The 70,743-nt window shown below is 43.0% G+C and overlaps 4 protein-coding genes across 4 annotated transcripts; 2 read left to right on the plus strand and 2 right to left on the minus strand.

The window, feature by feature from the left end:
* Positions 1-315: 315 nt before the first annotated feature.
* LOC133414109 (collagen alpha-1(XXVIII) chain-like) lies at positions 316-26,315 on the minus strand. The gene is made up of 36 exons (XM_061699254.1): positions 26,178-26,315; positions 20,301-20,457; positions 19,234-19,808; positions 17,980-18,000; positions 17,838-17,900; positions 16,959-17,012; positions 16,801-16,845; positions 16,651-16,677; positions 16,392-16,436; positions 16,233-16,277; positions 15,918-15,971; positions 14,476-14,544; positions 13,816-13,884; positions 11,219-11,287; positions 10,274-10,342; positions 9,412-9,480; positions 9,255-9,323; positions 9,007-9,075; positions 8,845-8,916; positions 7,949-8,017; positions 7,791-7,862; positions 7,566-7,634; positions 7,380-7,448; positions 7,075-7,143; positions 6,703-6,771; positions 6,368-6,436; positions 5,617-5,685; positions 5,451-5,519; positions 5,299-5,379; positions 5,181-5,216; positions 5,054-5,090; positions 3,129-3,686; positions 2,563-2,816; positions 2,295-2,475; positions 491-685; positions 316-401 (listed from the first exon to the last, which is right to left on the minus strand). The coding sequence occupies exons 1-36, from the start codon at positions 26,313-26,315 to the stop codon at positions 394-396; spliced, it is 3,753 nt and encodes a 1,250-aa protein (XP_061555238.1). The 3' UTR covers positions 316-393.
* Positions 26,316-27,808: 1,493 nt separating this feature from the next.
* atp5f1b (ATP synthase F1 subunit beta) lies at positions 27,809-31,958 on the plus strand. Its single transcript, XM_061690532.1, has 10 exons — positions 27,809-27,987; positions 28,727-28,905; positions 29,004-29,178; positions 29,285-29,406; positions 29,481-29,665; positions 29,752-29,910; positions 30,886-31,008; positions 31,083-31,295; positions 31,389-31,590; positions 31,671-31,958. The coding sequence occupies exons 1-10, from the start codon at positions 27,881-27,883 to the stop codon at positions 31,766-31,768; spliced, it is 1,563 nt and encodes a 520-aa protein (XP_061546516.1). The 5' UTR covers positions 27,809-27,880; the 3' UTR covers positions 31,769-31,958.
* Positions 31,959-32,261: 303 nt separating this feature from the next.
* Positions 32,262-36,144, minus strand: LOC133409934 (retinol dehydrogenase 7-like). Its single transcript, XM_061690545.1, has 5 exons — positions 36,059-36,144; positions 34,629-34,943; positions 33,155-33,413; positions 32,916-33,079; positions 32,262-32,843 (listed from the first exon to the last, which is right to left on the minus strand). The coding sequence occupies exons 2-5, from the start codon at positions 34,939-34,941 to the stop codon at positions 32,620-32,622; spliced, it is 960 nt and encodes a 319-aa protein (XP_061546529.1). The 5' UTR covers positions 34,942-34,943; positions 36,059-36,144; the 3' UTR covers positions 32,262-32,619.
* An 8,186-nt stretch (positions 36,145-44,330) lies between these two features.
* Positions 44,331-69,697, plus strand: LOC133414116 (bile salt export pump-like). Its single transcript, XM_061699265.1, has 28 exons — positions 44,331-44,410; positions 44,481-44,499; positions 47,801-47,827; positions 47,907-47,958; positions 48,056-48,303; positions 48,398-48,485; positions 48,845-48,978; positions 49,066-49,237; positions 49,769-49,893; positions 51,874-52,048; positions 52,995-53,108; positions 53,225-53,335; positions 53,416-53,541; positions 53,933-54,136; positions 54,204-54,374; positions 56,420-56,621; positions 56,717-56,762; positions 57,531-57,651; positions 57,779-57,949; positions 58,029-58,133; positions 58,698-58,859; positions 59,719-59,922; positions 60,405-60,646; positions 60,982-61,138; positions 64,483-64,680; positions 65,483-65,689; positions 68,572-68,718; positions 69,377-69,697. The coding sequence occupies exons 1-28, from the start codon at positions 44,332-44,334 to the stop codon at positions 69,575-69,577; spliced, it is 4,008 nt and encodes a 1,335-aa protein (XP_061555249.1). The 5' UTR covers position 44,331; the 3' UTR covers positions 69,578-69,697.
* Positions 69,698-70,743: the final 1,046 nt, after the last annotated feature.

Consider the following 70,743-nt stretch of genomic DNA (forward strand, 5'->3'; position numbering starts at 1 on the left):
TGTTTGTGCGCGTGCGAGTGTGTGCACGTGTGAGTGTGCGTACGTTCGCGTGTGTAAACATCCAATAAAAAAAATCTGCTTTTACAGTGATATATGAAACAATGTCAAGTTTTTTTTTTCCAAAGGCACTTGAATGCAGAAACTAGTAAATGTTCAAGATCATGAATTTATATTTTGCTAAAACTACGGTATCGTGAGGGGCTTCGTTTCCACAGTGTATTGCTTGCTCATGTTTTAAGCAAATACTGTGATTTGCAGCTTCACACAGAGACTATGAAAAAAATAAATCTGGTCCCATGGGGAGAAGAAATACCCGGCCTCTGTTCCTGAGTAGGAGTGATGAAAAATGTTGGACTCTGAAGCAAATTCAGAATCTATACAGTGTGCCTTCACTCAGCTTCCTAAAACAACAAAACATAAGAGAAAAACAAAACTGTGAAACAGACAACCCAAAACTGACTTCAGGACTACTTTTATAATTGTATTGTACCAGTAGATGTGGTTTCCACACAAGTCTTCTTGCATTCCTCCTCTGTGTCAAAGCGGTTCTTGTTACCGCTGCATCCTCCGAACCAAAACTGAGCACATGCATTGGCCTGCTTGTCATAGTACCAGCGGATGACGTATTCGCGGCACAAGCCCTGATCTAGAGCCAAGGCACAGCGAGGGTCCAAGGTTGCGGTCTCTACATAAAACATGATGAGAGAAGTCAGTGAAAAAGCTGTTTACCATCTGTTGTTGACCTGTCCAGCAAATTGCAACTGAGAGAGGTCTGCACTGCTCTTGGATGAGCAATCACGACACAGTGACCTTTGAATGCATCAAAAATCCATCCATCCATTTTCTGTAGTGCTTATCCTCACTAGGGTCGCAGGCGTGCTGGAGCCTATCCCAGCTATCTTCGGGCGAGAGGCGGGGTACACCCTGAACTGGTCGCCAGTCAATCGCAGGGCACATATAAACAAACAACCATTCGCACCTACGGGCAATTCAGCGTCTTCAATCAACCTACCACGCATGTTTTTGGGACGTGGGAGGAAACCGGAGTGCCCGGAGAAAACCCAGGCAGGCACGGGGAGAACATGCAAACTCCACACAGGTGGGGCTGGAATTTGAACCCCGGTCCTCAGAACTGTGAGGCAGCTGTGCTAACCCGTCGTCCACTGTGCCGCCTGCATAAAAACATTATTGGCGTAACCTCATTACCACACCCTGTCAGCCACAACATGCAGATGACACATGACATGGTACAAAACTATTGGGATGAGGAATGGGCTTTATGTATGTTTTTGAACTTCACCACAGGCCTACCCCTAAATAGAATTTAGTGCTACCAATTACTTTAGGAAGTCACTTAATTAGTAAATAGAGTCTACCTGTGTGTAATCTAATGACAGTATAAATTCAGTTTTTCGCTGAAGACCTCAGAGGTTTGTTCGAGAACATTAGTGAATAAACAGCACCATAAAACCTAAACGAACACACCAGACCGGCCGGGCATGAAGCTCTAAAAAAGTTTAAAGCAGATTTATTTATTTTTTTTAATCGTGTGTATTAGATTGATAAAGGTGTGTATCAACAACAAAATCGTATGTAGTGTTCAAACCTATCAAATTTGAATGTCTCGTACGATTTTACCATTTGGCTGCAACCAGCAGAGGGAGCAATTCAATCAGGCCCAACTTGTCTGCTCCCTGTATGGAGACACAATTATACTGAGGGAGCTGGAGCACTGCAGACCCCAAACAATTGTGCATTGCCAACTGCATGACAATCAGCTCAGCAAACCGATACACTACCGGTGGCCACAGCTACACAAATTAGAGACATGAAAATGGAAGTAGAATATAGGAAGTCTTTCTACGAGATATAGCGATTTGTAGCTTGATTTTGTCCATTTATCTCGAAGAACATTTGTGATGTCAAATGCCGGGCTCACAGGTTCTGTTGTACCTCATTAGTTAATTCCAAAGGTGTTTTAATGGGGTAGCGGTCAGGGCTCACAAATGCACACCAAACTCATCCAGTCATTATCACTGTTAATCTGCATTCTTGTTGTTGTGATATGTTAAAAGTTTTGAATAACTGATTCAACCATGGACCTTGCTTTGCGCATTTGGATCACAGTCATGCTGAAACAGAAAAGAGCCTTTCTCAAACTAATGAATTAGTCAAGAGGCATGTTTCAATACTTGTGAGGATGTATGACAGCAGCAAAAAAAAATACATTATAGCAATAACAATGGCCTGTTGAAACCAACTGCAATGTATGAAATCTTATTAGTAGAGTCTACCTTTGGGAAGAGTTGGTCTTGGTGCAGGAACATACTTCACAGATACGCCTGATGATGATGATGTTACATTCACTGAGGAAGAGTCTTCTCTGGAAGAAGGAATAGGTTTGAATGCTGTGCTCCCATCGTTAAAAGTGTCCCCACGCTCTCTACCCCAGTTTGTTGTCCCTGCAAGCACTTGCTATTGGCGAAAAGGAAAAAAAGTTCATTACTGTTTATCCTTTCTGTAATAGTCTATACACATTTACATTGCAATGACTGTCCATACTTGTCCTGTACTGGATCCTTTATGGTCATACTGGATGCTCTCCACCTTGTCCCCATGGTTCTGGTTGTTGAACTGACGGGTGTTCAGGAGGTCCCAGTCAGTGGCAGGCTGGTACCCACTGCCGCCTTTGGCATACTTCCCATTGTTACCATTCCTGCTGTTGCTATGGCCATTGTTTACATTAGTCAGTCTGTTATATATAAGGTCTCCATTCTCGTCCTCACAGAACTGGCTGACCAACTTGGATTCCAAAGCTGCGACAGAGCGACAACATAAAAACCTCTTATTGTGTGCCCTCACTGTGAGATTTGTCACCTAGACTGAGCCAGCCACACATTCCAAAGACTAATCACTTCGATTTACAGCCTTGCATGGTACCTCAACAAGCAGCTAGTATCAAATTATTTCCCTAATTTAAGATTCAGATTTATACACTGATTTTTGTTTTGCAATTGTAAAACAAATGACATTGAAATTAAACATGTTGTTGCTCCAGGTGTCTTAATCAGTAATGAACAGTTCATAATGATGGATAACTGGTTTAACTTTATGGTTTGTGTTTTTACCTGGTAAGGTGTTGAAGTCATCAATAAGAAACATGTGATCGGAGTCTGGATCAGATGCAATCAGGTTGAGCTCCCGAAGAAACTCTGCCTGTGTTGGATCCGAAGTGTTGACAATACCGAGGGCAAACATTTCGATATTGGCCGCGTGAGCTTCACGTACGGCAATACCGAGCTTCACTGGCTCCCGTTTGTCTGCCTGTCCATCCGTAATAACAATAGCAACTTTACTGACTCCCAGGCGTGAACTGTAAAAGGCTTCCTGGGTCGCTTTGCGGATGGCCGTACCAGTGTAGGTGCCCTCTCCCATGTATTGTATGTTCCTAATGGCCTGTTTGATGTCCTGTTTGGTTACATAGCGGGCCAGGTTGAACACCAGCCTCACCTCCAGGCTGTACAGTACCAGGCCAATCCTGGTGGAGTTGCGGCCCACCGTGACTCGGTCAACCAGTGCGTTGACAAAGTCCTTAATGATACCAAAGTTGTCGGGACCCACGCTCTCTGAGCTGTCAATGACAAACACCAGCTCCATAGGCCTCTCCTTACACTTGATCCCACATCCTGGAATAAAAAAATGAGAATGAAAACATGACAGTCAAATAGATTAAGGGGAAGTATTGGAATTTGATCCCGGTGGTGGCTTTCATTGACAACAAAAATTGCAGTGACACCTAATATTATCGAAAATACACAACTGTACTCACACAAAAAAGGAATACTTGGCTTTTGAGTGAAACATCATGAACCTAAAAGGCACTACATATAACCTTCAGAGTTAAACTTAACTTGACCTTGTCTTAAACCACTTGTCCAACTGTTCAATGCTTCGGTACTTTTTACACAACCTGCTGTTCTCTTTCAAGAAGCTGGATAGCAAATTTGATAATAGGTGTTTGGTCCATTAATGAACCAATACATTTCCGAGGATGTCCACTTCTACGCCTTTCTGTGACTGTTCCAGCCTCATCAGAATCAGAATCATCTTTATTTTGCCAAGAATGTCCAAAAAACACAAGGAATTTGTCTCCGGTAGTTGGAGCCGCTCTAGTACGACGAGCGATAGTCAATTGACAGAGAACACTTTTGACACATAAAGACATTGAGAAAAACAGTCACTGAGCAATAAAGGGTTGCTAGTTATCTGGTAATGCCGGTATAATTTTTTGATTTTTTGATTTTTTGACAATTGTGTAAAAAGATGCAGAGTCCTTTAGCAATTAGAGCAGTTTGAATAACTAATATAGCAATAGTCCGGTGCAATGACCATTGTGCAAAGGCTTCAAGGAGCGTATGCAGTTTAAAGTGACTAGTGGCGCGATAATCTGGGACAATGTTGATTGTGCAAATGTTGCAGATACTCCTCAGTCAGTGTGCAAAAGGAGCAGATGCTACTCTGGCATGTGTGGCCAGTATTGGTCAACATCAACAGATATGCGAATAGTGCAGCGTGGCGAGACTAATACAGTGAGTGCACGAGTTGCAACCTGCTGATGACACTCTAACCTTAGTGGCCTCTTCTCTTTGAAAACAACCAATGCGAAGCCTTGCGATGACAAAGGACTGCTGATCAATTTTTAGGTGCCGTCTTGGTCTCATGATGTCAAAATAAAAACAGCATGATGAAGAAGGCTTTAAAATATCAATTCTAATTGAACCAGGAAATGTATTTGGTCAAGTCACAGATCAAACACCTGGCGTGAATTTTGCCATTCAGCTCCTTGTTAGCGAATGGAAATCTATGCAAAAAGTACTGAAACACTGAACAGTTGCACATGTGCATTCAAAAGTTTAGAGCAGGTCAAATTAGGTTCCCCTGTAAACGTCAAAGTTCATTTTATTTCAGCCGTGGATCACTAACGTTTTGTGTGTAGTGTATAATTTGAGGAGTAAAATAAGTGCTTTGATAATAATTTGGACAAACAACTTACCACAAATTTCTCTGATCAATCTAATGACGTCCTCCCTCTGTAATAAATACACAACTCACTCAACAACCCCATAGATTAGATTATCATTAGCATCCAAAGATAAACAGGATGAAAAAGAGAGACTCACTGTGAGACCTGCTTCTCCTTTGACACCAGATTGACCCTTTGATAAGAAAAGAACTTTAGTACTGACACATGGTTAGGTTCATTTATAATGAGCAGTTTTGCAAACAAATTGTACTCACGGGTTGCCCTGGGTTCCCTGGGTCACCCATATCTCCCGTGAAGCCCTTCAGGCCCCTCTCCCCTGCCGAACCACGGTCACCCTGTCACAAACTCCACAATCTCAGCAACAGAATAACTGTATTACATTTTAAAAGTCCAAGATTGCAAGCACTTTAGCTCCAGGAAAGCCTTCTCCAGCAGGCCCCCTTGGTCCTGTCACACCCTGGATCCCCTGTTCACCCTATAAAAATTACATGGACAAACAAAGACAAAAAAAAAGTTTTTGTTTTTTACAGGCAATTGGAGGACTATGACTGAGACAACAAATAATAATCTACCTTTGGTCCCTGGACTCCTACTCCTGGTGGCCCCACTATCCCCAGGGGGCCCGGTCGCCCAGGATGACCCTGCAGTACAGAGTATACAGGGTAGAGTCACATCTTTTTTATTTGTTACTGGGGTTGAAAAGAGAATTGGCAAAATGCAAATTAATCCAAAGATATTTTTGATGATGGAACATCAAAATCTCATATACTGGTACTTTGATTCAGGCTGCAACTGTGTCTGTCATTAAAATGAAACATTAAAATGAAACATTAAAATGACAAATACTGATGCCATAATTTATTAACAATTATGATTATGACTGCCACAAGGTAATGTTCTTGACAAAATTTAGAAAAATGTGAAATTCAGACAAATTTAGACAAATTGAAGGGAAATTCTATCGGTTGGCAGCGCTGCTGTTTCCTTTTCTATGATATAAAAGTTATAAAAATGTATTTTTGTTTTTACATGTTCCTGCTGCTGATACAATCTGCAAAAATGCAGGTCTAGAACCTGGAGGAATTCTGGATGGGATATTTGAAGGCATATGTATGTTACATCTGTTAGGCTTCCTAAGCCAAGCATCTAATCAGACGTATAATTAACCTAAATAACATGAATAACCTAAATACATAAATTGACCCTTACGCTCGCTAACTAGAGCTAAAATGTTACAAAAAGATGTCAGATACACTGAGACCAGGTTGTGCATCATTTTTCTAAATATGTTGGACAAAGATTGTTTCAAATTTAAAAACGTACCTGAGGTCCCGGGAGTCCTTCACCTGGAGATCCCGGTAAACCAGGCAGCCCTCTGAAACCAATATCCCCCTAAAGCAACGAAGACCCAGTAAAGACAGATGTGCGACAGGAGCAAAGCAATTTCCAATTAATACAGTAAAATCATAAAAAAATATTCTGAAAGCAAATTCCTCATTGCAGTATATGTTATTCATCTTCAGATTCAAACATTACTTTGGAATAGACAACCAGACTATGTGTTTATCTATCACAGTAAATGCCTTCATGATTTTTTTCATGTAATATTTACTTTCCCATTGAATTTTGAATGTCTTGCATGTTATAAAAGCCCTCACCTTTGGACCAGGTAAACCTATCCCTTCAGGGCCGGGTTCTCCTGGAAGCCCAGGTAGACCAGGGGGGCCCTGAGCAATCCAAAACATGAAACTATCACGAACACGCCAGGGATTACATATCCTGTCACACATTTTGTAGCACCAGAGGTCATCATTGGAACTGCAGTGGCTCTTGATGTCCTTACTGTATTTACTTAACTTAGATTTTAGCCAACTAATTCTGGTTCATATCTCAAAGCAGCTAGCAATATGTTGGGCCATCAATGATTAAGTGGCATGTTAAAGGCTGGAGGATGCAACAAGTTGGGAAGAAGATAAATAGTGGAGGTATACAGGTTTATGTGCAGACAGACAAGTCCATGTGTAAATCACCATCGGGCCGGGATAGCCTTCTCCTTTTTGGCCAAATGGACCGGCAGGGCCGAGATCTCCATGGTCACCCTATGGCACATGGATACAGTGCATACAAGTCAATCCATGGAAAAGATACTTTTCATTTATGGTAGATTGATGGTGGTGAAAAGGAAGCACAACAAGATGCATGGTGTTGCTATTTTTTACATTCAAGTTGAATCTGCTCAAGTGCAGAGTGGTTCATCCTTACAGTAATTTGTGTATAGAACCTGCTTGTTGTAAAGTAGAAATTAAGCATCGAGTACAAGCAAGTGAGGTTTCACCTTTGGACCGGGAAGCCCATAGCCGGTCTCCCCAACCGGACCAGGAGGGCCATTTGGACCAACATCACCCTAGAACACAAGTTATAGCTCATGTTAGTGGGAACTAACTGCTGACTTCAGTATCATCTTGTCTCTCTTTTCACAGCCTTTATAAACAAGCATTCTGGCTTGTGAAGCAGAACTTACCTTGGGTCCCATTACAAAGCGTCCTGGTAGACCAGGTAAACCCACCCTGCCTTGTGACCCTGGTTCACCCTTAATAATTTAATGATGACAAAACAAAAGAAGGTAAATATGTTTTGCTTGTCATTCCACCACCATTCGTGCAATTATAAATACTTTATCTGTCGTTGCAGTATTGAAACTGTCCATTTGGAAGTGTATTCCAATGACAGCGAAACAAATCCTCACCTTGGGTCCTAATGGGCCACTAATGCCAGGTGGCCCAGTCAGGCCTCTTATTCCCCTTTGACCTTGGTCACCCTTAATGGTCAAATGGAAAATACAGTGATGAATTAATTATGTAAAGCTCAACAAGGTCCAACGACAAATTAAGAGAACTTTTTTACCTTTTCACCCTGTGTTCCAGTCCCAGGTGACCCCTCTGGCCCCCTCAGGCCTGGAGCTCCTGGCTCACCCTAAAGTCACAGAACATGCCCTCCATGACAAAATCTACACTTTGATCGAGATAATGACAGAATTTTTATAAATATGCCTTGATACACCACAACAAATGATCCTGACAAAAATAATCAAGACGATTGATTGATTTGAGTTTTACCCCAAAAATACCCACCCTTTCATCCATTTTCTAGACCCCTAATCCTGTTCAGGGCTGCATGGAGCTGGAGGCTAATTCCTGCTCACTTCAGGGCAAAACACTAACTTCATCACACAGAAATTTGGTATTTATTGTATAGTGAATCTTTGTCAAAATACATTTGAGTGAAATATTTTTCACTAGTCACGCCTGGGCGTACTCAGGGTTTCTTGGGGCGCTGGTGTGGGGGAGGGGGGTGCAGGCGGTGGATTCAGAGCGTCAGTGCTGTTTCCTGGTCAAAGAGGCTTGGCTCCTCAGCCCTGTTCGCCCCTAGGTTTTTTTTATCATCACACTTAGCATCACACTCATACCTCTTTTTTTTCGAGGGGGGTCTGGCTGTAGGGCAGCAGTGCCCAGAGCACGAATCCAATTAGACATTGTATTATGCATAAAATAACTTATTTTGCTTCGATTTTCTTACAGCTAGAGTCCTGTCTTCTGTTATTTTTATTTAGTTATTTCACTGTCACTCCCTTTTAAAACCTGTCCACCTGAATTTTTCAATAAATAGCCCTCAAAATACAAAGCCATAACAATAATCAAAGCCATTGTGGTGGTGTATGAAGGCAAAAACATGAATAATCTTTGGGCCTAACTGTATTTTAGATTTCTCAGCGACTCAAGCAATAAAAAGCTAAACATTACTTTCTGTCCAGGCGCTCCATCCTCCCCTGGCAAACCAGGTAACCCCGATATTCCTGGTGATCCTTGCTCACCCTGAGGACATGTCATTTTACTCATTGGAAATGTTTTGCATCATGTGAGACTTTAATGGAATCATTGCTGAAATGTGATCATCACACACACCTTATCTCCATGTTCTCCCAGTCCTCTCTCTCCTGGAGAGCCAACATCACCCGGGAACCCCTGTTCTCCCTGATTCAGACAGGAAAATATGATCAGTACAGAGTGGCCGGGGAGCCTCAAATATGTCAGATTATCTGACAAAATATTGATGAATATTTTCTTTCAACCAAGGATTTTAAGTGGACATTTTGGTCTAAATTGTGATTCTTTTGACAGTTTTCATTTTTTGTCTGATTTGTTGACCACACCTTGGGTCCAGGTAGGCCTTCTCCCGGTGGCCCACGTAGCCCTCGTGGCCCTCTCGGACCTTCAATGCCCTGTAATGGGGTGATTTATGAGCATAATCTGAGAGTTGCAATTGTGATAAAAAAAAAATAATAATAATACAGTGTGACATTGACTTGCCTTCTCACCCTGGATGCCGAGACCTGGTAGGCCGATGAGGCCTGCAGGACCCGGAGGACCAAACTCCCCCTATAAGAACACAGGTCAGTAATGACACCAGCATGGAAATGTTGGTAGGTTGCATGACACTTCATGTGTTGTACTCAAATATTGACTGGCCCATGTACAACCCCTTCACAAAATCTTGTGGAAATCTTTCTTTTTTGTGTAATCCTGTGGTTTTTTTTTTTAGCATGTTAAGCAGAGGTTTACACAGGAAGACACAACACTACTTAATTGATTTTCACAAACCTTTGAACAGGTGCATGGCATGGCCCAAACAAACGACCAAATAATATGCATCCAGTATTATCAAAAAGCAACCGTATTTATATATGAATACATCTTAATCAATATAATACCTATCAAAAAATATTGTACATTAGGGAACCAGTACAATTAAATGTTAAAATCACTACACACAAAGAGACAAGCGATTATGTGTGCCAAGAATGGGTCACCATGAAAGAATTTTTATTTTTTAGCACATCTGACAAATAGAAATATCAAGTGTATTGCATATGTCACTGTAAAGTATATGGAGATCACTGGAGAACACATTTAGAAGCGCTGGAAATCCAACTAATCCAACTTTCCCACATTTATCAGTTTGAAACAGTGAAGCTTCTCCACTGCTGTCCAAACTTTTAGCTCCATTCATCACCTGCCCTTGTCCTTTGCCTATACAGTATAGAACCCCCCAGAAAGGTCATTTAGTGGTGGATGCCAACTCATGAATGTAGTCCCAACTTTATCTTCATGCCTTTGTGAAACCTACTCAACCAGACTTCCTATTTATGACCTTTTCTCGTCTTTACTGTACCTTGCCTCCTTTAATTCCAATACCCGATAGTCCTCTGGGCCCCCGGGGCCCCTCCAAGCCTCGCTCCCCCTATGAGTAGTGAAAAAGAAGTTAGTCCAGGGCAGATAAATATATGAAAAGAACATGTGAGCATAAAGGACAGTACAAAGCTAATCTCCTCAAAGAGGTAGTTGCTAAGATGTTGATTTAATTTATAATGATGACCCTCTTATATTATCCTGCCACCTGAGGCACTAATCTGTGGGAAGAAAGGTAATTCTGCTCAGAGCTTCTGTGAATCAGCAGCTTGTTCGGTCACGTAAAGATTGCTTTAGAATGAAAACACCATCTGTGAGTCCATCATCAAGTCTTCACTGAGGGAATACATTCCAGCGTCATTTAGAACAATGACGAGGGGTTTTGCTGAGGCACTCAACATCTTAGTTTACTTTCTATAAGCCTAAATGTATATACAGTACAGATTGATTCTCTGCAACTTTATTTATTCAATGGCTAAAAGAGTTTACTAGCAAAAAATGGTACAATTTCATGATGCACAGTACACTGCCTGGTCTGTCGGACTAATAATTCTACTATACACAGTACTAAACACCAGCTCATTCATGTGTCACACCATATTGTCTCAAGATGTCTGTTGACAGTCATGGAATCTGTTCACATGGCTGCTGCAAGCTCACACCGTCCAGTTAGCACAATCAATGGGCAGGTCATATGTTGAGCCAATGGCAGGCATGTTGCTCTTCTGAATATAAATTACCAGAAGGGCTTTGCGTAATTCGCGCTTGAAAACTTATTTGTCATCAACCTTCTGCCATAGCACCTTGGGATCTGGGTCTTGGCTCAAGGCAGTGAATATAGTTGAGTTGCAAATTCATGCATGACATCAATTCTGGATGGATTAATGGAACAAAATAAAGCCTATTCCATAAAGGTCAGATTACATACCTTTGGGCCAGGGAGACCTTCTCCCAAAGGCCCCCTTTCTCCTTGGATTCCCTGTGGCCCTTGAGGCCCCTGAACACAACAAATCAGTATAAACAGCTGCAGGAGATAGTTTTCTCACTTACTTTTCTCGATAATGTCATGTTTGTAGAACGTTTTAGAACCAACATTTCCTCCCAAAAATGTATTTAACATGACCAATGTTCAAGCTAGAGTGTTGACCTTCAGGCTTTAAAATTGTTCATCTGCTAAATCAGAGAACAAATGAGGTTTTCATGGATGGAATTTATTTTGGATGCAAGGGGGCGCATTGTAAAAGGAAACTGCGGGGGCACCATGATTTACAACCTCGTCTGATGTGCAATGATTCAGACATACGTATTAGAATTTAGAGCATCCTAACACTTTAAATTCCAAGGAAGTTAGCACATCTTGTAAAATGTATCAAATAATATTTAATGATGAACGTTATTGTTTTGTTTTCGTTTTTTTTTGTGTGCAAATATTCTCTTATTTTGAATTTGATGCCTGCAACACATTCCCAAAAAGCTGTGTCAGGGGCAACAAAAGACTGGGGAAGTTGAGGAATGATAAAAAAACACCTGTTTGGAACACGCCACAGGTGAAAAGGCTAATTAGAAACGGGTAAGTGTCATGATTGGGTATAAAAGGAGCATCCCCGAAAGGCTCAGTTCGTTTTTATTTTTTTTGTCCTGTTCGGCTGCTAGGTCAGACAGAAAGGGGAGTCTGCATTCCTTTTATGCTGGAACAGTTTTACTGTGCCACAGTTTTTAAGATGCCACTGTGGTTCTTTGTATTCTGATGGATTCTTATTGAAAATTTCAGTCGGACAGAAGAAGGTTTTAAAGGGGAGTGACAGAAGAGACAGTGAAAAGATAACTACATAATATACAGTAGGAAGAGAAGACAACAAAAAACAGGACACTAGCTGTAATAAAGATAAGGAAAGTAAATTCCGAGTAGAATGACACATTAGATTCAATTGTTGTATGAGTATGTAGTGCTACACACAGTGAAGGAAGGACAGGACAATATAGGATAGGGCTGGATAGGACAAGGACAGGAGGGAAAGAATGCAGGACAGAGGTTGTGGACCCGGCTGTACAACTGCAGTGTGGTGGGAGTGGCTATGTAAATTCGAAACATCTTTAGAAACAGAGTGCAAGTGAGGGGATACCCAGGATGTTCGCATAGTTATGAATTAGTTATCGCAATGAGTGAGTGGCCCCACACCAAACGAAGTCCCAGAGGTGAGTATCTGTGCACACATGCAAGTGAATTGACACCGTCTCGCATGCACAATAACCTTCAGACGTGACGTGTAATTGCTGCGCCTGCACTGCTGGGCCCTACCCCACCCACCCAAGAGGCGGGGTCAGGCCCAGGAGCCCACCCGAGAGCGGCCCAGTGGACAGGACACCGCCCACACCGAGGGACCCAAGGTGGTCCACCGGCCCCACCGAGGCGCCCCAAAGCCGGCCACCCGGCAAGAATGGGAAAGAATTTCAACCATAAATCTTCAACAATGTGTCCTCAGTTCCCAAATGTTTACTGAGTGTTGTTAAAAGGAAAGGTGATGTAACGCAGAAAAACATGCCCTTGTCCCAGCTTTTTTTTTTTTTTATTAAATTCAAAATGAGTGAATATTTGCAAAATAAACAGTGAAGTTTATCCGTTTGAACATTTAACATAGACGGAACGGTGGGCGACTAGTTAGAGCGTCTGCCTCACAGTTCTGAGGACCGGGGTTCAATTCCCGTTCCTGCCTGTGTGGAGTTTGCATGTTCTCCCCGTGCCTGCGTGGGTATTCTCCGGGCACTCCAGTTTCCTCCCACATCCCAAAAATATGCGTCGTAGATTAATTGAAGACTCTAAATTGCCCGTAGGTGTGAATGTGAGTGCGAATGGCTGTTTGTTTAAATGTGCCCTGCGATTGGCTGGCAACCAGTTCAGGGTGTACCCCGCCTCCTGCCCGATGACAGCTGGGATAGGCTCCAGCACGCCCGCGACCCTAGTGAGGAGAAGCGGGTCAGAGGATGGATGGATGTTTGTAGTGTATTCAATTGAATACAGGTTGTAAAGGATTTGCAAATCCTGTTATTCTGAGTTTTTTACTTTTGACACAACATCCCAACTTCATTGGAATTTGGGTTTGTTTGATGACATTTGTAATTTTAATGAAGTCATTAATGTGTAGATTTTCATTATCAAAATTTAGTTGCAAAGCCCAACAAAGAATCCACGATACCCACTATTTGGCCAAGCGGCTAGAGGACCTACATCTCATAACATGAAGCAAAATAATTCGAATCATGACAATGAGTTAGGGAACATGCAAATAGCTGGGCACTTGTAAAACATGTTAGAAATATTACCCATTCAGAACAAAATTTAGACAAAATGTCCTGGTGTCAAACGTTCCTGTGGTCGAAATGAAAAGAAAGAGAGACTTGAAAAATTCTGATAAAAACATAACCTTATTGATGGAGTGGCTTAGTAAGCTGCCAACATTTGCGTTCTTTGTGTGGGATGGTTTTTTTTTTGTTTTGTTTTTTTGTTAATTTGTTTTTATTACTCACCGGTGGTCCAGGCTCACCAAGGCCCACTGGACCTATTGGCCCTGGTTGCCCCTGGAGACCGACATTACCCTGTTGAGTTGAGCACAAACAAGTAAATCACAGACATCCTTTTTAACTGGAGAATGTGGTTACAATTCTTGCCTCACAGTCAAAAGGTCTGGGTTCGAGTCTCTGCTCAGGCTTTTCTGTGTAGGGTTTTTATGTTGGCGATATTTACAGGTACTTAAATTACCTTTAATTACATTATACAAGAATTAATTATTTTCATCTGTGATGACAGTGAACATGTTAATGATTTATCACAATAATTAGAATTTGATAATGTAGGAAACAGGTAAATATCAATATACAACATTTGATTACTGTAAATAGCTGTGTTTACATTTTCAAATGATCACTTCTCCAACATGACTAGGAATTCTCAATAGTCCATCACTGGTGAGCTATTTTTAGAACAGGCCCGCAGGCCACTAATGTAGTCCTTAGAGGCTGCCAGTGAACACCATGTTGATGACCTCTGATAAGGGGCATCCTTCCACTGGAATGTATGGATGAATTTGATGGAAGATGACAGATTGCCCCCTGCTGGTCTTTAAATATAATGCAAGTTGATGGAAATGACTGCGAATATCGCATACAAGAATTAATGGAGAGTTTAACCTTTTGTCCTGGGAGCCCGATTCCTGTTTCCCCTTGGATTCCAGGTGGGCCACGAAGTCCTCGTTCCCCCTATGGAAAGAAAGACATTAAGTGCATTGGATTTGTGGAATCACTTGGACATTAATGGACATTTGAAATATAACACTAACATCATTAACATCCATATATTTTGCATAATTTCATGTCTCACGAGAGACGTAAAGAGTGGAAATGAATTCTGACTGCTACTATTTTTCTTTCCCTGGCTTTTCCAGACAAGTTGGAACAACGCTTAAACCTCAACATTAGTCTGCTATTCGGGTGATATGGGACGACAGGCATACAATCAACAGACGCATTCTTCCAAAAATAATGAAGTAGTGAACAGTGGAGGTGGAGTGCAGGCTTGTAGCGCAATTGGCAGTTACAAAACACAGCTGGCGGCTCAGAAAGTAGAGAACACACAAATTGGATGACAAGGTCAAAGTAGATGTGATACTTAAGAGGGGTCATTCAGTCACCCTATGGAAAAAGTGTTACAATATGTAATCAACTGATGAGTTAGCGGGTTTTCCTTTGAAGAACTACAATGCATGGCAAATTCCTTCCATTTTCACTTTAGAGACGTGGAATGGCAAATATTTCTCATTTAGAGATTTGTCTTCATGGTGTATGTTCTTATGGCGATGAATATGCAGCACATCAGGTTCCAAAGTCACTGTATTTAAACACATGCTTGGTGGAGGACCTCACACACACACACACAAACACACACACGCAGTCATGTAAGGAGCGATAGAGTGGGGTTGGTGCCTTGCTCAAGGGCACCTTGACATTTGTCAAGAAGCAGACAAGCAACTCTGCAACAACTAGTTGCCATTCTTACATTTTGTCTGCTGCAAGACTTCAATCATCACCCTCTGGTTCGAAGGTCCTTACAGATGAGCTAGTCAGGTTTTGTGGCATCTTTCTTGTCTGCAATGATGGTATTTCAATTATTTTTTTTTTTTGACAATTTGGGGAATTCCTCTTTAGTAAATTGTTAGAAACACAAATAACACTGTTGGGCAATTTTTCTGTGCTAATGAGTTCACTGACAAGGACCCACTGACGCCATTATGAAACTGATTATTCCCACCAGAAAGGGACAGAGTTTATGCATGCATCACATCGGGTTTTGCAATTGAATGTGACTTTTGATAAATTGTCTTGGAGTGGAGAGCGGAAATATCAAGTTGGACATGATGTGACGTCATTGATAAATACAAGCAGAAGAGCTGTTGGATGATGATTTACAGCTCAGTCCCTGAGCGCCTCCAATACAATTGATTGACAGATGACATTTTGTATGCTTGGTAAGGTTCAAGTGTAAACATTTACTGTGCTTGCATTTTGATCTTCAATATGCCCCCAGTATTGCATATTCCTGGTCTGTGCCTTGAAATCCTCAAGAAATGACTTACTTTTTTACCAATCACACCTTCCGGTCCAACATCACCAGGAGGACCAGGCAAACCCTGGAAGGTGAATAAATTCATGATCACAATGGGATAGTGGCATTGAAACCTATTGTAGAGTTACATGAAACACAACTGAACTTAACACCACATCACATTTAAAAGATGGTAGAACAGAGAAAAAACAACAACACATTTTTTGTGTTATTACTTGTTAATTTGACTTAACTAAAATTGTGACTTTGTTTAGTACCAACTGGAAAGAGATAAATGAAACAAATAAATAAATCTGCTTTTGTCTTGTCTAACGTTGACTTTTACCTGAAGTCCACGATTCCCCCTGGGACCAATGGACCCTTCAGGACCCTGTTAAACAGAGAAAGGTTGCTATTATTAATAATTAATGAATTCATCATTTAGAATCAATATACTGTAAACGGTCCGAGATTGAATCGTTGAAACAATCCAGGAACAACATACTCTGTCTCCCTTAATTCCAGGTGAGCCACACTCTCCTCTCTCCCCCTGAAAGAGAATAAAACAAGAAGTGCAGACATGAAATGGAATAGCATGAGAACACCGAGCTTAATAAACCATTTATTTGGACATCCAAGCCAAGACTTAATGCAATCGGGAGCATTTTGGTTGAAGTCCTAGGCAAGGGAAGTAACTAAAGATACCTTCAGGCGGGATGATAACAAGATGAAAACATTTCGTCATTGTTGTTTGTAGAGTATACCTGCTCCCCTTTGGATCCTGGTCTGCCCTGTGTGAACCAAACAACCTTGTTAAGAAACCATGGTATGTACTTCACTTCTTACTCAGGATTTCCTACATTGCAAGCCTTGAGTTTAAAAAAAAAAAATCAAAAATCAAAGCCAGAGCTCACCTCAGCACCTTCTCGACCTGGAAGTCCGCTGAGCCCAGCCTCACCCTTAAAAACGAAGGATTTGGAATAAGGATTACAAGATTGTAAGAACTCAGGACTGATCATAGATTCCGTAGGCACTGATAAAAACAGGTGAGAAGTTAATGGATGGGCAGCACCTTGTGTCCCTTTAGTCCTAGGATGCCATCCTCTCCAGGACGGCCCTTCTTGCCCTGCACAGAAAGTGAGCAATGAAATAATTTTTTAAAAATTGCTGATTTGGAAGTAAAAAAAAAGAAAATAGCTGAGATTTTCAATATTTCCAAATTAAAAAAAATATATATTTTTTTAAGTCAATGAGTTATCACCCTGTATGAGCATTTGGCAAGGCCTTATGATGTATTACTTGCAAATTGATTTCTGAGACCTTATTGTTTGGAGACAATCAAAGCAAAATTAAGGTATTTGATGTTTCACAGCTTTGACCTTGCCATGACGTTTCTCTTAAAGTTTTGACCTGTAAGAAGGTCTGAAGCCAAGTATTTTTGTGCTGATTTGTGAGAGTGAGAGAGTTGTTGTTGTGCATTGATTCTTCATCCTTTCCTCAGCGCAGGCCTGCAGCCTTGACATGAAACAGCGTTTGCTCTGAGTATTGGGTTTAAAAGAGTAATTACTCCTTGAAGAATACATCAGTCAAGCATCTCTATGTGGCTGAGTCTCATGTAATCACTTTTGGCAAATGAAGAAAGCCAAGATGAAACAAATGCACACGAAATGGGAACTCATATGGTTGTGAATGACCAGAATAATGACTTCACTGATCTATTTGCCAGCGTAAATATCTGTTTAAGCCTGTTCTCAATAAAGTTAGCAAAGAATGCACAACATTCTCACTGCTGTAGGGAGTCTCTCCGAACCACACGATTCCCTCCAAACTTTGAATTATATTGCTTGTTGGCATCGGCATGTGTCTTTGTCTGCAATGTCTCAATAAAGAAAAGAGCCAAAAGGGAAACTCATTGGTGTTTTATGTTGCAGTATGTAAGGTGAATACTTACAGCTGGGCCGCTGGGCCCCCGCTCGCCCTTCTCACACGCACACAGGCTCTGCACAAGTGGACACTTAAAGCACAGGTGAGGTCAGAGACAGTTAGAGGGGGCATTCAGGAAAACAAATTAAGTCGTGAGTGTTAGGACTTACCCCTTCCTCTGCCAGTGTGGTCTGCAGAGAAGAGGGGGGAGGGGGGGGGGGGGGGGGGGGGGAGACATTAACATTGGAGCTAACACACCATGATTAATCAGGAAAGTGATGTAGCTAATTACGCAGAGGATCTTTCTTTCAAAACTGAACTTTGCTGTCAGGTGACACAGAGCGATGCTGTCAACAATGCTGAGTACAAAGATGCAAGCAATTATGGGTCCACAAGGTTGGCCCTTATCATTGTGTGGATGTGTGCCACCTATATCATCTGAAACCCTTACTAGACAGTGCTGTCAACTATTTTCTTGAGTCTTCTGAAGGATCTGGTGTACATGCTCATTCTTGCTCATGTCCTCTTTCTATTACACATAGTTTTCCTACCGACATTTAATGGGGTACATGTCTGCAGCTACCAGATGTTGCATTGCGGTACACTTTACTCATAAAATTAGCAACGCAACTGTGATTTTCTTAGAACTAGCCCACATGGCCAAAGATGCCTTCCATCTAACTGAAATGCAGTGAGGGAGTGATTTACATTCTGCAGCTATACCAAGCTATAGGGATCCTAAACGCTGTACTCTGGGGAATTTATTGCAATTAATCAATCAGAGGTTGGGCTATACTCCTTAGTTGTCCCCTGAATCTTTGTTCACCAACATACAAACACTCCACCTCTTATCCTATTCGTTGTCACAGCGAGCCAATCCAAGCTGACTTTTGCAGACTATACACCCTGGACTGGTCACCTGTCAGTCATAGGACACATAGGGTCTGACGACTATTCAGATTTACGCCATCACTGAGTGGGAACTGAACCCACGCTGACTGCACGGATGTCAGACAAATGAATCACTACACCAGTGACCATACAAAGATCATTTTGTATAGCACACTGTGTGGTAAACCTGGATAGTCAATGGGAATGGGGATTGAGTGAGTGGGGATTGAGCCCAGGCCAGCTGCACAAAAGTTAGCTACTGAAACCCCTGTGATTTCATTATTGCAGTATTACGAGTGCCCGTTTCTGTCCCAAAATGACAGTGCCTTCATATTTTGTACTTCATTCATGCAATGGTCAGATGTCCAAAATCGTTTCTTCATATCTTAGATGCTTTCAGAAACATTGAAAACAACAACATGTGAGCCATTTGGCTTTGATTATTGTGGATAAAGTAGAGTGGCATGGTCAAAGAAAAGCAAAACAATAGATTCTAATTCTGACCGTCTGATTTCCTGCACACATTTACTCACAATCTCTCTGATGACTTTTTCCACAATGTCTCTGTCTTGCAGGTTATGAAGGTAGCGGGAGGCTGGCGAGCTTGCAATTAACCGCAGCTGGGCAATATTGGCAGACTCCTTGGCTTCAGGAGTAATTCCGACGGTGAAAAAGCGGACGCCCTGGTTCTTGGCATCAGCCACGGCTGAAGATATGTCTGGGTTCCTGGGGTGCGAGATACCGTCATAGAGCAGAATGGCCACCTTGATGCTGCTGGGAGCCGACTCTTCCAGGTAGATGCGTGTGAGGTTTGTGATGGCGTAGGTGGTGTAGGTGCCATGGCCGATATATGTCATGGGAGCAATGCGGGCCTTGAAGCTGTCGGGACCCTGCCACTGGTTAAAGGTCTGCTCTATGATGACGTGGCTACTGTACTGAAGGAGGGCCGAGCGGGTGACGAGGCTGCGGCCGCTCTGCAGGCGGAGGCCCTGCAGTCCCTCGGTCACTTCTGATGCAAACTGTTTCTCCTGGGCATGATTGTCTTTGGCACTCTCGGAGCTGTCGATCAAAAAGGCTAATTCCAGACTGCAGGCTTCATCCGTAAGTGCTGAGAAGAGAAAGTAATCTGGAGTCATTATTAATACCTTAGTACCACTTTTACAACATGACATTACTGTTTAACATTCATCTTCAGCTCAGTACAGGGCTTTTTTTGTTTGTTTGTTTTTTAAATGCAACACAAATAACTGCCCTTAGTGAGCATGGAAACTTAAGTGGTCAGTCAAAACAGAGAACGATATATTATAATCATCCTAAAAGGTTTTAATTTAAAGTTCTGCAATGTGCCATTTTCTAGCCTAAATATATAAATGTTTGGAAAATCTAAATGTTAACCACCCCCCCCAAAAAACCTTATTGTTACTTTTTTGGGGTTTAATCACATGATTGCACTACCTTACAATTTACATTTCACATTTTTTGAAGTTTGCAAAACACTCTTAAAAAGGGGATTAATGAGTTTCATTAATTCACTTTTTTAACTTGATTTCACTACATTAAAACAACCTAAAAAAAAAAAAAAGAGTTCATTCAGACTTACATTTGCCATTATTTGGCACATAATTGGATGTATATTGCCTGTTCCTCCTTTTGGAAGTCACCACCTCTTCATATCCTCTATAGTCCTGTGCCCAAACACACTGCAGCCCCCACAGGAGCAGAACCCAGTGCACTGAGGGCAACAGCAGCATGGTGTCCTTGAATGGCAAGATATTACATTTAACCATTAAAAATAGTTGAATACCGTCTGAGAACAAGCTTTAACAAGCTGAACTCACCATGTGGATGCTATCAGTCTCCAAGGTGAACAACAAAAGAAACGACCATAGGAGACAAAAGGTGCTAATAAGTTGCAGAGCGTCTACAGTCACAATTTGTTAGGTTCCATTGTCCACAGCATCGAGCGTCCTACTCCAGGGCTAAATGGCGCTGGTTCGCGTCTGACCAAGACCATGCACGTATTGAGGTTTTCACATTTGAGCCTTTCTAAAAAGGTGCAGTAAGTGAACAAAAGACCAGCCCTTTTTCTGAGCTCACCCACTCCCATTTCTGGGAGGGGACCTGGCGAGGCACCTCAAGACACTCTCAAAAGGGCCAATGAGGGCTTTGGTACTTTTATATGGCATACAATAACTTCATTTATTTGTGTGTTCATCTCACCTCAAATAACTGAAAACTCCAGGGAATACTAGTAATAAATTGTCACTGAATATGTACAGTACAGCTAAAATAAGGATTACTCATGTCACTGCTAACAATACTAAGCAGTAGTCAATGGTGAGCTGGAGCCTATCCCAGCTGACATTGAGTGAGAAGCACAAACACACACACGCACACACATACAGAAGCGTGGGGATAACCTGCAAACTCCACACATGAAGGCCAGAGCCAAGATTCTAACTCCAGAACTGTGAGGCGTGTGTACTAGCCAATCTTCCACCGTGCTGCTCTACTTTGGTTCATTATTATTAGAATAATGCTCACTGTTAACTGATGCTGCCAGGTGGAAATGAGACAATAGGCACTTATTACCAACATTGCAAGCGCGGTTCAACTCTGCACATTTTTTTTTAAATTAAGTCATAACTAAAATCCGATTCAAGGGCAAAAGCATCATATGTAGTCACATGTTGTCGATTGTATGAATATGCAGAGACTGTCAAACATCCCAAAAATGTATTTAGGATTCCGGTTTTTTTTTGTTTTTTTTTTCTCAGAGCAGCTTTGGTTCACAGCGGCAAAAAAAAAAAAAACACTGAGATGTGGCAGTTAATTATTAATTTCCTTTGTGTAGTTCTTATTTATATTATGTTTAAGTGCTCTCACAGATGAAGACTGGGAGATTTTCCTTTTCATCACCAAACCTTAGCAAAACTCTTATTGTAATTGTAATGTTGTCCCTACTCAGTGGATTCCAGCAAGACTGTAGCCCCAGAAGCTGCAACAAGCATCACATAACTCTGTCTCTGTGGTGACGGTGTGTGTGAGCGTGTGCATGTGTCTGTCTTTTTCTTGCCAAGTACCTTACTGGCGGCACAGAACGGTGGGCTGTCACTCAAGAATGCCTGTCTTTAAAACTGTTGGCTGTGTGAGGGATGAATAATATTTGCTACACTATGAGGATAGGTATAGAGAGGAAGGGGAACTTAAAAGAACATTGTCTTGTTTGTTTGCTATTGCAATGCATGGAAAAACATAACTCAAATAATGAAGAAATTACCACGGTAATGCTGTAAATAGTAGATGAGTGTTTTGTTATGCATGCATGGATAATAAGTAGGTTGGATGTTCAATGTGGACACCTTTTAATGGAAGCATTCTGTGTGAGTCTGCGCACGCTTGTGTGTATATATGTGTGCATGTGCTGTCATGTTGAGGCATGAAAAAAAGAGATCTAGTATTTTTATATATAATATTCATTGCATGTACACTAGCAGTTACTTTAAGTATTTTTTATCCATATCGTCCTATGGCTAGTTTCCTGTTTTGGAGGAGGAAGCTTCATCCTTTAGCAAAAAATACAGTATTTACATTGCTTAACAGATATAAAAGAGTAATGATTCTGAATCTGCCGTCATGCTTTACCAGCAAAGACATTTGTATTGCATTGTTAGTTATGTTTTATGTAATTATATTGTGGGCGGCTTTGTAATGAATTTGAATTTGTAATCATATTGGCATTGACATGCATTTAATCAGGTGAAGGGAGCATGTTGGGTCTTGTGTCAACTGGCCTCTGGTGAACTGATTCGCTCCTCCACCCTTGTTGTAACAACGGTAACACCAAATTAAAGAAAGCAGCAACTTTTCAAAACACTCCCTTAGTTAAAGGTCCAGATGAGTTCACAGTTGAAGGTATTTGATGTTCCACATGTTCCTGCAATAACCCTGAAAGCACAACTTTGCAGTCATCACTCTTCCGACTTTACTTTGGAGCATGCCCAGAGTACCGAAACCAAGTATCTGTTGTGTTTTGTCAGACAACTACAGACTGGTAGAGCTGTATTAATACTAGCAGAAAGAAATGATCTCCACTGAACCATCTTCAGGCACTTATAGCCAAAGCATCTGCATGCTGTCTTCATGTTACTTTCGCATGAAAAATATGACAACATTGTGCTACTTGAAGTCAAATTGGGTTCTGATTCACTCCACTGGTCAAATTAAGTGTTTCAATCTAAATAGGACAATGTGGTGAGAACTTGAAATTGCAATTCACCCTGATAAATTATGTGCAATTGCTAAGAGATGTTGTTACTGAGCCAACATTAAACACTTAAACGCTACATTACAACATCTGATAGTCATCACCAGACACCGCAGATTTCAAACTCATGGCCCGGGGGCCAAATCCGGCCCACCACATCATTTCATGTGTTCCGTGAGAGCAAATCCTGTGTGTTAACCGCATGTCTCTTGCTCAGATACCAAATTGCAGATTGTCTGCACTTTAAAAACAATGAGATATTGCAAACATTTATTTTTTACCAATGCATCCATCCATCCATTTTCCGAACCATTTATCCTCACTAGGATAACAGTTGATTTGAACAAACAATTCTTTGCTGGCTTCTGATTTCAAAAGTATCCATCCATCCATCCATTTTCTGAGCCGCTTCTCCTCACAAGGGTCGCGGGAGTGCAGGAGCCTATCCCAGCTATCATCGGGCAGCAGGTGTCCAGAATTAAAATTAATTGGCGATCTTGAAACAGCATTTTTTTTTCTTTCAAAATCTCTAGAGAAATGGTGATGCTATCCATCAATCCATATTCAATACCGCTTAACCAGTTCAGCGTCAGAGCCTATCCCAAATCACTCGGGGTGAGTTGACATGTCAATCATTGATGACATCTATAGACAGACATCCTTTCACAATAACATTCACACCGCTGGATAATGTAGTACAGTCTCCCCTTGCTATTTCACTGTTCACTTATTGCAGGTTCAGTGCATCGCAGATTTTGTTATTTTTTTAATTATTGTACAGTACAGTACAGATCGTCAACTACAAGTCTCTGTTAAAGTAAACATTTTTAGCTCATTGAATATGGCCTGGCGGCGCGGTGGGCGACTGGTTAGAGCGTCAGCGTCACAGTTCTGAGGACCCGGGTTCAATCCCCGGCCCCGCCTGTGTGGAATTTGCATGTTCTCCCTGTGCCTGCGTGGGTTTTCTCCGGGCACTCCGGTTTCCTCCCACATACATTAATTGGAGACTCTAAACTGCCCGTAGGTGTGAATGTGAGTGCGCATGGTTGTTTGTTTATATGTGCCCTGCAATTGGCTGGCAACCAGTTCAGGGTGTACCCCGCCTCCTGCCCGATGACAGCTGGGATAGGCTCCAGCATGCCCGCGACCCTAGTGAGGAGAAGCGGCTCAGAAAAATGGATGGATGGATGGATGAATATGGCCTGCCATCACGAGTTAAAACGAATTGTAATCCATAACAGCTTGCATAGATAAAGGGAAGATGGAAACAGCCCTTGGTGCTCTTTCAATCGCTTTATTAAACAAAGGGTAACAAAATACAGTCATCAGAGGCATTCTTAATACACCTGTCGGTAGTCTCAACTGACACCGTCACTGAAAAACAAAGTGGGTACTGGTCTAGCCAGGAAATAGTTTATGATTATTATTATTATTTAGGAAATAGTTTACAGTACCTACTTATAGTTCACTTCCACGTTACTTAACAGAGCAGACCCACCTGACAAAGGCAAACACACATTCACACTCATTCAATGATGTAGAATGTGTGGATGGTAGTGATGGCGAGATGAAGCTTCACGAAGCATCGTAACACCTCAGCCTTTGGTTCGAGTGATGGTTCATCTCTTGGCGCTTCATGTGCACACGAAACCACCTGCTGGCCATGTACATCATCACAGGCAGCTGTATCTTAACCACATATTGTATGTGATGCTTTTCGCATCGTTTTTTGTAAATTACTACGACTGACTATTAGAAAACAATGTTTCACCAAGTAATTTTCTGACATAAAGTGTAAAATATATTATTATTTAACGTACTCTGTTCAGCATCACTGGTATGGCAGGTTGTATAATGTTTTTCTGTCACTTTCGGGAAACGGCATGGGTTTAAGCGGGAAGAGGACTTTGAAAGGGATTATTTAAAAATAACTGTTTATCACCATTTTTTTTTATGATTAATTCAAGAGCAGGCGGCACGGTGCCCGACTGGTTAGAGCGTCAGCCTCACAGTTCTGAGGACCCGGGTTCAATCCCCGGCCCCGCCTGTGTGGAGTTTGCATGTTCTCCCCGTGCCTGCGTGGGTTTTCTCCGGGCACTCCGGTTTTCTCCCACATCCCAAAAACATGCATTAATTGGAGACTCTAAATTACCCGTAGGTGTGACTGTGAGTGCGAAAGGTTGTTTGTTTCTATGTGCCCTGCGATTGGCTGGCAACCAGTTCAGGGTGTACCCCGCCTCCTGCCCGATGACAGCTGGTATAGGCTCCAGCACGCCCGCGACCCTAGTGAGGAGAAGCGGCTCAGAAAATGGATGGATGGATGGAATTCAAGAGCAAGATTATATAAATTGGGGTACAGTAATTTTTCCTCTCCCAGTGAGGTTTTATTGTACCTTACTTTCTTAGAACACAATAAATACCTTCCCTTTGAATAAAATAAGAAATGGTGGAAAATGCTGTTTTTTTTTAAATAAACAAATGTAATTGACAAGTCTCAATGATAGTTATTTATGCAGCACAGTCCTACTTGTGGTTCAAACTCACGGGAAATGCATACCTACCCCCGGTTGAGACTCAAGTGCACCAACCGCTGGGCTATCAGACCAGGGTGCTGGGTTAGCGGCCAGTAGCTTGTTTCCAAGGATTCCGAGGAGTGACTCGCTACTATCCAAGCTATGACCAAACTGCTGTAAACACCAAACTCCAGTAGCCTACACAAACTACACAATGAAGCAAGCCTCTATACGCGCTTTGCGGAAACGCCCCTTCCATTACCTGACATACACCTCAAAATGGATGGTCACTCCAAGTGGACAAAATTAATCCCTGCACCTCACATACATATATTGTATTGTTTAATGGTTACACGTATGCAGGAAACTTTAGATTATATCTAATACCACTAATAGTTGGTCGCTACTTTGATTTCGTTTATTGTGGGGCTGGTCTGAAACATAACCCCCACAATATATGAGGCATTACTGTATTCACCTTAACAAACATAATGAGGAAATGTGTCAGAAAAGTTCCAAGTGTCACAAAAGATATTGTTCAAACCCAAACTAACTACAACTTTTCGCCTTCATTGTGGGCCAAAATCAACCGGCACATATACAAAAGGATAAAGTGGCATTTGCTTCGTTTAGTGCACGAGAAGAGCTGCGGCAGAACAACTCGTGGCTCCCTCACCATGACAACGCACCTACCTACAATGCTCTGAACAGGGGCATAGCAATAGATTATGTGTCCCCCTACAACATCTTCATGGAGGGCCCCTCTCTCTCGCTGGAGCCTGGCCTGGAGGCGGGGCTCGAAGGCTAGCGCCTGGTGGCCCGGGCCTGCACCCATGGGGACTGGCTGGGCACAGCCTGAAAGGGTAACGTGGGCTTGCCCCCTTCCCGTGGGCTCACCACCTGTGGGAGGGGCCATAGGGGTCGGATGCAGTGTGAGCTGGGCGGTGGCCAAAGGCGGGGACCTTGGCGTTTTTGTTGTTGTCAAACATAAAAAATGTGAAGGCATAACTCTGCACAATACTCAGCCGTAACACTGTCATATAATCTGCCTGATAGTTTTAAAATACAGTAATATTGTTTTTAAATTGATCAAATAAATTCAGCTGGTTTAGGGGTTGATGTTTTGCTGTTGAAAAAAAAACACGTGATGATAGGCCTTCTAGAAATGCAATTAAACACGGTAGGCATATTTGTAAAATGTGCATAAAGAATTTAGCCTGCGCGCATATTTATGGTACAGGGGCGCACTCTAGTGGATATAATATAATATAATGTCCATCGATCCAGTTTCTGTACCGCTTATCCTCACTATATAATATATCCATCCATCCATCCTTTTTCTGAGCCGCTTCTCCTCACTAGGGTCGCGGGCGTGCTGGAGCCTATCCCAGCCATCATCGGGCAGGAGGCGGGGTACACCCTGAAATGGTTGCCAGCCAATCGCAGGACACATACAAACAAACAACCATTCGCACTCACAGTCACACCTACGGGCAATTTAGAGTTGTCAATTAATGCATGTTTTTGGGCATATAATATAATATAGCCAGCATGGTGAACGACTGGTGAGTACATCTGCCTCACAGTTCTGAGGACCAGGGTTCAAATCCCGGCCCCGCCTGGGTGGAGTTTGAATGTTCTCCCCGTGCCTGCGTGGGTTTTCTCCGGGAACTCCGGTTTCCTCCCACATCCCCAAAACATGCGTGGTACTTAACTGAAGACTCTAAATTGCCCGGAGTCAGCTGTGATTGGCTCCAGCACGCCCGCGACCCCGGTACGAATAGGCGGTTCGGAAAATGAGCCTATCCCAGCTAACTGCGGGCAGGCGGCGGGGTACACCCTGAACTGGTGGCCAGCCAATCGCAGGGCACATACAAACAAACAACCATTCGCACTCACATTCACAGCCAAACCAAAGCAGTGCATGCAAGAGTGAAACTGAAACTACTGCATCGATAGTTTCAGTTTAGTATCGATCCGATCCCACACTAACCTGGTAGCGATATTATCGATATTTTAGATCGATCCGTCCACCACTCATAGGTGTCCCAGGCATGTAATGGAGAGCGGGGGCCAGGGACAACAGGTTGTTGGGGGGGATTTGTTTGTGTCTTTTTATCATCTGTTTTGTGAAGCACTTTGTGAACATTTCTTCTTTATCAAGTACTGTGTGTGTATCAATTAACACAACTGGCTGCGTAACCACGTTTATGGAGGGAAGAATGTCATCGGCATAGGTTTTTAGAAGTGCGCATGCGTGTAAGGGGTAAAAAAAAAAAAAATCGTCATCTGCGCACGCTCACACTCAATATTACGCACACGCGCAGTTCGCTTGAGCGTGTACTCACTATAAAGCCGCCGAGTTCCTCTTGTCTCCTTCCACCTTCAGCCATTTTGATCATGTTGGGAGCCGTGGGACGCTGCTGCACCGGGGCTCTGCAGGCTCTCAGGCCTGGGGTCCAGCCCCTGAAGGCCCTTGTCGGATCACCGGCCGTCCTTTCACGCAAGTCCATTCAGTCTTGGGGATTTTGAGCGAAACCGCACGTGCCCAAAACGTCATAAGACGGCTTTCAAATGCGCGACGAAAGCTCTGCTAACGTTAGCTGTTGCTAGCCACACGCTGGCTGCCCTTTCGAGCGGCTTGACAGGCCCTGACATTCACGCGTCAATTTAGGAGTAATGTAGGGCTGTAAAAGGTCTTCCTCAACTAGAAGCAAATGTGCGTGGTCATTGTTGGCAGACCGCATGCGTTGGACGATGTCTTGACTGGTTTTGCAATGCTAGCAGCAATGACCTTTCCTAAATGACATGAGGTGGCTGCTAGACTAGCATTACGGGCTGGGCGTATTGGTGTTGTTTTTCTTGCGGACTTTTAGCCTCAACGTTGCTCCAGCAAAGCATCAAATACCTTACGCAGAGCGAGGAAAATGTATTCGATGATATGATTGGATAGAATGGGAAGGAACCTGCAGCTGTCACACTTTGTCTCCGAAATGACGACGTTAGCTTCGGGTTGGTTTCATTCAGCTGACATTCTCAGGTAGTGAATTGCTTCCTGAGCTTTGTCATGGAATTTGTTTTAAAATTCATCAAGCGTTAATTTGGGGCTTTGTGATGGTTATCACATTGATCTATAGCCGTCAGACAAGCATGATTTCTGCTTTTAACTTTGCACAATAGCTGGCCGATGTGAACAGAAGGTCATGACTGTGAATTGATTGTTGGGGTTGTGTTTCTCACAGGCAGAGACTATGTTGCGCCTGTCGCTGCCGCCGCTGCTGCTGGTGTTGCCAACGGACGCATCGTGGCTGTCATCGGTGCTGTGGTGGACGTCCAGTTCGATGAGGGCCTACCACCCATCCTCAACGCCCTGGAGGTCGCTGCCCGAGAGTCCAGACTCGTTCTGGAGGTGGCACAGCATCTTGGTGAGCAGCCGGACTTGTAATGCTGTCTTGTTTCCTACTAGAAGAACATGGAAGCTACGATGTGAGGGTTGGAAATTAACTTGCCTTGTTTCGTGAAGGTGAGAACACTGTACGCACCATTGCTATGGATGGTACTGAAGGTCTGGTCCGTGGACAGAAGGTTCTGGACACTGGAGCACCCATTAGAATCCCAGTGGGTCCTGAGACCCTGGGTAGGATTATGAACGTCATTGGTGAACCTATTGATGAGAGGGGCCCCATCTCCACAAAGCAGTAAGTTCACTTTGGAGATGAAATTAAACACACTTATAGAACATGCATGCATTTGATGCAGTGTTTGCTTCTCTAAATGCATTTGTTACCCGTGTTCTCTTCACAGGACTGCACCCATCCATGCTGAGGCACCTGAATTCACTGACATGAGTGTGGAGCAGGAGATTCTTGTGACTGGCATTAAAGTGGTGGACTTGCTGGCCCCTTATGCCAAGGGAGGAAAGATTGGTATGTGCAAAATGAATACATTTTATTTTAAATAAATTTGATTGTAAAATTTCAGCATCTTTTTATGGTTTCAGGGCTCTTTGGTGGAGCTGGTGTAGGCAAGACTGTGCTGATCATGGAGCTGATCAACAATGTAGCCAAGGCCCACGGAGGTTACTCTGTGTTTGCTGGTGTGGGCGAGCGTACCCGTGAGGGAAACGATTTGTACCATGAAATGATTGAGTCCGGTGTCATCAACCTGAAGGACACAACCTCCAAGGTGAGCACATGAGACAGGCCTCACCTTGTTTTTGTTTTGTTCTTTTTGGCGCTCTCTATTCTACAACTCGCCTCCTCCTCTGCTAGGTGGCGCTGGTGTACGGACAGATGAACGAGCCCCCCGGCGCTCGTGCCAGAGTGGCTCTGACTGGACTGACAGTGGCAGAGTACTTCCGTGACCAGGAGGGTCAGGATGTGCTGCTCTTCATCGACAACATCTTCCGCTTCACACAGGCTGGCTCTGAGGTCAGCACTTCCTGAACAAGTGTGATGTGTACTGAAGTTGGAATTGGGCTTTACACGATCAGGATTTTTGGGGCTGATCAGCAAGTTTTATTAAAAAAAAAAAAAAAAGAGAATAACCGTTCACCAATCCTATCACAAGACGGAGCAGTCTATTTACATGACTTGTTCATTTATTGTATATACTTGTGTACTGTATCCATCCATCCATTTTCTGTACAGCTTATCCTCACAAGGGTCACTTGCGTGCTGGAGCCCATCCCAGCTCAAAATTATTTTCTAGCATTTTAGACAAAAGTTAAAACACCAATGACCTCTCGGAGGCATTCAAGGATTGGCCACTGACATAAGTTTAGGTCAGATCAACATTACATGACAGAAATAATGGGTGCTAGCTTACTGTAATTAGATTACTTAAATACTGTTAATGACATGCTTACTCTAACTTTCTCACTGTCCCAGCTATATGGACGAGTGTTGTCCAGAGTTTGAGTCCGTTGGACACCCCCTCCCCCCCACCACGCTGCTTTGTTTGAACGCGGCATGCTCTTCGTGTACATTCTTCAGGTGCTCGATCAAATTTGTTGTGTTGAAGCAATTAGATGACGTTCCCCACGACGTACTTCAGTTGTGCAAAGACTGCAAATAACTTACGTGTTTGTCTGAGACACCGCAAAATCGTCCCACACACCGTGTTTTTTCAGGTCTTTATTACATTTATTCGCCGTCAGATAGTTACAGTACTGCGTAACAAGACGTGACAAGGCTAGAAATAAACAAGCGTTTGGATTCATATGTGCCGAAGACGCGGAGTTAAATGTCTTGTGCGCAGCCGATCGATGACGTCATTGATCGGATCGGCGACTTATGACATGAAAGCCGATCAGCATAAAATACTAATTATCGGCCGGTAACACCGATCAGATCGGCGTAAAGTCTAGTTGGAATTGGTTTGAACCTTTTCGTTTGACTTCTCAGGTGTCTGCCCTGCTGGGTCGTATCCCCTCTGCTGTGGGTTACCAGCCCACTCTCGCCACAGACATGGGTACTATGCAGGAAAGGATCACTACCACCAAGAAAGGTTCTATCACATCAGTTCAGGTACATTCAACAGTCCACTTCATAAAATGTGTATGTGCTTTAATTTAAAAATGGTACCTACCTCCCCCTATCAGGCCATCTATGTGCCTGCTGATGATTTGACTGACCCCGCCCCTGCCACCACCTTTGCTCACTTGGATGCCACTACTGTGTTGTCTCGTGCCATCGCCGAGCTGGGCATCTACCCTGCTGTCGACCCCCTGGACTCGACCTCCCGTATCATGGATCCCAACATTGTTGGAGCCGAGCACTACGATGTTGCCCGTGGTGTGCAGAAAATCCTTCAGGTCTGACATTTTAAGTTGTACCTAGCCTAATTGATTGTTTGTTTTAATTTATCCTTAAAGCCTAAATTTCCACAATTTATTTTTGTTGCGCAGGACTACAAATCCCTTCAGGATATCATTGCTATCCTGGGTATGGATGAGTTGTCTGAGGAGGACAAGCTTACTGTGGCCCGTGCCCGCAAGATCCAGCGGTTCCTGTCCCAGCCATTCCAGGTGGCTGAAGTCTTCACGGGCCACATGGGCAAACTGGTGCCCCTAAAGGAGACCATCAAGGGCTTTAAGGACATTCTTGGAGGTGAGTGTGGTGGGGTCCCCATGAACACTTAATGGACTACTCAACATTTTACGTAATTATTAATTTCCTGTTTCTCTTAGGTGAGTATGACTCCCTGCCCGAGCAGGCCTTCTACATGGTTGGCCCTATCGAGGAAGTGGTCCAGAAGGCTGAGAAACTGGCTGAGGAGCACTCCTAAATGCCTGAACAATCGAACTATTGAGGAACTAAGAAGAAAACAAAGAAATAGGCAGGGGTCCAGCTGTTAGGAGTACTCGATTTATAAAACGTGTCCAAATACAAATGTACCTGTCTGTCATCTTAGTTTTATTTAATGTCACCATTTGCAAAAAAAAAAAAGATGGAATAAAAAACAAGTCTGTACACAATTCGTCAACTGTTCTTTCTCTATAGAGAATCTTCTACCTACGCTGACCACAAGATGGCACTCATGAGCCATGTTTAGCAGCGATCCAAACTGTTGTTGCTGAAATAAAATGACAAACTGGTAGCATGTGTATTTTTGTGTAGCGCAATGAGGTCATCGACTGTTGTAGTTGACTCGGATCAGTAAAGTGTTCTATGTGAAGAGTGGCTTGCGGTATTGTAGTGTTAAAAACCTGACAAAAGGAGACCTCACACCCTTGTCATTACATTTGTAAGCTCGACAAGGAAATATCATGCTCCATGCCTTCCTGAACAGAATGCTTTTTATTGAACCCAAATTGAAGTTGTTTTTTTTTTTTTTTCCTCTCCGTCCCCCCCGCAACCTTTCACACAGGCTTATCACCAAAGACCTGCACATTGGCCGGAACATAATGCTCCCTTCAGATAAGGCCTTCAATATGGCACAGCATAACCAAAGGAGAACGTTTAATTGGAGAAAGGGGGGGGGGGGGGGAAAGCAAATTTAGTTTTGCAATCTGAGGTGGGGGAAAAAAAAGACACTTTTCTTGTAACTGCATTTTGAATAGTTGACTGCTCTAACAGTATCAGAACAAGTGGTCGTGTTGAAGAACAGGTGTGTAAAAATGTTACAAACTAGTGCACTTATTGCATTGGCTTGGCAATGGGAATGGCTTCTTTACTCAGAATGTAGGTGGAGACGCAGGTTGGCATGTAGGACAGCGGCAGCCAGAACAATTTGGCGTCCCATCCTGGTGAGTAGCGAGTACGAGGTCGAACGGCCGATACCGCGTGCTCCATACAGTTAACCACCTTCATCAGGTCTCCATCTGATAGCTTAGCAACTTTGTCTGATAAGAGTGCTAACGCTGTAAGGGATGGGCGAAGAGAGGTATAAGAAATAATTTGAACAAGAAAGAGAATATATAAGCCAAACTTACATTTCTGAAGGTACTCCTGTCCATAGTCATCTCTGACTTCCTGAGGCACCTTGTCCCACAGCCACTTGATATTCTTACTCAGGATCGCAGCATCTGTCACGTTTGTTTTGAAGAAGCCCGGTTCAATGCACAGGACCTTGACACCAAAGGGTGCCATATTTAGCCTAAGTGGGGAAAGCCATTTATCATCAGTGCTTGTTTCAAAGCTAAAACTTGTTGCCCAATGTCCACAGCTTCACCTCAGGCTGTCGTTGAACGCTTCCACGCCGTACTTGGAGACGGTGTACGGACCTCCGGTGGGACTAATCCTCCCAAACACGCTGGCCACGTTCACCACCCTGCCCCTGGCCTTCTTGATGAGCGGCAGGACGCTCAGAGTCACAGCGATCACCCCGTTTAGGTTCACATCCAGCATGGACTTGTAGTCATCGATGGTTAGCCAGTCGCATGGGGCCGTGGGGACGGACACGCCGGCGTTGTTAACTACGGCCCACAGGCCTGCGAGGACCACATGAGGAAGTCAGTGTAGACAGAAAATGCCAACATTTTAGAAGCCTTGAGAAAATTAACGATGATCGGTTTTGATTGATGCTGGCCTTGCTTTTGGCTGGGAACCAGTCTAGGGTGTAGCCCACCTCCCAGTCAGTCAGCTGTGATAGTTTTCCTCTTACCCACTAATGAGGACACGCACTGTGTGATGGATAGATGAATGACAGGTGAGGCATCCGTTTCCACAAAATAGCGGAGGAGGCAAGCGTCCGTCGGTCCGTTTTCTGTACTGCTTTTCCTTTTCAGGGTCAAGGGGAGCTTCAGTTTATACCAGACGAGTTCGGGCAAAAGGCAGGCTACGCTCTGGACTGTGGTCGCCAGTTAATAAGAGCTGCACACGCACAGACCATTCACACAAACCTTCACACAATCACTGAGTGAGAACCGAACCCACGCAGCCTAGAAGGAAGCCAGCCAGGTGAGTGAACAACCACACCATCAGTGACTGGGACAAGGGTTCAAAAGAATACCTTTAAAACAAAGAAAACCCTTTTTTCTTTGCAAATAAAGCACCTTCCATCCATCAGTCTTCTATTCTATATGATTGATGTTTTTGCTTGTCTTAGATAATGATGATCTGATTAAACAAATTCTTTATCTAACTGTCCGTATACATTGCATGTACTGTGCATCCTAAATCAGGGGCTCTCAAAGTTTTTGTGTCCAGGCCCCCTTGCAGGGCAGAAAGTTTTCCCCTTCACAATCCTAATGACAATTAACAGATATGATAGTGCCCATCCTACTAAGAGTCCTGGTCATGGTTTTGTTCATATGTTAAAATCTGAAAGTGAGGGAGACATGACCTATCTGTACACGACAGATGGAAAAAGTACTCATACTCTGTACTTAGGTAGATTTACAAATACTTAAGCAGAAAAAGACTCTGCCGAAGTATTGATTCTCAACTTCTTTAGTAAACAAAAAGGTAAGACTCTTAAAATGTACTTACTTTCATTTATATACAGTTCAGTACCTGTTCTGATAACTTGGCACAATAACAAATGCACACAAAATACTTTCCCTCTTTTATTAACTTACATACTGTTGTTCTTGAAATGAGAAAAAGAAGAAAAATGGACACGCTACCAAAACAGGTGCCCCGAGCTTTGTGAACGTTGTGAAGTATTTATACTTTGTTACTTCCTACCACTGCTGCACACTCACCACGCTGCCCCACTTTGTCCTTGATCATGGCTGCAACTTTGGCGACACTTTCAGCAGATCGAACGTCCAGGTGTGTTGTGGTCAAGTTTCGAGAGCATGACTTTCTCAGCTCCTCTTCGCCCTTCTCCGTGTAGCAGGAGGCGATCACCCGGAAGCCCAGGTTGTCCAGGTGACGGGCCAGGAGGTTTCCAAAGCCCGTGTCGCAACCGGTGATGTACACATACTTGCCGTCTTTGTCGGAGACCCTGGGTAGCTCCCTGAGCCAGCGGTACAGGTAGTAGAACACGACAAGTCCCAGGAGGAACAGATACATGTCTGCGGGAAGCATAGAAGGAAATCAGTAGTTCTCCAACATATACACTACTCCTCTCAAAACATTAGAGATGTTTGGATTTTGGGTGAAATCTCAACGGGAACCTAAACTACACCCCAGAATAACTTTTACAGGTGAACGTAATTTGACCTTCCCTTGAATGCACGTCCAACTATTCAGCGTTTCGGTAGTTTTTTTGCACCGCTTGCTGTTATGACATGGAGCTGAACGGCAAAATTGACAACAGGTGTTTTCAGCGCCGTGCAAAGGGGATGGTGGGGGGTGACCCTGGGCATCCACTTGGGAGGGTTATTTATTTTGCAACCTGCAACCAGACACTCACACTTGGAACATCCTGCAATGGCGAGGTTACTTTAACAGCATGGTGAAGCGCCAAAGAGAAGTTTAAATACAAATTGTAGTTGAACCAGGAAATACATTGGTCAATTCCTTAATCAAACACCGACTGTGAATTTTGCCTTTCAGCTCCTTGTAAGAGAATAGCAACGGGAAAAGTACTGAAACTGAGAAGAGTCTGTCGTACGTGCATTCAAACGTTTAGAGAAGGCCATGAGGTTCCACTGTAGGCTATAAATGTTGTACCGGTAGTGCATTTTAGGATTTATCCAGACATTTTTACCCGAAAGCCGAATATTCCTAGCTTTTTGTGGGCAGTGTGGGGTGACATGACATTGCACAATGTTTTAGGACCAACGTGGCAGAATGTAACCTTTACCCCCGTGCGTGCACATAATCCTAACAGCATCCAACTTGACTTTGACATGGGAATTACATTTTTCACTATCACCCAGCTTGCAAACGGTTGCATAAATTTAGGGTTAGAGGTTAGCGAAGGTAAATACATTGGAATGGGCCTCCATTCAGTAATGAGCAACAAAAACCACTTCCCGTGTACGACATCTTAATTTATGATACGACTTAAAAAGTCATTTCATTACGCAGTATGCAATTGGTATTGTTAGCTGAAAAAGAAATACGTGATTTGGATACTGAAGTGGGCGTCCAATGTACAAATAGTACACATTTGCAGTTTTCTCATCATCTATTAAAATAATATATAGCAAGAAGTATTAGAAAGATAAGCACAACATCTTACCCGTCGACAGGAGGTGGACCAGAGCAATGTGAAGCGCTTAAGCGTGGAGTTGTCCTCTGTTCCATTAATGTACAATTTCTTTGAACTATTGAACCCCGCCCCCTTTTTAGTTTGTTTTTGGGTATGACGGAAATGTATGCAGAATGGCGCCCCCAGCTGTCAAAACAGCCGCACTTCAATTGGTGACAAGACCTCATGCTTCTTCGTGTTATTCTTATCTAAACGCGGACGGAAAATGGGGCAATGTAGCATCAATAAATTGCTTCCAAGGTAATAATCATAAGTGCGGCTACAAACCGCTGTCGATCAAGTACCGTTTCCCAACTTTCCAGAGTTGTAAACAACTGGCTTGAGGAAGCACAGCCAGTTGGCTTTGTTTACTTTGGAATTTCCTCTGTCGAACATACAGTGGAAACACACTCCTCTCCAAAAGTATTGGAACAGTGAGACCAATTCCTTTTTTCCTCTTCTTTTTGTTGTTGTTTTAGAGTGAAAGATTTGCGTTCGACATCAAAAGACAAATCAACAGTTCAGCTTTAATTTTGAGGTATTTATGAACAGGGTACACCAAGGTTTTAAGGGAATTCAACTCAATGCTGACTATCCTGTGGTTGCAAGTCCTTAACTGCATCAAGCCTGCCTGTGGTCCATGACCAAACTTTTGCATTCTTGTGATGCTTTTCAAGGCTTTCTATTGGTATTTTTGTGGAGTCTTATTTCCTTCAATCCTCTCATCAGCAGGTAAAATACATGCTCAGTCTACTGTATACTGGGGAGTCTGGAGAGTGACCAGGCCTCTCTCGAACCTTCCACTTGTTGCCCCCGATGAACTCCCTTCCTTCCTGTTTAGTTTTGTCTTGGGTCATTATCTTGCCGCATGACAAAGGATCTCCCAAACAGCTCTGTTGCAAATTGGCACAGAAAATGTTTCTGTTGACTTCTGAAATCATTTTGCTGCTGTCATCATGTGTCACATCAGTGAAGATGGACATCCCATCCCCGGACAAACCATGCAAGCTCAACTGTGTTGTTTCCCCGCAAAGCTTTAGCTTTTACATCAATTTATGGTTAATCTTTGTCTCACCAGTCCATAAAACTTTGTCCCAGAACCTTTGAGGCTTGTCTCTGTAAATTATCTGCAAATTCCAACCTGGCATTCCCATTCTTCTTAATAGTGTTTTCTTCTCGTGTAAACATCTGCACATCTTGTTCATGTTCATGACCCGAACTCCTACCACCTGGAGCTTGTTGCTAATGTCAGTTGTCAACAGTTTCCTGGCAGCTTTCAACATGTTTTTGTTATCATTGGTTGTTGCCTTCCTGTCTGTTAGTTAGTAACTTAGTGGTTTCTGTCTTCTTTAGGGCATTCTAAATGGCTGTAAAAGATGTTTGTGGAATGACTTGAATTTATTTTCGATATTTTCACAGTTTTGCAATAGCTTGTTTTTTTCCCACCCAAAGCATAACCAGACTCTAACCAGACTCTGGTTAGAGACCAGACTCTGTTTTTCACATTGGTTACACCTAACTAATAAAATGAAAATAAAAAACTTCATTTTCAGTTGCACGTCATTAAAATGTGGTAAAGTGATGTAATTTTCCCCTCTTTTTTTTCCTCGATTTGGTTATGTTAGTTTAACAGATTTAAATCATGTGCAACCAATGTACATGTTCAAATTAAGTAACTTCAAATGATTTTTTTCCCTCAATGTATAAATGTAGTCTTCACGGGCAAATCCAAAATGTCAACATGAGCGTAGACCAGGGGTGAGCAAACGTTTGTGCTCAAGGCCCATATTTGATTTATAAAATGGATAGATGAGCCAGGTCATTCGTAGAGGAGCTAAAAAAAAATGTTAGAATTAAATATTTATTTTAAATTCAACTATTAAACATCCCTTCGATTGGCTGGCAACCAGTTCAGGGTGTACCCCGCCTCCTGCGATTGGCTGGCGACCTGTTCAGGGTGTACCCCTCCTCTCGCCCGAAGGTAGCTGGGATAGGCTCCAGAACTCCCGTGACCCTAGTGAGGATAAGCGGCTCAGAAAATGCATGGATGGATGGATGTTTAACATTCATGTCAGATATGTATGTAAAATATATTATTTTCCATCCATCCATCCATGCATTTTCTGAGCCGCTTATCCTCACTAGGGTCACGGGAGTTCTGGAGCCTATCCCAGCTATCTTCGGGCAGGAGGCGGGGTACACCCTGAAGTGGTTGCCAGCCAATCGCAGGACACATATAAACAAACAACCATTCGCAATCACATTCACAGCTACGGGCAATTTAGAGTCTTCAATTAACCTACCATGCATGTTTTTGGGATGTGGGAGGAAAACGGAGTGCCCGGAGAAAATCCACACAGGCACGGGGAGAACATGCAAACTCCACACAAACGGGGGCGGGGATTGAACCCCGGTCCTCAGAACTGTGAGGCAAACGCTGTAACAAGTCGTCCATTATTTAAAATTAATCTATCCACCAATTAGGTGGCACGGTGGCCGACTGGTAAGAGCGTCAGCCTCACGGTTCTGAGGACCCGGGTTCAATCCCCGGCCCCGCCTGTGTGGAGTTTGCATGTTCTCCCCGTGCCTGTGTGGGTTTTCTCCGGGCACTTCGGTTTCCTCCAACATCCCAAAAACATGCATTAATTGGAGAATCTAAAATTGCCCGTAGGCATGACTGTGAGTGCGAATGGTTGTTTGTTTGTATGTGCCCTGCGATTGGCTGGCAACCAGTTCAGGGTGGCTGTACCCCGCATCCTGCCCGATGACAGCTGGGATTGGCTCCAGCACGCCCGCGACCCTAGTGAGGAGAAGTGGCTCAGAAAATGGATGGATGGATGGATCCACCAATTATTTCATGAAATAAATGAATAAAGATAAATTTCATCCATTTCTTCACCGCTTCTCCTCACTAGTGTCGCGGGCGTGCTGGAGCCTATCCCCGCTGTCATCGGGCAGGAGGCGGGGTACACCCTGAACTGGTTGCCAGCCAATCGCAGGGCACATAGGAACAAACAACCATTCGCGCTCACAGTCACGCCTACGGGCAATCTAGAATCTCCAATTAATGCATGTTTTTGGGATGTGGGAGGAAACCGGAGTTCCCGGAGAAAACCCACGCAGGCACGAGGAGAACATGCAAACTCCACACAGGCGGGGCCGGGGATTGAACCCGGGTCCTCAGAACTGTGAGGCTGACGCTCTAACCAGTCGTCCACCATGCCGCCTAAAGATAAATTAAAAAGTCAAAATAATAATGTTACACAAACAATAAAAATGATCAAATTAATAATCAAATAATTCATTCTCATCTTTAATGTTATTATTCATAATTAATTTAATTAACAGACCAATTATTTAATAAAATACAAAAATGGCAAATGTATGTATTTTTTATATTACTATTATTTTTTGTATTTAGATTTATTTAGAATATATCAAATAACAAATTATTATTGGCATCCTTTGGCAATGGATTTATGCACCGGTCATGCTGGCTTGCAATGTCTTTGGTGTCTATAAAACCCAATCTGAGATTTGCAGGTCTTGTTGCAGTCGTTCCAAGCGACGTTTTGAAGTACGTTCAATCTTGTGGTTTATAGCGCTGCTTAACCAATCATTTTATGATATAAATGAATACAAAAAAAAATTGATGAAACAGATATGTCAGGACTATTGATAATGTAAAAGAGGAACTTTACCTTTCAGCATTACGACAACCCAAAGCACAATGAAGATGCAAGTTTTTAACCGAGACCTACTGTAAATCCAATTCCAAAAATGTGTGAGCACAAGCGATAGAGATGTCCTCACAATCTGACACATTCCGGGTGCTTTTGCGTAAAAGACTGAACAAATATTTCAATTAACCTTTGTTTCCTCACAAGAATTCAAGAGTACATACGCTATTAACTGTTCAGCCTGAAGGAAGGTTTCTGGGCACCTGGGGGGAGTTTACATTATTACCATGTGGTGGCAGCAGTGTACTTTAAATAGTTGCGTCTTATTATTTTTCAAGTATCCTCGAAGCGCCTCCTTCCTTTGACTAAATTGCAGTATGATTTAAACAAATGGGAATAATCTACAATGTGCGTCTCACCTTCATCACCATGTGCTTTATTTTAGGCTACTTTAAATTGCCCCTGATTTTTTGACCGTCTTTACATTTCTTTAAAAATGCTGCATATACATGGAAAAACTTGCATTTATGAGATATCACATGATGGTTCCAGTTCAGATTCAGTTGTGAGTTGTGCTCTCGGGTTGGATGGCCTACGTTGGGGATCTGCAGGCTTACTCACTGGTACACCTTTATTTATAAGGCAGTTCTTGTTCTGCTTCCCACCTATCTGTGTGTTTTTGTCAGGCGGAAAAATACCGCATGGTATTTGTTGCGTTCTCGGGACCTCTTCGTGCTCTCTGTTCTAAAAGCTAGAACAGAAATTGGGAGAATGGCTTTTGGGTACTCTGTACCTACAGCCTAGAATTTGTTGCAGAATGTTTGTCCATATATTTTAGCTCAGCTATTTGAACCAATGGATTCGTAGTTATTACTCATAGACGGTTAAATCCAAAATGTATCCTTAATTTGTACTGTGCCTTTCCTTGTATGTCTGTAACTTGTGTTTTTGCTGCTGCCTGTCTTGGCCAGGTCTCTCTTGAAAAAGAGGTTTTTAATCTCAGTGAGACCAAGCTGGTTCAATAAAAGTTAAATTAAATAAACAATAAAAAGTGTTATTTTTGTAGGAACATGCAAATGAAGTCTGGATTCGAGTTTCAGAGCTCACGGTGACCGTGTACTTTACCAATGCCAGTGAAGGCAGCAGGACAACATGAGATGAGTGACCGCCAGAGCATTGTCTCCAGCAATCCGTTGTTTGAAGAGAAGAAATCAGTCACTTCTATGAAAATGGTAGTGTTACCATCGAAATATGTTAAATGTGTCGCTAATTAGGTAATTTGGATGTGGAAAAAGTGTGTGTTTCCTATTAATGACAAAACAATGTTTGTTGTTTTTGCAGTAATGAAAGTAGAAACTCATGCAAGGGTGCTGGCAGGAATTTGGAGCCTGACCACTTCAACTCCGCAAATTGAAAGTAACACTTTCATGGGCCCTCTTAATCATGATCTTTTCTTTTCTCCCCTCACATGATAAAAACTCTTACCTTTACAGCTTGGTCCATAATATTTGGACAATGACAGAGTGTTAATGATTTTGCCCACTGTATTTTCATATTACACACACACCACTACAATGTATTTTAATGGGATAAGAAATGCAAGTGTAGACAATCAGTTTTCATTTAACAAAAGATTTCTCTAGAATGTGGGTTTTACCATTCAGGTAATACAGCCATTTTATAAACAGTACCTTAAGTCAAGTTTATTTAGTTTATTTATATAACCCCTAATCACAAAAGAGTCTCAAAGGGCCTCACGGGCCCACAGTTGGCAATGATTGACGACATCCCCTAATCTAAACCCCCCCAATCAGGCAAGGAAAAATTCAAAACCCCATTTGGGGGGGAAAAAAAACAAAAAACCTTTGAACTATGGGGTCCCATATTTTGACAATTGACGCACAAGAGGCGAATTGGCCAGATGGATCCACCCACTTTAAGCAGACGCAGGAAGCAGATAAAAGTCTGCAGTTGACATACGGCATTGAGTTGACATCTGGCAGCTGTTTTAGCGGAACTACCAATGTGAAGTCTAACAACAGTTCAACAAACCACTGGGAACATTTCAGTACAGGAAAGGCAAAAATGGCTCATGATCTATAGCATACCAAATCACATCATGGACAAACAGTAAACCTGCTGGTGGGAAATGATTATGATGATGATGATAATGATGATATGATTTCTGACAGAGGAAACACGAGTCATTTTGAACTTAATAGGGCTTTATATTTGGCTCACATTTAGCCAAATAGTACAAAACAAATAGGATGCCACTTCACAGTTCAGATGAATGACCACCATGTACCATGAAAGCGACTTGACTTTTGGAAGAAAAATAAACGTATATACAGTGGTATCTTGAATTACAAGTGACCCAATTTTATTTTTTCGAGTTGCTCGGCAGATTTCTTTTGCTTTGACATGCGACCAAAAATGGGCAAATATGAGCACTTAGATGGTGGCAGCGGACTTCACAACAAGCAGCAGTTTGGCAGATTTTTCTAAATAGAGGTCAAGTGCTTGCTTTAAGCTATTTATTGACACTCCCAGTTGAAGTTGACTGCCAAACTGAACATACAACAAAGAGAATTATATGTGTATTCGACTTATGTTTGCCTTATGAAAAGTCTGCTAGCTTAATGCTAACACATAATGGGAAACGCCATGGACGGCCTAATGAATCTAGCATTGATATTGGGGTACTTAAAAAACACTAACAGTAACAATGCACGCAGACAGACAATAAAACAATGCTCACAGGCATATATTCTTTATCCTCTGTTAAAAACGACAAATATTACTGCAGCATTTGATGGTCTTCTTCTATGTGTCATCATCTAATCTACGTATAGTATGTCGCTATTATTATATTGCCCCCTGGTGGCCAAGGCATGCACATTAGACACGCCCATTGAATCAATGCATGAAATCATGATGCGCAGTTTAATTCTTTACATTCGTCTTTACATTTAATTATAATAATTTAATAATACTATTTTTAATTATATTATTATCCATCCATCCATCCATCCATTTTCTGAGCCGCTTATCCTCACTAGGGTCGCGGGCGTGCTGGAGCCAATCCCAGCTGTCATCGGGCAGGAGGCGGGGCACACCCTGAACTGGTTGCCAGCCAATCGCAGGGCACACACAAACAAACAACCATTCGCACTCACATTCACACCTACGGGCAATTTAGAGTCTCCAATTAATGCATGTTTTTGGGATGTGGGAGGAAACCGGAGTGCCCAGAGAAAACCCACGCAGGCACGGGGAGAACATGCAAACTCCACACAGGCGGGGCCGGGGATTGAACCGGGTCCTCAGAACTGTGAGGCTGACGCTCTAACCAGTCGCCCACCGTGCCGCCCTATATTATTATTATTATGATTATTATTATTATTATTATTATGGGTAGTAGTATTAGTATATTATTACTGTACATTTTTATGAAGTACAATATTTCACATTGTTATTTTTCCTGTTAAAAAAAGGTTCTAAATTCTTTTGTTGGTGTTTTATGGGGCCCAGAAAAGATAAATACTATAGCATTTCCATTTATTTCAATGGGGAAAGTTGATTGTTTGAAGTTAGTAGCATAGTCACAGAACAAATTAAACTCATAAATCAGGCACCACTATAGATTTAATCTTGACCAGCCAAGTCACTAACCTATTGTCTACCCATTCCTTTTCACTGAATGAAGACAAAACTGAATGCCACAGCACACAAGCAGCAAGCAAAAGCCTGGTGAAGCATCTTCAGGAAGAAATTTGGCTTTGTAGTTATGTCACTGTGTCCAAATATTTTTGAGCCCCCGCTTTCGTGATTGTGGGCTCACAAGTACGAGCATTATCCTCTCAGTAGGATAGTAGTAATCCTCCACAAAGCTTAAAAGTTACAGTATTGATTTATTTGCCCTCAGTAAACAAACCATTTACTGAGTGTTTGCACATTTTTGGCCTTACACCAGATTTTTCTTCTGTGCAGTAAAACATCTACAGTATACTGTCTACAAGAATGAAATAATAGATTTGCAAACCAGTTATATTGTATCATATTCACCTATGTGCCTACACAGAAGATGATAAGTCCGACAGCCTGGGCAGGTGGAATGTTTACACATGCGGTCACTGACCTTTACAGCATTAGGACAAAAACCGACCGGACATTTACCCTCAAAGAAAAACACCATGACCCCTGAATTCCAAACAAGCCCAGCCTTCCTCAATAAGGGCACGAGAATCCCTTCCAAGGTACACAGCGTGTCCTCCTCCTATATACAAGTGGCATGCAGCCACAACTGGCACTATAGTACTGGGTGGGCGTATAAGCGGCATGTCACTATAGCGGACTGAAGCGCCAAAGAATTGCTCAAGGATCATTTGACCTGGCTACTGTTCGAGGGACTCATGATAAGTTCCAAAAAGGACAAAAAACATTTCCTCGTGAAAGAACACGTGTTGGTAAATGTCTCTTCCTCTTCTGCACCACTCGTATGATTGTCTCATAGTTGTAATTCTGGTTTTGGGGATTCTTCATGCATTTTACTTTTGCTTTGCTTTGTTGAGATTCGTCAATATGCCATCCGGATCAGTGAAATTGCAAAGTATTAAAAAGCTTGGACAGGAGAATCACAGTTATGAGATTACGGATGAAGGTAAAACATCATCAAAGAGAATCGCAGTCGAATCTCAATTAAATTGTAACATATTTTCTATGTTTTGCAGAACGAGCTGGTCCTTACATGTATGTATTATATTTGATTTTATAGTGTGATTATTATTAGTATTATTTTGTATGGGCCATTATTTGAGTACTTTTTGCTGCTACTGTAAATGCAATTTTATTTGAACATACACTCACTAGCCACAACATTATGGATAAAATAATGTGATTCTATGGTGTGGTGAGTTTCCAATATTTTGCGGCCCCTTCATGTAGCTGAATATTATAAAGACCACTTAATATGATGCATGGCTGTAGTAAACCACTGCCAATTCCAATCACAATGCTGAGTCTATTGTTGCAATTAATACCCCTCGGATAGTGTCAATGTTTGTATTTTTTTTAAACACAGACCTGGCAGGGTCACCCATGGCAAACAGGACCTAGGTGAGGGACCAGACAAAGCACGGCTCTAAAAACCCCTATGAAGAAAGAATCAAATGGATCTAGGTTTCCCTTGTCCGGACGTGGGTCACCGGGGCCCCCCTCTGGAGCCAGGCCTGGACGTGGGGCTCGAAGACGAGCGCCTGGTGGCCGAGCCCCATGGGTACAGGCCCGCCCACCAGGCGCTTGCACAGCCCGAAAGCCCGAAAGGGTAACGTGGGTCCCCCTTCCCATGGGCTCACCACCTGTGGGAGGGGCCATAGTGGTCGGGTGTAGTGTGAGCTGGGCGGTGGCCGAAGGCGGGAACCTTGGCAATCCAATCCCCGGCTACAGTAGCTGGCTCCAGGGACGTGGAATGTCACCTCTCTGGCAGGGAAGGAGCCCGAGCTGGTGTGTGAGGTTGAAAAGTTCCGACTAGATATAGTCGGGCTCACCTCCACACACTGCTTGGGCTCTGGTACCAGTCCTATTGAGAGGGGTTGGACTCTTTTCCACTCTGGAGTTGCCCACGGTGAGAGGTAGGTGTAGGTATACTTATTGCCCCCCGGCTCCGCGCATGTACGTTGGGGTTCACCCGTGTGGACAAGAGGGTAGCCTCCCTCCACCTTTGGGTGGGGGGACGGGTCCTGACTGTTGTTTGTGGCTATGCACCAAACAGCAGTTCAGACTACCCACCCTTTTTGGAGCCTTGGAAGGGTTGCTGGAGAGTAATCCTCCTGGGGACTCGATAGCTCTGCTGGGGGACTTCAATGCTCACGTGGACAAAGACAGTGAGACCTGGAAGGGCGTGATTGGGAGGAACACCCCCCGCCAATCAGAACCCGAGTGGTGTTCTGTTGTTGGACTTCTGTGCTCACCATGGATTATCCATAACAAACACCATGTTCAAGCATAAGGGTGTCCACACGTGCACTTGGCACCAGGACACCCTAGGTTGCCGTTCGATGATCGACTTTGTGGTCGTGTCATCGGACTTGCGGCCGCATGTCTTGGACACTCGGGTGAAGAGAGGAGCGGAGCTGTCAAGTGATCACCACCTGGTGGTGACTTGGCTCTGATGGTGGGGCAAGATGCCAGTCCGACCTGGCAGGCCCAAAGGTATTGTGAGGGTCTGCTGGGAACGTCTGGCAGAATCCCTTGTCAGAAGGAGTTTCAACTCCCACATCCGGCAGAACTTCACCCACGTCTCGGGGAAGGCGGGAGACAGAGTCCGAGTGGTCCATGTTCCGCGCCTCCATTGCCGAGGCGGCCGACTGGAGCTGTGGCCGTAAGGTAGTGCCTGTCGTGGCGGCGATCCCCGAACCCGTTGGTGGACACCAGCGATGAGGGATGCTGTCAAGCTGAAGAAGGAGTCCTATTGGGGCTTTTTGGCCTGTGGGACTCCTGAGGCAGCTGATGGGTACAGGCTGACCAAGAGGAATGCAACTTTGGTAGTTGCTGAGGCAAAAACCCGAATGTGGGAGGAGTTCGGTGAGGCCAGGGAGAACGACTTCCGGACGGCTTTGAGGGAATTCTGGTCCACCATCCGTCGTCTCACGAGGGGGGGGGCAGTGCACCATCAACACTCTATATTGTAGGGCTATCCTGGTTGACACGCCTCTGCAACATCGCATGGATATTGGGGACAGTGCCTCTGGTTTGGCAGACTGGGGTGGTGGTCCTCCTTTTTAAGAAAGGGGACAGGAGGGTGTGTTCCAACTTCAGGGGATCACACTCCTCAGCCTCCCTAGTAAGGTCTATTCAGGGGTGCTGGAGAGGAGCGTCCATCGGGAAGTCGAATCTCAGACTCAGTAGGAGCAGTGTGGTTTTCGTCCTGGCCGTGGAACAGTGGACCAGCTCTTCACCCTCGGCAGGGTACTTGAGGGTCCATGGGAGTTCGCCCCATCAGTTTAAATGTGTTGTGTGGACTTGGAGAAGGCGTTCGACCGTGTCTGTCGTGGAGTCCTGTGGTGAGTGCTTCGGGAGTATGGGGTACCGAACCCCGTGATACGGGCTGTTCGGTCCCTGCATGACCGGTGTCAGAGTTTGGTCTGCATTGCCGGCAGTAAGTCAGAGTCGTTTCCGGTGAGGGCTGGACTCCGCCAAGGTGGTCACCGATTCTGTTCATAACTTTTATGATGATGTGGTTCTGTTGGCTTCATCAATACGTGATCTCCAACTCTCACTGGAGCAGTTTGCAGCCGAGTGTGAAGCGACTGGGATAAGAATCAGCTCCTCTAAATACGAGACCATGGTCCTCAGTCGGAAAAAGATGGAGTGCCCTCTCCAGGTCGGGGATGAGATCCTTCCCCAAGTGGAGGAGTTCAAATATCTTGGGGTCTTGTTCACGAGTAAAGGAAGAATGGAACGAGAGATCGACGGGCGGATCGGTGCAGCGTCTGCAGTGATGCAGACTTTGTATCGGTCCATTGTGGTGAAGAAGGAGCGAAGCCGAAAGGCGAAGCTCTCTATTTGCCGGTCGATCTACGTTCCTACCCTCACCTGTGGTCACGAGCTGTGGATCGTGACCGAAAGAACAAGATCACAGATACAAGCGGCCGAAATGAGTTTCCTGCGCAGGGTGTCAGGGGTCTCCCCGAGAGATAGGGTTAGGTCGGTTATCTGGGAGGGACTCAGAGTCTAGCCTCTGCACCTCCGCATCGAGAGGAGCCAGACGAGGTGGCTCGGACATCTGTTTAGGATGCCTCCAGGACGCTTCCCTGGTGAGGTGTTCCTGGCACGTCCCAATGGGAGGAGACCCCGGGGATCACCCAGGACACGCTGGAGAGACTATGTCCCACGCAGGCGAGGCTGGATTTGAACCTGAGTCCTCAAAACTGTGAGGCAGATGTGCTAACCAGTCGTCACCGTGCCGCCTAAAACTGAATAGAATTGCCTAAATTATGCATGTTGTTGCTCATCAGATTATTTGCCTTGCATGTGTTTTGTTTCCATGCAGGACTATGACAACTTCCAAGGAGGACACGTGAGTAGAGCAGTTTAACTCAGGATTCAGTCAACTCAGTCATAAAAAGAAATAAGACGGTAGTATTTTTTTCAAACAGAGGACAATGTGACAAAAAGCAGCCTGCAATAAGAGTTGGCTTCTTCCAGCTGGTAAAATCACAGATGTTGGCTTTCATGTTTTGACTTTTCAGTGTCTGTTGATGCAGCAGTCGTTAATGCAAACGATCTCTTTAATGCATGTATCCAGTTCCGTTTTTCCACATGCAATGAAGTGCTGATGATGGTGGTGGGGAGCATATGCGCCGTGCTGCACGGCTCGGCCCAGCCCCTTATGCTGCTGGTGTTCGGCCTGCTTACTGACACGTTCATCGAGTACGACATTGAGCTGAATGAGCTGAGTGACGAGCGGAAGGAGTGTGTGAACTACACCATCCAGTGGAAGGAGAACTACACTGACACCATGAACCAGTCACACTTGGACTCTATGTCATGTGGGTACGTTGGTAGTTTGAATAATAATAATAATAATTTTTTTTTTTGGTCAAACACGTGTGCACATTACATTTCATGTCTGCATGCTGACTTTCAGGGTACTCGACATCGAATACGAAATGACCAAATTTGCCTTCTATTATGTTGGAATTGGAGCAGCTGTATTCATTTTGGGATACTTTCAGGTTAGTAACTTAACCTAATGTCAGTACCATCTCGGGGTGCTTTCACACCAGCACCTTTTGCTTTATTTTATCAACTACGAGCTCTATCTCCCACCACTGGTCAAGTATGAACACAAGACCATGATCCCACATACAGGTAGTTTCGCGTAATTCATTTGGTATGCTTTTATTTTTTTGTATTGTGTGAAAAAAAAACCTGAAACAACAGGGAAATTGACCAGGTTTACAAACCCGTTGACTTATTCAGAAGAAAAAAAGTGTGGAAGCTACCTTGAATTACTGGTACATCAGTCAGGGGTTTAGGCTTTTTTGCTCTGTGTGCTCTCCTGTCTTACATTTGACGACCTTATGTCTGACAGATCTCTCTGTGGGTGACTGCTGCCGCCAAGCAGATCCAGCTCATAAGGAAAATTTATTTCAGCAAAGTGATGAGGATGGAGATTGGCTGGTTCGACTGCACCTCGGTGGGAGAGCTCAATACGCGCATGTCTGAGTGAGTTGGTCGCTATCTCACTATGTGAGGTATATGGGGGCATCTAATGTCCGCTGACTGCATCATGACATGTCTGTGACAATGCAGTGACATCAACAAGATCAATGACGCCATTGCGGACCAAGTCGCCATTTTTATGCAGCGTTTCACCACCTTTGTGTGCGGCTTCTGCATCGGCTTTGTGAAAGGATGGAAGTTAACGCTGGTGATTGTGGCAGCAAGTCCACTAATTGGCATTGGAGCAGGCCTAATGGCTTTGGTGAGACTCTCCGCCTTCAACGGCTCTTCCTTCATTATGTTTTGACGTTCAGTTCGAAATTAATATGTGTGATGGTTTGCTTGTCCATTGCAAGTACCATAGCACTTTTCGGCATCCTCACATTTGAATATTGAGATGGTAGAATAAGACTGTTATTGATTCTCTGGTAAAGAATCATCACTTCTGTGCTAGAATAGGAATGGAAAGTGAAAAACCCAAAACGATCCCAAAAAATATAAATGAAGACATTTATTTTTACTGAATATCATGTCATCTGTAGTGTGCTGGTTTCTCCTTAAGGAATTCATTGGTGAGTTACTGAATTAAACTCACAGTATTTGCATCGTTGACACTGTTATCACCATCCTGCATGCACACCCTGCAATGGGAACACAAAGAAGATTTGGATGTACCTTTCCAAACTGTACTTTAGTGAACTGAACTGTACAACAGCACTTGGTGGAAATGTGGATTCTTCAGAAGCATTTGGCTCGACATGACTTAACTTCTTTGCTTAAACTTTGTGTCCAGTTTGTGGCTAAGCTGACAGGCATGGAGCTGCAGGCCTATGCTAAAGCGGGTGCCATTGCAGATGAAGTCCTCTCCTCGATCAGAACAGTGGCTGCTTTTGGTGGGGAGAAAAAAGAAGTGCAACGGTATGCTCTATATATATACGCAACTTTTGTTTTTGGTTCAATTTTCTATGAGCTGAATTAAAAAAATATATTTTCTTTTCTATGCACACAGAAGGATGTGTGCATGGTGGGGTTGGGCGGACAACCAGTCATCTGTTGTATCTGTTGTGACCACCATTTGCCTCACACACTGCAACACATCTTCACATAGAGTTGATCCGGTTGTTAATTGTGGCCTGTGGAATGTTGGTACACTACTAATCAGTGGGTGTACAAAGTTACTGGTAATTGGAAGGAACTGGAACATTCTGTATACGCTGAACCAGATTATCCCAAACATGGTCAATTGGTGAGATGACCAGTGAGTATGCTGGCCATTCAAGAGCTGGAATGTTTTCAGTTTCCACGAATTGTGTACAGATTCTTGCAACATGGGGGCGTGCATTATCATGATACAACATGTATTGGTGGTCCTGGATGAATGGCACAACAATGGGCCTCAGGATCTCGTCACGGTATTTCTGTGCATCCAAAAGGCCTTCAGTAAAATGCACCTGTGTTCATTGTTCATAACACTCTGCCTGGCCATACCATAACCCCACCACCACCATGGGTCACTTTATGCATAGCGTTGACATTAGCAAACCACTCACCCACACGATGGCACACACACTTGTCTGCCATCTGCTCTGTACAGTGAAAACTGGAATTCATCTGCGAAGAGAAAACCTCCCCAAAGTGGCAGATGCCATTAAAATTTGTGAGCATTTCCCCACTCAAGTCAGTTACGATGACCGATTGTTGCAGAAGCTATCTAGGTGGCTGGTCTCAGTTTATCTTGGAGGTAAATGTGGAGATCCTGGGCTGCTGTAGTTACACGTGGTCTGTGGTTGTGTGGTCTGCCAAATTCTCTGAAATGTCTTTGGAAACAGCTTACGGTTGAGAAATGAACATTTAATTCCCAGGCAACAGCTCTGGTGGACATTCCTGCAGTCAACATGCCAATTGCAAGCTCCTTCAAAACTTGCGCCATCTGTGGCACTGTGCTGCGTGATACAGCTGCACATTTTAGAGTGGCCTTATAATTGGGTTCAAACCAAGGCACACATATGCAATAATTATGCTGTCTACATCAGTATACTGATATGCCTCACCTGTGAGGTGGATGGATTATCTTGGCAATTTAGATTTAGACAGATTTGTAAATACAATTTGAGAGAAATAGGCCTTTTGTGTACGTAGACGCGGTCTTAGATCTCTAGGTTCAGCTCATGAAAAATGGGACCCAAAACAAGTGTTGCATTTTTTTAAACAAACAAATATTGCAATATTAGTCTTTCAAACTGCTCTAAGTGCTAGAGGACTCTGCATCTTTTTGCAGAATTGTCAAAAAAAAAAAAAAAATAACGGCATTACCAGATAATTAGCAACCCTTTATTGCTCAGTGACTGTTTTCTGTCAATGTCTTTATGTCTCAAAAGTGTTCTCTGTCAATTGACTGTCTGTTGTCGTACTAGTGCAACTCCAACTACCGGAGACAAATTCCTTGTGTGTTTTTTGGACATACTTGGCAAATAAAGAGGATTCTGATTCTTATATTTATTAAAAATATTGAATTAAGAGTGTAGTATGGTCGTCTAGTGGTAGGGAATTTTGCCTCACAGATCTAAAGTTCGCATCTGAGCTCTGGCCTTCCTGTGTATTGTTTGGATATTATCCATGTTTTTGCATCAGTTTTGTTGTGGTACTTCACATTCCAAAAACAGTTAGGTTCATTGAAGACTGTAAATTGTCCATAGGTGTCATTGTGAATGGTTGTTTGTCTGTATGTGCACTGCGATGGGTTGGCGACCAGTTCAGGGTGTTCCCCGCCCCTCCCCAAGTCAGCAAGGCTAGGGTCACTTGCGTCCCTAAGGACGACACGCGCTATAGAACATTTCTGGATGGATGTTGCATTTTGAGTTAAGTTGTTAAATAGTAAACTGCTCTTGTTCCCTCCAGTTACGACAAGAACCTAATCTCAGCACAGCGCTGGGGCATCAGAAAGGGTTTGATCATGGGCTTTTTCACTGGATACATGTGGCTGATTATCTTCCTGTGCTACGGCCTGGCTTTCTGGTATGGATCCAGTCTTGTGATAGACACAGACGAATACTCACCAGGGACACTTCTGCAGGTAACACCTCCCCATCGTGCCAATATTTGAGAATATACAGCTTGTAGAAATTTTTATTGGTCATCTTGGCCCTCAAGCTAATGGGTTAGGCATAGGCAATGAAGAACATATGAGCAAAAGAAGCTGATTTTCTTTTCACAGAAAGTGTCACGTTGCCTGGTGTCAGAATTAGCTACTCATTTTTTGATTCGAGTCGCCACTACAGTACCATGTACAAAGATAAAATGATCTAATAGCCAACACCTGGCAGACGTTACTGTCGGAACAAAACAATATAATAATAATAAGATAGGCTGTTCCTTATATTTACTAGAGCTACTGAAACTTCATTTGAAGAACATGATGAGTAAATGAAAATTGGTGTCCTTGCTACATTTAATGTAAAAAAAAAAGTTGATCACATATTAATTACATAACATTTGGTGTGTTCATTCAAGTTAATTTGTGAATAGAAAACATTATGCATTTGCAAAGGAATTTAATATAATGCATGAACGCTTATAATACATTTCAAGTAATAATTATTAATAGGTTTTAACCTACATTTTGCTGCTCATTAAAAAAACAACCTCTGCTATTGCTGGCCCTTGAGGGGAATGGAAAAAAACATTTGTGGCCCTGTAGCGTTCATCACAGTTGCCCATCCCTTTAATGGGTCATTACATTTCCCCTAAGGTCTTGTTAAAATTTAATATCTGCTACAGTACTATGATGAGGTTTGCTTTTTACTTGGCAAAACGGTAGCTGAGATATATACCATTACAGTTCTTATTTTACTCAAGACATTTGAGACAATTTGAATCGGGCACGCTTCAAAAACAAAATTCATTTAATCCTTTGGGTCTATAAATTAATCCTTTGGGTCTATAAATTGTCACTTTACAGTACAGTGCTACCTATTACATGCATCTGTCGCAAACCTTTCTGGGCCTTTTTGTTTTTCTAGGTATTCTTTGGTGTTCTGATAGCAGCCATGAATTTGGGACAGGCCTCGCCATGTCTGGAGGCATTTGCCGCAGGCCGTGGAGCAGCCACCACCATTTTTGAAACCATTGAAAGGGTATGAAATGTTTGGTGGGCTAACATTGATATTGTCATCCAGCAAAGTTGTTCTATCCGGGCATTATCAAATCTTTTTTTTTTTTTTATTTATTATTTTTTTTTTTTACTTGTCAGGAGCCTGAGATTGACTGTTTATCTGAGGCAGGATATAAACTTGATAGAGTCAACGGTGACCTTGAATTTCATAATGTGACCTTCCACTACCCTTCCCGACCTGAAGTTAAGGTATTTGACTATTTTTTGTAATTGCAATATATTGATGAAGGTATGCTGCTGACTGTGCTGCTGTGTCATCTTCTGCTCAGATCTTGGACAAGCTCAGTGTCTTCGTGAAGTCAGGCGAGACCACAGCCTTTGTTGGGCCGAGCGGGGCTGGGAAAAGCACAGCTGTCCAGCTCATTCAGCGCTTCTACGACCCCAAAGAGGGCATGGTAGGATCGAGACGTACAGTATATATTCACAACTGCAATCTGTATCCGCTTTTGATGCCATCAGGGACTGAAGATTGCTTTTTTTTCACCGTCGTTCTTGTCATTTTTGAAATAACCATCCCCTGAGGATGATAAACTGTTCCATTTGTTTGCCAATTGGTCCAAATAGCCTATTTTTTTCCCCTTTTACTTGATTTGAAGACCTCACTTTTATAATACACTGTGCTTCTGCGGAGAGAAGTAGCCTCTTGTTATTTTAATCTATCATTTTTTCGAAGGGTGGTGTGGGTGATGGGGGTTGGGTTAAGGGGCAAAAAACATTAGAGCAGCAATGTACTTTGGCACAATTATCCACCAATTTTAGTTGGACCAGCTGCTGTCTGCATTTCAGGTGACCCTGGACGGTCATGACATCCGCGGGCTGAACATCCAATGGCTGCGCTCGCTCATCGGTATCGTGGAGCAGGAGCCTGTGCTGTTCGCCACCACCATTGCTGAGAATATACGCTATGGTCGACCTGGCGTCTCAATGGACGACATTGTCACCGCCACCAAAGAGGCCAATGCATACAACTTCATAATGGACCTGCCACAGGTGGCGATCCAATAAACATTTGGAGGACTTGGAGGTTGTTAAAACCTAATTTGCTGTGATTTCACAGAAATTTGACACCCTAGTGGGGGAAGGTGGTGGTCAGATGAGTGGCGGACAGAAGCAACGTATTGCAATCGCCCGGGCACTGGTAAGGAACCCTCGCATCCTGCTGCTTGACATGGCCACCTCTGCCTTGGACAACGAGAGTGAGGCCATGGTACAAGAGGCCTTAGATAAAGTAGGTCTGAACTCTCCCTCAGCAGTCAATTCATTTGGTGTTTCTTTACATAGCGTGAATTTACAGCAATAGTATCACACTACTTTTACATCAAAGAGCCCAACAGTGTGTGGAATTGAGTGTTGATTAACAATCAATCTTGAAACAAAAGGTGCAAAAGGGAGTGCGATACTTGGCTGCAAACAGCAAATTCAGTCTCAACTAATTTGTGGTCTAAAGCAGTGTTCCCTAACCTTCTTTGCACCGCCGACAGGTTAGGAATCGGCATTTTTCTCACGGACCGGCTGTGGTAGCGTGCATGTATTTTATATTACAGCAGAACCTCAGAATTTCAACATAATTCGTTCTTGTCCAATTTGTTCGACCTCCGGAACATTTTTTACCCATAAGAAATAATGTAAATACGTTTAATCCGTTCCCAACTTCCAAATAAAGTTAATTCCTATTTCAATTCCTATTTATGTAAAGAAATGTACACCCTGTATTTAAACAATAAAAAATGCATATTAATTGTAAACATAATAATTCTAAATTGTAAATCAACTTAAATGTGTATCATTTACCTTTTTGGTTGCGGTGTGATGGCATCCGTGGATGGATTTGGAGGGAGGAGATCGCCGTAAATTTGTAAGGCTTTTTCACTGATAATAGCCTCACTGATACTGTCCCCCGCTAACTGTTTTTCTTTGATAAATATCAAAAGTAGCTTCTCCATTTCTTCAATTATCTGTGGCCTTTGCTTTGTAATGCTAGTCACTCCTTTGGCAACATTAGCAGCCTTTATTACATCTTTATTCTTTAGGATAGTCGAAATTGTCGACTTAGCCATACGATACTGGTTAGCAAGATCCGTAACACGCACACCATTTTCATACTTAGCGATTATCTCCTTCCTTAAATCCACTGTGGTTCGCACCACTTTCCTTTCTTCTTTGCTGCTGTCTTTCTTTGGGCCCATGGCAAAGAAAATTGTACTGAAAAATAATCTTGAGAAACACGCAAATGTGATGAGAGTGTTCACGCTATGACTGCCTGACTCGAAATGGGCAGTGGCTCATCTCGGCTAGCGTCCCGTGTGCGTTTGGCATCGCTCGCCTTGGCATCGCTCGGCTTGACTCGGCTACCCCTTCAACGTGCGCTCGGGCTCCGAGAATTTGGTCCAACTCGAAAGCATTTTTTACTCAGATTTTTTGGTCGAAGTCCGATTTGTACGAGTCGCGAGTTGTTCGAATTCTGAGGTTCCACTGTATATATATTAATATTAATTATAGGTAAAAAACCTTTTTGAAATACATTTTAATTGAATGATTATTTAAGTCCATTTTTTCCATTTCCCCATATTGAAACACAGTGTTAATGTTCAATACAACTGTATTTATGATGAACACTTAGACCTACGACACTACTATTTTAATGTTGGTGATTATAGTGGTTCTAGGAAAGCTAAGCATGTTTTAACCACCAGTTAACGACCAACACGTGATGTCAGTTGTAGGAAACTGAGCTACAGCCACACAGACCTCCACTATTCGGGCAGTATAATTCAAAACAGGAGTTCAGAACATTCAGGGGAAACTTCAATGATTTTTTTCCATCATCAATCGAGGAACTTTAGTCAATTGTCCATCCTTGATAGTCACGAGCTGAAAATCCTGATATTTAATCATCTAAAACTTTAATAGTAATCTCACTCTACTGTCAATGGGAGTGCCGCTACTATTACTATTACTGTATTACTACAAATAAGCATGATAAAGCCATCAGTTTTGTTGGCTGCAACTCAGTTTAGCTCAGAGAATAAATGTGCGGAACATGCTTATTCTACATTTTGAATCTGGAGAGTTTATTTAGGAGATGTTGCATAATTAAAAAGGACTACAGTACATTGAAACTCATTAATTGCTATACAGTCAACACAATATTGATAAGTAATGCAGTCGAGTGTAACAATTTTAGCTTGTGTTTCTTGTAATTGAGGCTGTTTTCTTCAGCACAACAGCTATTATTCCCAAACTGCCTTTTTCATTTAATCATTCATGCTGAAGGTACGCCTGGGACGGACCACCATCTCCATCGCCCACCGGCTGTCCACTATAAAGAACGCTGATGTGATTGTGGGGTTTGAGCATGGCAAGGCAGTCGAGAGGGGCAAGCATAGTGAGCTACTGGACAGGAAGGGTGTCTACTTCACCCTTGTCACCTTGCAGAGCCAAGGAGACAAGGCCCTCAACGAGAAGGCTCGGCAAAGTTGGTTCTCGACTTACTGATTCCCACAAACATGTTTTACCTCCACTCACAATCCTTACCGTTCTCAGTGGCCGAAAATGAGGAGGTCGCACCAGAGAAGCTCAGCCTGTCCAGAGCCGGCAGCTATCGGGCCAGCATGAGGTATCACAACACAACCACCTTTCCAATTTGTATACCACTTAGGCTGTTCAGGTACACAGGCAAGCCAGAGTCGATTCCAGCCGACTTCGGGTGACAGATGTGATACACCCTTGACCAATCACAGGACTGACACATAGACCATCGTTAACACTCGAGATTTCACATTTTAACACACATCCAAACCCATTATTTTTGCTGAAAGGCAGTTGTGCTCATTAACCCATGTGTCTCATCCAACTGCACAGTCCTAACTGTGTATCTAGATTGGCTAATTACCTCCTCTTAGTGTGAAACTCATTGTTAGTTAACAGAATTACACATAAACTACATTTGCAGGAAGATTTGTGGAATGGTTGCACGTGCATGCGAGAATGCATAAAATTATGTTCATGATACAAATAAACATGCAGATGAGGTAAATTATTTTCTTTTCAATGTGTCAGTTCCCAGTAGATCTGTTTGCCTCTGCCCAAGAATACAAACAATGAATCGAATCATAATGTTTTGGATCATTCTTCATGAACCAAAAAGTAGCCTGCTAATTGCTAAAAATACAGCGCTGCACGAGTTTTTTTTTTTTTTTAAAACATTTGTTTGGGGAATTAAATTTCTCTTTTTGCTCTTTCACTAGGCTAGTTGACTGTGTTTTAATGACAAGATTTCCTGTTGACCTTTGAGTTAATCAGAGATCCGTGTCTTTTGTGTATGGTTGTTGATTCAAAATAAAAAGTCTTCATTCTTTGGGGCCTGTACACGCTTGTTTGAAAGAGCCTCCATCCGCCAGAGATCCCGATCCCAGCTATCCAATCTGATTCCGGAATCTTCCGTTCCCATTGTCGGAGAGCTGGGCCCCAGAGCCTATGCAGTTTCTCAAGCAGACAAATCCAAGGTGGGTACGTGAGTGGGTGTGATGGCCTCTGATAAATGTGTGGGTGGATGGGCATTTAATGTATTCGCTTTACTCCAGAACTACAAGGTTTGTTAAATGTCTTCACACTGTGATGCTGAATATTCAGAATGCCATCGAAGAGGAAGATGAGGAGGACCCAGTGGAACCAGCACCAGTTGCCAGGATCTTGAAGTACAACTTACCTGAGTGGCCTTACATGCTTTTTGGATCTTTGGGGGCAGCTGTGAACGGAGGAGTCAACCCTGTCTACTCGCTGCTTTTCAGTCAAATCTTGGCGGTGAGGTTACGTTATGATGGCACTATTTCTAGATGGCAATAGTCAAGTGCTCATGTGTCTCTTTTATTTGTGTGTGCAGACTTTCTCAGTTACAGATACTGTAGCTCAGAGAAAGGAGATTCATAGCATCTGCCTATTCTTTGTCATGGTCGGCGTTGTCTCTTTCTTCACTCAAATGCTGCAGGTAAAGTTACAGTTGGCTTGAGCAAGAATGATTGCTTTTGTCTCCTTTCTGCTTCAAGGCTGGGAAGGTCATGAAAGACCAAAACTAACACCAGTGATCCAGGATTTCCTGTTATGCTGAGGGTCGCTGTTATTGTTATTATTGTTATTAATTTATTAGTCTTGGGACAGACCTCAAATTAATCACATGATGGACTAGCTCCCTCAGTTACCCCTCAATCTTTATTGTTGATCTCATAAAGGCATGTTGGACAATTAAATGTTTCTAAATTTGTGGGAAGTTTGGAGAAGACACTTTTCTGTCCCAGTATGACCTTGCACAAATGCACAAAGCAAGGTCCATAAAGGCAAACTTGGATGACTTTGGTGTGGAAGAACCTGAACACAAAAAGTGAGCCAGGTCTTCTTTTCCAACCTTAGTCACTGCTGATCCCAAACATTTCTTTTGGGACGAATGGACAGAAATTGCCAAGGCACACTCCATAATGTAGTCTAAACTCATTATTTTCTCATGTAGGGCCCTTGGCGTCTTCATTTTTGTTTATTTTGTCTGTACGTCTTCAAGGGTTACGCCTTCTCCAAGTCTGGAGAGCTGCTCACCCGCAGGTTACGTCGCCTAGGTTTCCACGCCATGCTTGGCCAGGAGATCGGTTGGTTTGATGATCACAAAAACAGCCCTGGAGCTCTGACCACACGACTGGCGACTGACGCCTCACAAGTTCAAGGGGTGAGGCATGGACAAACAATGACAGAGACACCGCAGTCTAATAAATTACTATATTTGTATCAAAATTAGAGTCAAGCATACAATTTTGTACTACAAAAGTGGCAAAAGGCACAATGTTTTACATACTGTACAGTGGGACCTTTACGGTCGAACACAATCCAATCCAGGAAACTGTTTTTTTTGTACAGCTTTCAAAACAGTTTTCAACACAGGGGAAAAAAAAAATATATATATATATATAAATATCCATCCATCCTTTTTCCTTACCGCTTATCCTCACGGGCTACTGGAGCCTATCCCATCTATCTTTGGGCGGGGTACACCCTGAACCGGTTGCCAGCCAATCGCAGGGCACATAGAAACAAACAATCATTCGCACTCACACCTACGGGCAACTTAAAGTCGTCAATTAACCTACCACGCATGTTTTTGGGATGTGGGAGGAAACCGGAGTGCCCCGGGAAAACCCACACAGGCAGAACATGCAAACTCCACACAGGCGGGGCCAGGGATTGAACCCCGGTCCGCAGAACTGTGAGGCAGACGCTCTAACCAGTTTGTACCATGCCACCTATATATATATATATATATATATATATATATATATATATATATATATATATATACATATATGTATGTATATATATATACATATATATATATATATATATATATATATATATATATATATATATATATATATATATATATATATATATATATATATATATATATACATATATATATACTGTTCCAATACTTTTGAAGTGGAGTGTCATCAAATCAAGGTTAAGTTGAAAGAAACAGTAAATACTAAATGAAATGACTCTACAGAGTGCACAAACTTCCTTCTCCAAAGGCCACTGGCTCCCAGATCGGCATGATAGTCAACTCTCTGACCAACATTGGGGTGGCCATCCTCATGTCCTTCTACTTCAGCTGGAAGCTCACACTGCTCATCCTGTGCTTCCTGCCCTTCATCGCTCTGTCAGGGGGTTTCCAGGCCAAGATGCTCACTGGATTTGCCAAGCAGGATAAACAAGCTATGGAGGCTGCAGGACAGGTCAGAATCCAGTTAGATTGATATGGCAAATGGGAAATGACCTCACATTGAAAAGGCAGATTTTGACAGTAATCCTGCTTCAGTTCCAGTATATAAGTGACAATAGCTGGGGTACCTCCTGAGAGGAGCTGCGTTTATTTTTAGCTCTTGGTTTCAGCTTCCCTTTGCACACGTGGCTCTGTGGTGCTGTCACTGGGTGCAACAAGCCCCCTACCAGACTGTACTAACTGGAAAGGCTGGCAATGATGTTTGAAGCTCCGTTGACGCACACACACAGGAAAACAGACCTAGCAATCTCACTGCCAAAGAAAAAGTTATCAAAAGTCAAATTGTTCTCAACTTTCTTTACATAATTAATTATATAATGAAAGTTAAGAAAACACAATGTGGGTTTTTCAGAAAATCAAATATAGAACAATATCGACAGTAGTTGTGGATTTTCACTCCACATCACACCTTAACCCCTTTTATGCACTTTGCAGATTTCTGGTGAAGCCCTCAATAACATTCGCACAATTGCTGGTCTTGGAAAGGAGAGAAATTTTGTGGAAACGTATAATGCACAGTTGGATGCTCCATACCAGGCAGCCCTGAAGAAGGCTAACGTCTACGGGGGTTGTTACGGTTTCGCCCAATGTGTCATCTTCCTGACCAACTCCGCCTCCTATCGGTTTGGGGGCTACTTGGTTCGCCAAGAAGGGCTCCATTTCAGTTTGGTGTTCAGGTATGAGACACAGAGAGTTACCGCTGACAAAATACAAAATGACGGATAAAATGTCCCAGATGTTTGTGAGTCGAGGTGTGAGCTGCTTCTCAAGTTAACTGAGGAGTAGCAGAGGACTTCAGGGCAGGCGCAGTAGCTTAAAAAATACTGAAAAAAGAATTCATCTATTTCAACCAGCAAAGCTAAGTTCAGCTTTGTTGAATTGATCGCTTTCTAGTTCCCATGATAAGAGTAGTTTTATGTTCTCTGACGGGAGGCTCACGGTTCTACACTCTAAAAAGCCCGGAACTCTCCTTTTTTTCGTGGCAAATGAGCACTTATTTTATCTTGTGCAGGGTCATTTCTGCCATTGTCACCAGCGGCACAGCCCTGGGAAGAGCCTCATCCTTCACCCCTGACTATGCCAAGGCCAAGATTTCAGCTGCACGTTTCTTCCAGCTGCTGGACCGAATGCCCAAGATTAGTGTCTACAGTGACAAAGGAGATCAATGGGTATGTGGTCTCATATTCAGATGTTTGTTATGTGCTATGATGCCATGTTGGTTGTACCAAATAATTAATAATAAACAATGCCCACCAACTTGCCAAATTCGGGTCACTTTTCACTGTGGCAGGTAGCACAGCCAATCCCACTAGCCACTTTTGCCTACATGATATGATAGCGTGCTATAGCAACCAGTCTACGTGCCTACATGGAGGCCATGTTGGTGAGGGCAACCTCCCCATTAAAGGCAACGCATGTACACTGAAAATAAATCAGAACTTGCTCATTTCGCAATCGATTTTTATGAGGTTTACTTTTTTTTCTGTCAGTGTTAAACCATTTGCTCATACAGAACATTGGAAAAAGAGCCTAAATATATTCTGACCTATGAAAGGTTATTCTAAGTTCCATTCTAATTGTACATGATTGTTAAATTTTTGGTTCCATTTTAAATTCTACTAAACTTTTAAATTCTACTAAACATTTACAGCTAAAAATATTAAAGGCAGGAGTATTCGTTCCTACCCTCACCTATGGTCATGAGCTGTGGGTCGTGACCGAAAGAACGAGATCCCGGATACAAGCGGCCTAAATGAGTTTCCTCCGCAGGGTGTCCGGGCTCTCCCTTAGAGATAGGGTGAGAAGCTCGGTCATCCGGGAGGATCTCAGAGTCGAGCCGCTGCTCCTCCGCATTGAGAGGAGCCAGATGAGGTGGCTGGGGCATCTGATTCGGATGCCTCCCGGACACCTCCCTGGTGAGGTGTTCTGGGCACGTCCCACCGGGAGGAGACCCCGGGGACGACCCAGGACACGCTGGAGAGACTACGTCCTTCGGCTGGCCTGGGAACGCCTCGGGATCCCTCCGGAAGAGCTGGATGAAGTGGCTGGGGAGAGGGAAGTCTGGGCGTCCCTGCTAAAGCTATTGCCCCCGCGACCCGACCCGGATAAGCGGTAGAAAATGGATGGATGGATGGACTATCGTATACAGTATAAACATCATGAAAATTGTCAGGGATGCTAGTAAGAGCTGCAAAGTTTATTAAAAGTTAAATGTACTCTTATCTTAATTGTCTTTAGTTTCAGTTTGCACATCCCTTAAACACTTCAAGCTGGAAGCTAATAAATAAGAGGAGCTGCTTTCTGGTGCAATAAATGCAATGTACATATGATACAATTAGTCAAGTAATCAGGAAAAAGTTCAATCAACAAGTACTTACTTGTACTCAAGTAAGAGTACTGTTACTTTAGAATAATATGACTCAGGTGAAAGTAAAAACTAGTCATCCAATATTTACTTGAGTAAGAAAGTACTCAATGAAAAAACTACTCAAGAGTAACTTGAGTAACTTCTGATTTATTTATTTTTAAAAATCAGAGCATGAACATCAAATAAAATAATTTTAAAAAATTATACATGGGAGTCGACACACACCTGCCACGATTAAAAATGTTAACTGCCCAAAAACCAACAAGACATGCTTTGGACCCTACAGAAACATTATTTGCTTTATTCACTTAAATGACTTCATGAAGAAGCTGTTTGCTGAACAGACTTAGTGATTGTGTGTGCGTGTATGACACCATAGGATAGGGCTAGTGTTGCCATATCCACTGCCAAAACAACAATAGAAACATCTGCAACTTTCCGCAAGGTGTTTTCTCAAGTTAGAAGTGGGCTGAAATGTCAAAGTTTGGGCAGTCACAATTTAAGATCTACATGACAAAGCTGTTCTTTTTTGGAGTCTGGAAAGTAAACACACTCGCATGGCTGTTTTTTTCCCCCAAAAAAATTTCCATTTTGCTTGGCTCGCGAAGGCTACGTGCGTGGTCATGTGACTGCCTTATGTCGCTTGATTGGTGGACTTCAGTCAAACATCACTGTGGTAACGTTGGATTGGCGCAAAGGCGCCCTTTGCGTAAGTCGAAGATGGTGTCTAAAAATAGACGCGCACATGCAAGAATGGATAAATAAAAGTAGCGAACGGCATGTCGATCATTGTAATGGAGTAAAAGTATCCATCCTCCTTCACATAAATACTCAAGTAAAAGTAAAAAGTACATTGCATAATAAGTACTCTGAAAAGTGCAGTTTATCGAAAATGCTACTTGAGTAAATGTAACGGAGTAAATGTAATATGTTTCTACCCACCTCGGATCAACACCCACTGTCACGGTTGGGGTTTGGTCGAAGGCGAGGAACGCAAGGCAAGAACATGGAGGACCCAAGTGCAGGGAAGCAGGGAGGCAACGCAGTAGTGCAGGAGTATATAAATAATTATATTTAATTCCTAAAACAAAGGAAAACAAAGATCATGAAAAAGTCTAAATACTAAATTAACAAAGTCCAAAATCTAAACAAAAAGTAACAAAGAAACACTTGAGTGAACCCAAAACAAGAAAAAAGACATGCCTGGTGAAATAACTGCGCGACAACTGGCGACTATGACATGGTAAAGACATGTAACAACGACAATGAATCGACAAGAATTGAAAGAAACCAGGGAACTGAATACAAACAGATTGACGAGACAACGAGGAACACCTGGACAAGACACGAGTGGCTGGAGAGAGCTGATTGGTCGACACAAGGTAGACGAGAACAGGTGTACACAACAACCTAATGAGCACACGACAAACATGGAACACAGGAAAACATGGAACAAAACTAAACACAACCCAAACCAAAACGCAGACCGACACCCACCACCCATCCCCCCGGTGATGAATGCATTTTTTTGTGGCTAGTAAAAATGTTGAGTGGCTAGTTACTGGGAAACCAGTGGTCACAGTGGCTGGTGAGCTAAAAAGTTAATGTCAAGCGCGGCTGGGTATGGAATTTTTTTTTTATAATTTTAACTTGACTTTGTGTACGAAAACTGCAAAAAAGTAAACTTAGTTTGTCACATTTTACCCATTAAATTACTCAATGTTTGTCCCCCAAAATTACATTAATATTAATTGAGGCGTTTATTGAAATACATAAATCAAGATAAAGCACAGGCCAGAGAACTAAAAAGGAAAATAATTTTACATCATTATTACTTTTTTAAAATTCTTAACATGCTGGTGAGGCACTGCCTCCCCTGCCTAATAAACGTGGTACTACACTGCAGAAACGCAACTCTTATTTCGGAGTCTCTGAAGTATTTCAAAAAATGTTTTAACTAAGTGTACCTATGTCCATCATGTGAATGTCCGTAAGTAGTACTGTATTACAAATCCGCGATATCGTGAGGGCGCGAAGGCTGAACCGCAATATGGCAGGGAACACTGTATTCTCAAAACAAAATGAAACAAAACCTTTGCACTCCTTTTGTTTGCCCCACCCCCACCTTTTTTTTTTTATTACCAGGAAAGCTTCCAAGGCAACATTGAGTTCATTGACTGCAAGTTCACTTACCCCACCCGACCCGACATCCAGGTCCTCAATGGACTGAATGTGACAGTGAAGACTGGCCAGACGTTGGCCTTTGTGGGTAGCAGCGGCTGTGGGAAGAGCACCAGCGTGCAGCTTCTGGAAAGGTTTTATGACCCCGACAAGGGCAGAGTGGTGAGGTGGACTCAGCTAAATGCTGTGCATGATCATTGCTTTCACAATATTGTACTTTTCTACATTCCATTCAGCAAAATTGAATATTGTTTTCAAGTACTATTACAAACACATCTTCCAATGTAAGACCTGGGTTCCCACATATGGATACAGTTAGTTGATAGGTCAGCTATACAGTACACACAACATACATAACACCATTTTTTTACACTTACATTGTTATAAACATGACAGCTATTTATGTCTAAGTTCAGCAAATATTTGAACAATTATTTTCTTTAATCCATTGTGCTCAATGTTTCACTTTTTGTTGGTCAAATGTTGTTCCTGGTAATGTCTAGTTTGTCCGACAAAACCGAGGTCGAAATATATAGCTTTCAGCATTAAATAGTCGAGGCAGATAATGACCTTTTATAAAATGGGAAATATGTTGCTTTGGAATAAATCTTAAGGCATCACTGAGAAACTTGTCAAACAATGACTGCTGGACATTTAAAGTAGTTCTAAATCTCCAATTCTTGCTTGCATTTAAGTCAGACAATTTTGCAATGTGTGTCCTGGGAGCACTTATCTATATTGGAGGTTGACTCTCGTGCCAGAGAGAAATCACTGCCAAGATGTAAAAGGTCTTAATGGAGCTGGAAGTGCCTTGGGAACTCATAGTCCTGATTCTGGGAGATTTAAAAAGAGAAATTACACAGTTAGAAGGCACATTACCTAAAAGCTCATTAAGTCCATTGTATGACTACTTTTGATTATAGCACTGTCTCCTACTAATGGTAAACTCAATTGCCTCTTGCAGCTGATCGATGGTCGCGACTCGACTCTCGTCAACGTGCCTTTCCTGCGATCCAAAATTGGCATCGTGTCCCAGGAGCCAATCTTGTTTGACTGCAGTATCTTGGAAAACATCAAGTATGGTGACAACTCGCGGGACATCAGCATGGACGAGGTCATCTCTGCTGCCAGGAAATCGCAGCTACACGACTTTGTCATGTCTCTACCTGAGGTAGGTTCCTGTTTGCAGAAGGAGAGCTGTGGACTCATAAGGATGGTTGGAGCAAATAGCATAGAGGCTAAATACAGGGAATAGTTTGTTTGAATGTTCAGGTGAATCGGTCAAACAAATCAGAAGGCGGATAAACAAAGGCAGCAATAACAGATGACAGAAAGGGAGCCCTTCCACCGTAACTTGGGTACCTACAAAAAGAGGTTTTGTTTTTGAGCAGTGTGTGTTTAGGCTTTTGTTTTATATTTTCACACACCATTAACACATTATTAGAATATCCAAAAATGTACCACCACTGGACCATCATTGAGGTAATGGTTATAAGATTGTAACCTATTACAAGCTTTTATAATGAATGCCAAAAGAAAAAAATGGAATCTCTGTCAAATTTTATTCAAATTTAACAAAATATTCAGACATTCAGATCTCTGATTTGTTTGATTTGTGAATAAATGTTCTCAGAGGAAATGATGTATGTTAATGTTTTGGAAAGGGTCTGTACGTGTAGAAAAAAACTCCACTAATAGACAAAGGATCATGCAAGACAAAGGTTTCTTCTGTTGTTTTGTCCAATTATAGAGGTGTAGTATTCCTTTATGGTATGCTTATATTATATGTATATTAAGGACAAAACGGGATGGACATGAGAAAACGTGGGGGGATGGGGAAACGTGATGCCTGGCCAGATTTTTTAATTGCCAGGAAATATGCCACACTACTTACAGTCCGGATGAGAAACCTTGTCGGCCGTAGTAAAATGGGGTGAATGCACCAAAACACGACAGTGGTAATATGGCATAATAAAACTAGGAGGTGGCGGCAGAAAAAACATTGAGTGATTTTTTCAGTTCTGAGGACCCGGGTTCAATCCCCCTCCCACATCCCAAAAACATGCACAGTAGGTTAATTGACGACTCTAAATTGCCCGTAGGTGTGAATTTGAGTGCGAATGGTTATTTGTTTGTATGTGCCCTGCGATTGGCTGGCAACCAGTTCGGGGTGTACCCCGCCTCCTGCCCGATGATAGCTGGGATAGGCTCCAGCACGCCCGCGACCCTAGTGAGGATAAAGCGGTACAGAAAATGGATGGATGGATGGAACGATCCGTTTGGGATTCGCTAGTCATTAGTTTCTGTCAGAAAATGGATGGATGGATGGATGGATGGAAAACTAGGAGGTGGTTGTTAGTGGTACAGGAAGAATATGACTTTCCTTGGCATCTCACGGCCCTTTCAAATTTTGTCACATCCTGCCTCATTTGGTGCGTGCGTTTTGTCATGCTTCTCATGGCATGTGTATGGTAGCCATTGATTCTGGTGTGTGACGGTTTACCAGCCACGGGGGGGATACAGCCGTTGCGTTCTACCATGGTCTGACATGGCGAATAGGGTCGGGGAGGTGGTATAAAACCATGGCAGCTACATTTGACTCTGCCATGGTCCCAAACTTGTTTCAAAGCTGCCCGGCGACAATTAGTTGATCAGAGTGTGAAAAATGTGTCAGAATCCATCAGAATGTGACTGGCTGGGAGGGAATTTAATGCCATCCGTGATAGACCGCAGGCTGAACATTAGCCCCCTTTTGAGCCTCCAGGACTCAAAGGCCCCTTCCCCCATGGTCCATCACATGACCGTGATAGACTGTGAGAAAACTTAGTAAGGGAGACAAAATACAGCCAAAATCCCATGCCACATTACCTTTCGGGCAAATGGGGATGCTGTGGCTGCCGGGAACACAATGTAAGCGTAACATAAAATTGTACAAGAACATAAGAGGTTTTCAGAGGTCCCATTGTATCTCAGTAAAGTCACCGTAGAATGAAGGCTGTGTTTGAAATCACTCCCTCTATACTATAGTGTCACATATGATGAGTTTGTAATGCTGCTGTGTAGTGAGCATAAGTTAACCCCGATATACTTGTAGTGCCCTCAGTATATCCCACAATGCATCTTGAAAAGTAGTGAACCATGATGCACACGAGAAAATCAAATGGATCCCATGCAACATTGTGCCAGTACAGAATGGTTTTTGTCTTTTGCGTCTGTGGTATTGTAAAATCTTTGGCATGAGACAACTTCATGAGTTGTGCTGCAAAAATGTCTTAATTAGAGCAACACATGTCAACACGGAGGGACATAAAGTGGTTTGTTGGAGCCCTTACACAGTAACTTTATCGTGTAAAATGCACTCAGCTTAAAACAATATAACTGATTTATTTGTTCAATATTTAGTACAGAGGTTCCACCAGCTGATGTTGATCCAATACATGGTAAATATGCGTCACCAATGACGTACTTAACGGCATGCCTGAGTAGTGTTTGAAAATGATTTTTCATACCACTGAAGAGTCAACTACAGTACAGTAGTCCACTGTGTAAAATTCCCATAGTGAATAAGGAGTAGAGAATGAGCAATAACTTTATGGTGCCCGTGTTGGCGCTTATTAAATTTTTTTAGATGTAGTATGTACGAAACTGCTCCTCATTTTAGGTGACTCATGATTTCACAGGTGACAGGTCTAAGGCTGTCACTGATGGTGTAGTGGTACACTCGTCTGACTTTGGTGCAGGCAGCGTGGGTTCAGTTCCCACTCAGTGGCGTTGTGAATGTGAGTGCGAATGGTTGTCCGTGTCTATATGTGCCCTGCGACTGACTGGCGACCAGTTCAGGGTGTAGTCCGCCTTTCGCCCGAAGTCAGCTGGGATAGGCTCCAGCGTCCCGCGACCCTAACCAGGATAAGCGGTGTTGAAAATGGATGGATGGAGGTCTAAGGCTTGGCGAAGCGTTAAGTGCTCCTGCTCGATGAACCAGCTGTAACTGCAGAATGAAGACTATGCGTCATACGCTGATCTCATTGTATGATTTTTTTTTTCCCTGCTCAGAAATACGACACAAACGTGGGTGCACAGGGTTCTCAGTTATCTCGAGGTCAGAAACAACGCATTGCCATTGCCAGGGCAATCATCCGTGATCCCAAGATCCTGCTCCTGGATGAAGCCACCTCAGCACTGGACACAGAGAGTGAGAAGGCAAGTTGCAAAATTAATGACTCAATATGCAGATTGAGTCATGCATAGCTGCTTGATATTCTCTGGTTGCAGGCAGCAGGAAGAGCTGTCATTATCGACATCATTAACGTCATTATTTTTCCTACCAACTATATATTCATACGTGTTGTGGATCTGCTAATGCAGTCACTGAAGCAGTGGGCTGTCAGTAATCAAGGATGATTGTGAAATTGCTATTATTATGTCGGTTGCAGCGGCACGGTGGACGACTGGTTAGAGCGTCTGCCTCACAGTTCTGAGGACAGGGGTTCAATCTCCGGCCCCGCCTGTGTGGAGTTTGCATGTTCTCCCCGTGCCTGCGTGGGTTTTCTCCGGGCACTCCGGTTTCCTCACACATCCCAAAAACATGCATGCTAGGTTAATTGACAACTCTAAATTGCCCGTAGGTGTGAATGTGAGTGCGACTGGTTGTTTGTTTGTATGTGCCCTGCGATTGGCTGGCAACCAGTTCAGGGTGTACCCCGCCTCCTGCCCGATGATAGCTGGGATAGGCTCCAGGATGCCCGCGACCCTAGTGAGGAGAAGCGGCTCAGAAAATGGAAGGATGGATGGATGTCGGTTGCATGTCGATGATTTCTCTCCCCCGTGTGTCTTTGTTTACTCGCCTCGCTCGCCACAGACGGTGCAAGCGGCGCTGGACAAAGCTCGAGAGGGCAGGACCTGCATCGTTATCGCCCACCGTCTGTCCACCATTCAGAACTCCGACATCATTGCTGTCATGTCCCGAGGCTACGTGATTGAAAAGGGAACACACGACCATCTCATGGCCCTGAAGGGTGCTTACTACAAGCTGGTCACCACTGGAGCACCAATCAGCTAACGGCTCTCTGAGAGTGTCACCCATTGGAAACACGTGTGATGAGCAGAGAGTTATTGTCTGAGGTGACAAGGCCAAGTACATGCTAAATGAACATCAAAAAGTAACTTGAATCTTTTTCACTTTGACAGTATTTATTTGTGTGAAAACCCTGCTACACTGAGAGGGTTTGCAGAGCTATTTTGAGACTATGCATCAATGTTATGTTTTTTTGGGGTATAAAACAACGCTTACCACGATATAACGAACAAATTAGTTCCATGGGAGAGATGCCAGCGCACTATACTACAAAGGTAGTTTCCGTAGGATTCAATGGCCATGAAAGACAGCCAAGGATCCTTTTTCATTAGCAATGATTCCATTCAGGGTCACAAGGAAGCTGTAGTCTATCCCATCTGATTTAAGGTGATAGGTACATACACCCAGGACTGAGCATACGTGGTGATTGTGACCGGGGAATGAAAGTCAGCCAGGTGAACCCCTACACTACAAATAACCCAAACACAGCATAATTCATTCAGCGAAACAATTTTGTTTGGGAAATATAATCAGCTCTTTCGTGAATTAATACTTGATGAAACAGACATAGATAATGCTGTTTCAACAACAAGTTAAGCAACACATAAGTAGCTCAAAAAAGAAGACCTCAATGCTGTGTATCATAACAAAAAAATAATAGCATCAAAAACCCATGAAACTAAATGTACAACAAGGTACATTGTCAGTAGTGTAAAGGGCAGATGTTTCATAGAATTTCTAAAAATGTATATATCAAGCCAAGGAAATTGTAGAGATAAGACACAACATTAAGTAAAAGATATGCCTTTACAAAGCTATTGTCAGAGAGGTATTCATAATTTAATATCTGTAAAATTGTGCTGCATCATACTGAAAACTGATTGTATTACTTTGGTAACATCTTATTTCGCTACATAAGCGTAGGAAATAATACAACCCCAATTCCAATGAAGTTGGGACGTTGTGTTAAACATAAATAAAAACAGAATACAATGATTTGCAAATCATGTTCGACCTATATTTAATTGAATACACTATAAAGACAAGATATTTAATGTTCAAACTGATAAACTTTATTATTTTTAGCAAATAATCATTAACTTAGAATTTTATGGCTCCAACACGTTCCGAAAAAGCTGGGACAGGGTCAT

This window comes from Phycodurus eques, chromosome 1, assembly GCF_024500275.1.
Source record: "Phycodurus eques isolate BA_2022a chromosome 1, UOR_Pequ_1.1, whole genome shotgun sequence".
Lineage (NCBI taxonomy): Eukaryota > Metazoa > Chordata > Actinopteri > Syngnathiformes > Syngnathidae > Phycodurus > Phycodurus eques.

What these genes read in the sequence shown, in the direction of transcription:
- LOC133409934 (XM_061690545.1), bottom strand. Translation starts at nt 34,941, where the DNA reads ATGTATCTGTTCCTCCTGGGACTTGTCGTGTTCTACTACCTGTACCGC. An exon ending in GGACAAAGTGGGGCAGCGTG is followed by an intron (nt 33,414 to 34,628) that starts GTGAGTGTGCAG and finishes TGGTCCTCGCAG; the next exon opens with GCCTGTGGGCCGTAGTTAAC. An exon ending in ACAGGAGTACCTTCAGAAAT is followed by an intron (nt 32,844 to 32,915) that starts GTAAGTTTGGCT and finishes CATCCCTTACAG; the next exon opens with CGTTAGCACTCTTATCAGAC.
- LOC133414109 (XM_061699254.1), bottom strand. Translation starts at nt 26,315, where the DNA reads ATGGGTGCAGGCCCGGGCCACCAGGCGCTAGCCTTCGAGCCCCGCCTC. An exon ending in TGTGCCAAATAATGGCAAAT is followed by an intron (nt 19,809 to 20,300) that starts GTAAGTCTGAAT and finishes TTCTCTTCTCAG; the next exon opens with CACTTACGGATGAAGCCTGC. An exon ending in AAGGCTATCCCGGCCCGATG is followed by an intron (nt 6,772 to 7,074) that starts GTGATTTACACA and finishes TGGATTGCTCAG; the next exon opens with GGCCCCCCTGGTCTACCTGG.
- LOC133414116 (XM_061699265.1), top strand. Translation starts at nt 44,332, where the DNA reads ATGCCATCCGGATCAGTGAAATTGCAAAGTATTAAAAAGCTTGGACAG. An exon ending in CTCAATACGCGCATGTCTGA is followed by an intron (nt 48,979 to 49,065) that starts GTGAGTTGGTCG and finishes GTGACAATGCAG; the next exon opens with TGACATCAACAAGATCAATG. An exon ending in CATTTCAGTTTGGTGTTCAG is followed by an intron (nt 60,647 to 60,981) that starts GTATGAGACACA and finishes TATCTTGTGCAG; the next exon opens with GGTCATTTCTGCCATTGTCA.
- atp5f1b (XM_061690532.1), top strand. Translation starts at nt 27,881, where the DNA reads ATGTTGGGAGCCGTGGGACGCTGCTGCACCGGGGCTCTGCAGGCTCTC. An exon ending in CCGGCCGTCCTTTCACGCAA is followed by an intron (nt 27,988 to 28,726) that starts GTCCATTCAGTC and finishes TCTCACAGGCAG; the next exon opens with AGACTATGTTGCGCCTGTCG. An exon ending in TCACACAGGCTGGCTCTGAG is followed by an intron (nt 29,911 to 30,885) that starts GTCAGCACTTCC and finishes TTGACTTCTCAG; the next exon opens with GTGTCTGCCCTGCTGGGTCG.